General features: G+C 41.3%; 1 protein-coding gene across 1 annotated transcript; it reads left to right on the top strand.

Moving 5' to 3' along the window:
• Positions 1 to 37,213: 37,213 nt before the first annotated feature.
• Positions 37,214 to 71,662, top strand: HAPLN1 (hyaluronan and proteoglycan link protein 1; the record flags this gene model as incomplete). The annotated part of the gene is made up of 4 exons (XM_079548091.1): positions 37,214 to 37,313; positions 54,129 to 54,503; positions 64,573 to 64,875; positions 71,373 to 71,662. 4 exons carry the CDS (start codon positions 37,214 to 37,216, stop codon positions 71,660 to 71,662), a joined length of 1,068 nt encoding a protein of 355 aa, XP_079404217.1.
• Between the last annotated feature and the right edge of the window lie 427 nt (positions 71,663 to 72,089).

The following is a 72,089-nucleotide window of genomic DNA, read 5'->3' as shown; positions in this document are numbered from 1 at the left end:
GGAAAACAGAAATAATTAAGAACAAGACAAAAGGAGATGACAGAAGATCAAACAAATGCAACTTCTGTAGTGTGCTGAAGAGGCACAGCTACTTGTGAGACACAGTATAAACATTAAAATATTTCTCATAAAGGCCTAGAGCTGGCTCAAATTTGTAACAAGACCAATTGGATTCCAAGGCAAAGATAACATAGATCAGAAGAAAAGATCAATGAATATTCTAGAGGGAAATGTGTAAAGATTTTGTGATGAGTGCTCAGTCAAAAGTGTACTTATGTGAAAATGACTCTCTTGATATTATCAGGCAAAATGAAGACCATGCGAATTCCTTTCATGAAGCCTCTGCCTCAATCTCCAGAGAAATTAATTTTGAAAGTGATATAATCTGTTTTTTGTTTGGTTTGTTTTTTGGTTTTTTTTTTTTTTTTTTTTTTTTTGTGAACCTCTTTTGGTGCTCAATTTCTTAATCAGTGGAAATAAGAATATTGTAAAAGATTATGTAGCTACAATTGTTAAACAACTATGAATGTTCAAACCTTAGTTTCATTAAAATTTGACAATTACTTTGAAGGAAACAACCTCATACTGTAAAAAGCACAATTTTTGAAAAGAAAGACACTATAACTATAAATAATCTCAAACAGAAAGCAGGCTGTTCAGCTGGCATGAAAATATTTCCTTTCATTTCAGACAGTGTAGAAAACTAATGATTTACTATACTGGCTTTTGCTTAGATTTTTAAATTTTTTATGCATGTTACTTGATTTCTCCCCATGTCTGTATTTGTCTTTTATTATTACTTTTTTAATAATAATTTTTGATAACACGTAGGATTTATCTTAAAATGAGCCGTTCTGCTTTTTTCCTTTATGCAGCTTCATACTGGTGAGTCATCGTGTCCATCCTGCTGAATTTTCCGAACAGAAGAAATGCATAACCTACATTTTTCACTGTAATATTAGCTTTTACCTCATGTCTTCTTCCACAGTGGGATCAAGTGTGCTTCATTTCTGCTGTCAAGTTGACTTCTTAGCAGTTTTCTCTTTTTCTGTGTTAAAAGAACATACCACTTCATGTGAATATATCATCAAAAGATAATCAGTGTTAAGCTAAAAGTTGCAACAGCTAACGTTGAACCCAGTAAAAATTGAAGACAATAGATAAGGTAAAGAGAATGCTTTTTTTTTTTTTTTTTTTTTTTTTTTTTAAGCACATAAAGATCACGTAAACCTTGTCAGGTTACTCCACTGAATATTTTTGCATAGCATTCATTGGCAGAGCCCTGGAGTTTCAGCTCACTGTTTATTATTCTTCAGTACTATGATTCACAGTTATTAAGACTGACTAGTGAAAGATCACTATCACATGAACTGGAAGGTGACTGAATGACTGCAAACTAAAATAACAATGAATGGCAGTGAACAGAACTGAGGGAAAGTATGAGAGTGGCAGTGTCTGATGAGCCTTCAGGACTGGCATCATTTAGCAAACCCCTTACTGACCAGGAAGATCTATATAATAAGAATGATAAAGAAATTTTGAAGAAGTCTGTAAATAAAAGAGAACTAAGAACCATAAACAGCTGAAGAAGAGACAAAACATTTATTGTGGGACAACAATCTTCTTGAAGGAAATTAATTACTGATATGCACCTGGCACTAGGTGCTAATCTCTGATCCTTTGGGGGCAAATTCTAAATGGATTATATCCCATATATCCCAAAACCGAGGAGGTCTAATTTTTATATATGCTCCCCAAAAATGAACACATGAAACACAGTGACTGAAAATGCATAACATTAACTTCAGGATGGTATGAGTTTCATATACCTTGAGAGTGGGTAACTCAAGAATTCCTCAGCCCAAAATCAAGGAAGCTTATGAAATGATGAATTTGTTTGACAAGGCAAACCAAAATAAAAACCTGAAACCCTTCCTAACATATTCTTTTGCTTTATCAGGGAGTCTTTGTTTCAGATGCTATTCTCTCAGTGTACGTCTTCTCAGATCTTAGAATATAGTCAATTTTAAGTAGTGACAGTGAGATTTCCAAATTATTTTCTAAAACAGCCCTGTGAATTTGAGTATTTACTTTTGCAAAAAATACCACCCTTGCATATATACTTTAAAAAAAAAAAAATAAATCAAGATCTTTGGAACAATGGTATTGAACGTTTTTTAAAGTTATTGATGTGATCTGAGGTGCTATGAAAAATAATCAGTAGGACTATGAAGTTGCCTGTCGTTACACTGCTCCAAGGTAAGGGCAAACATAACATCCGTTCATCTTATCTGGGCTAGGTTAAAGTAAATAGCTTTCATTGTGCATGCTTTCATGATCAGATATTAGTGGGGGAAAAAATCTAAACTATGCTTAGAAGAAAGCAAATGTAACATCCTTCATGAGCATTATAGACACAATCCTGTAGTTACTTATGTTTCCCAAGGGCAATGAATGCATAGAGCTATGACCTGCGTGTGGAACTGCTCTTCAGCTGGAGCTTACTAAGCATCACTCTGAAAATCTCTGGTATTTGAAAAGAAACATCACTACGAACACGTCGTGGCTTTCCCCACATATTTATTTCTTCAGCCCTTTCAGTGCTGCAACTGGCATGGCCTTTTTAAATTTGTAAGTATTCTGTTTATTAACACGAGGAAGAAAAAGTGGAGAGAAATAAGGAGAAAAATAAATAAATAAAAGGCCTTTCATGTTGTTGTGTACTGCAGAAGAAAGAAAACAACAACGAACAACCAAATGAGAAGGGCTGGAAGTGGGCACATCCGAAGGAAGAGCGGTAAAACTCAGCAATGCGCACTGCGGGTCACTGCCTCCGCGCTTCTCTCGGCGGGGCCCTCAGTTCCACCACCAACCACGGAAAGCGGGCCACACCTGCAGGGAAAGCCGGGACGGAGCGAGCGCAGACGGCTCCACGGCGCCCAACTACCGAGCCGCTAACCCCGAATCCCTCCGCGAAGGGGAGGGAAGGCTACGCACCGCACCGCCTCTCGCCTTGCCTCTCCCTCCTTCGCCCTGCTGCCGGGGGTGTGTTTTCTTTCCGTGCCCCATCAAAGCCCCCTCTGTTATTGAAATATGAGGCCGCTTCCTCCCCGGCGGAGGCCGCTGGCAGGAGGCGGGGAGCAGCGGGGCGGTGCGGCCGCCCGCCGCCGCGAAGAAACGTCTCTTTGTTCGGGCGGCGCGACCCGGGTCCTCCTCAGGGCCGGTGTGTGAGGGAGCTCTCCGCCGTGCTTTCCCCCAGCCCGGCTGCGTCAGGGCCTCCTGTCCGGCACGAGGCGAAGGGCTCCGGGGCAGCCCGGTTCCGACAGCTCTTAGCCTTGTCGTGTGAACGTGTGTTACTGTTACCACGGAATCACAGAATGGCTTGGGGATGGGAGAGAGCTTAAAGCCCACCAGCTCCAAGCCCTGCCACGGGCAGGTTGCACCCCCAGCTCGGGCTGCCCAGGGCCCCACTCTGAGTGCCTCCAGGGATGGGGCACCACAGCTCTGCCGGCAGCTGTGCCAGGGCCTCACCACCCTCTGAGCAAAGCATTTCATCCTCATCTCCCCTAATCTAAATCTCCATCCTTTTAGTTTAAAGCCACTCCCCCTTGTACTAACACTATCTGCAGTTGCCTTCCATCTCATTTGTAAGCCCCATTTAAGTACTGAAATGACTCACCAATAGCTATGCATAACTGCCTTCATATATCCAGGCAGAATTCTTTTTTTTCCTGGTTTTTTTTTTTTTTTTTTTTTTTTTTTTTCCCTTTTTTGTTATTATTTTTAGATGAGATCCACTGTGAAGTCGCTGATTAGACACAGCAGTGGTTGACCCCTGTGTGGTGACTCTGGTAGAACCAGTGGCGTCAGGAGTGTTTTTGCACCAGGATGTGCAGGCTCTGGCATTTCCTGATCAGGGAGGATTGATGAGCTGCAGCCTCTTTTGATGGTGCAGGCTGAGAGTTTGACACCCACAATGATAAAAGCCTAGCAGGGTCCAGGCTGAAAAATGATGTTAGAGACTTGCAGTGGATGTAACACAGCTACACGCTTCCATTTAGCATTTGTGAAAGAAGGAGAATGGGATGAAATGAATCTGCAAGACCAAGTTGCCTGGGTTACCTGGGTTTTCTAATCTAGCAGAATTTAGAAGTTGAGAAATTGTACATAAATCTTTTACTTCTTGTTGGAGGATCAAGCATCAAGAAGTGTATTTTTTTCAAACAAAACAAAAAGCTGCAACATTTGCATTCAATATAGATAACATTATTTGTGTCCTAATTTGCCACGCATAGTACATCACCAAGGCACCAAGACTGATCTTTTTTTTTTTTTTTTTTTTTTTTTGGTTGGGGGGGGTGCAGGGCTGGTCTTTTTTATAATTATTATGATGACATTTAGCAACAAAGCAACTACAGCACCTTTGTCTGTAGTTTTAAGAGACTAATATGTTCACTTTGCATGCTATGTGATTTAGGGGGTTCGAGGCAAATGCTGTTTGTATTTTAGCTGAATGTTTTGGAGTGCTCTGTGTCTCCTGATGTGAAATGCACCCCAATCCATAGGTTTTTGGTGATGGAGGACCAGTTTAACTTGAGGTGGTGTTAAGAGATACTCAGGGACAGAAGCTGCTGAAGTTGAGGGCTGTGTAGTGCTAGTTCAGTGAGCATGGCACACTCTGTAATTGGGGTGTGATGAGAGAAGCTGGACAATGTTCTTGGATTAATAGCTCAATTGGAAGTTGAGGTAAAACAAAAGCACAAGGGGATCCTGTCAGGTCCAGCTGTTTCTACCCCTGCACACCCCCGCCTTTCATGCATCACTTTCTCCCCTGTCTGAAACCACCACATTCCCACCCTTGGAGCTAATGGCAGGGTGGGGGCAAATAAGAGGGGGGCGGTTGCAAGCGAGCAGAGGCAAGTGGTCAGAAGTATCACATTTCTCAGGGTGTCCCACACCCTAAATTCAATGATCCCTTCATGAGGAAAACTTTTTTTTTTTTTTTTTAGCTTGGATCTGGTATGCAATGCAGAGCTTTTTTAGGTGCAGCTCTGGGAGGGCAGAAGCTGGGGGACAAGGAGGCTGGGGCAGGGACCTAGCAGGACAGGGCAGCGTGCTGGGACGCTCTGTGTGTGTGAGTGAGACAGACCGCGTGTGTGGGTTTATTTTTTCCTCTCATTCCTGGGGTTTGAATGGAAAGCACGTTGAGCTGTAATTAAGACATCTTGGAGGCGTACTTAACTTATGACGTGTTGCTTTTCTTTTCCTCTCGGTGAGAAAGTGGCTCTCTTTTCCCTGAATCAGGTCCTCTGCCACCCAGAGCCACAAAGAGACACTCGGGACATAGGCACACACACGCACACGCCAACTTAAGGTGAGCACCATAAACTTCCTCTGCACTTCGCTGTCCTGTTTCAAACTGTTGGAGAGTTCTGAGAGCATCTTGACTCGGGAGCTCCACACAAGGTAAAGAAATAATCAAACTTTGGGGAAAGGTTTTTGCTCCTTTATTGCTTTGAGTCAGATGGGGATGCAGTAAGCAACTATAGCATCAGCTGCAGGGCTGTACTGAAAGGACTTTCAAGCAATCTTGTTTGGCAGCTAAGGGGGGGAGAGGGAGAAAGACAAATTGAAACTGACTAAGTTCGGTGTGTTTAAGTGCTCTGTGTTACCAAAGGAGAGATCATATTGCAACTGCAGATTCTGAAATACAAAAGTTGTATACTTCTGCTCTACAGCTTCCTCCTGTGGGATTATACATTTCAGAGATTTGTCTTTCTTGTAGAATTTCTCCTCCCTGTTAGATGCTTTTAGAAGTTTTTAGAATGCAAGAACAGGACGCTGAACTGAACAAGAATCTCAATGGCTGGAAGTGGATTTGTGTAAAGTGCAGACTTTCCATTTGGAAGGAGAAAGATTTTGATAAGATGTGATAAATTACATGCTGAAGTCGTATTTGTCTATTTATTGATTATTATTATTTTTTATGAGAGAAAAGCCTGAGCAACATTTGGCACAGGTTTTTGTATCTCGACTCATTCATATGGATTGGATGGCAGAGACATAGCTACACATTATGAATGTGTAGCTATCTACAAGTTAGCTGGTCAATCACTATGATAACTTTATCATCTCACTGCCTGTTTGTTTGCTTCTTGATCAAATACCTGTAAAGGAGTCAATCAAAATGTTTTTCATAGCATGACAGCTTGTGTGGCACGTTTAGATAGAATGCATTTACAGGTTTAAATTAAAGAGATCTGTTGTTATCATTAGAAAGGAAGATTAATTACTGTTTGGATCTTTCAGATCAGAATATATTTCCCTATATGTTTTGTGATGTCATGAATTGATATAACTCCTGCTGGAGGCTCTGGAAAACTGGCTGTGTACAGGAGAATCCTATGAATTTCTGACAATGATGAGTTTGTGTTAATGATTAGCAAGACTATTCTAGTGTTTAAATACAGAAAGAGACCTATTGGTTTTTTTCAGGAAAATGTTAAGAAACATGGCAGCTGAAAGCATAGGTGCAAGAAGTCTGTGTAACCAATACACCCCCGCTGAGTAAACGCTTTCTGAAGATTGAGCATTTATAGAATATAGAGAAATGCACCATAAACAGGAAAATTATTACCAGTTCCTCCTCCAGAGACAACCAGTAGTTAATATTCTTGCACCAACGAGTGTCGCACAGAATGCCAAATCCTTGTGCTACAAAGACAGCTCATGCTTCCTTGGTTTCTCATATCTACTGGTGGCAGACCTTCAACTCCTGTAGAGAACAGCTAAGTGGAGTTGCTCTGAATGTGTTGAGAACCTAACCTGTGTATACTTACCTGTATTAAAGTTAGTAACAAGCACAAAAGAGAAATTTGAAAGAAGAAATAAAAGCAGAAAGGAAAAGAAAGAAAAAGGTTAATTTGTGATGTTTTAAACACAGCAGTCAAAGCAAAAAGAAAAAATTTGTTAAAGAGCAGATTTTCCGAGTTGAATAATAAATCTGTGAAGGTAATAATCAAGACACTCCTGGCCTGCTCCGAAAATGTGCCAGAAGGCCAGTTTTTCTAATAACCTTCAAGAACATTCTAATGAGAAAGAGAAAAACGTCCATGTCATTATGAAGAAGTGTTATCTATAGCAGTGTCCTATTCAGAGACATGACTGCCAGTGTAATTCACGGTAAAGCACACTTTCCTTATGAGCCTAATGTTCAGTTTCCTCTCATTTTCAGTTAGTAAGGCTAAAACAACTAGCAACTTCTAAAAAACAGGAAGAGTAATTATGGTAGTACAAAGGTTTGGGGTTCTGGGAGAGAGACTTCAGAAAAGGGTGGTGATTCTATCATGCTGCAGTGCACCTTTGTTTTTATAATTTGTGAAAGAGCAAGAAAAGCATTGTCTGCTGCACTGAGAACTCGTCAGTCTCTGATTTTATGCTGAAATGTGAGCAAATGAAATATAGTTGTTCACTGTTGGTCACAGTATGAAGCCAAAAGAGCTGGTATCAATATTTAGTTAATCAAGTCACTTAACCTCCCAGCCCCTCAGTAAAAGACAGGAAATAATATTGACCAAGCTTAAAAAGTGATTGAGGTCTTCAAGGGAAGGGTGACTTTGTAATTACTCAGATTTAAATGTACTGAAAGTTTTCCATTTTTGTGCAAGGATTAAAGAGTGAGTATTGAAATTAATAATTTCTTTTTCAACAGCTTTTGATTTGCTGTTGCACTGAAGCAGTGGTTAAACTACCCTTGGAATTTAAAATACTTTGCATTTCTAGATTTCATAGTGAACCTGACAGTGTATTTCATTACTTAAAACTCCCTAAAAATGAAAAGTACAGTTGAGGGGGGAAAAAAATCATTTTCATATTACAAGCTGCTTCTGTTGCTTGTGAGGAAGTATTAGACATTCTGTCTCCACTGTTAGTAAATGTAGGATACAGTACTGGGCTTGAAAAGGTAGCTTGTAATTTGTAGGTTACAAAATGTTCTTTGGGGAAAAAAGTCTGAATATACTCAGGATTTCAATCAATAGCGTTTAAGGAGGATTAGAGGAAACAGCTGGCTAAACAAATATTAGGTGTAGAGTGGATGCAGTGGTATAAATTAATAATGCAGTTCTTTATCTGCTGTATGAATGGTAGGTTTTGTGGAGATAAGGTGACCTTAAGGCGGTCACTGTGTGCCACCTAGTGGATACTGAGAATAGTTTTTCCAAATACATATGTATTTTAATCCTGAACATCTGTAACTCATCCAAGTGCAATTTAATTCTAAGTGGTTAGTTTTATTCAGTTTTACCATGAAAAGCCATCGGCTAACTTAAAGGAAAGAAAAAAAAAAGAAAAACACATTTTCAATAGTTTCTTTCTAGGCGCCTGTTATATCTGCTAAAATTCAGTTTGGGGTTTATTTGATGTAATTTGTCACTGGTATCTGTTTATGAAGAGTTGTTAAATCATTCAGTATTAAATATCTGAAAATTAACAGTTTGACATACCAAGCTGTTATTGGAGGAAGCAAAAAGGTTTTTGCACAAATATTGTAAATATTGTGGCAGAATGATCTGTGTTTGGCAGTAAGGATTTCAAAACTCCTTCCAAAACTCTGTTATCATGTGGGATGTGCTGTTGTTAAGCTTCCTCTATTTTTGTTTTCAAGTGTGTTGTCAATGATAGGCATGGACAAAGCAAATGTCAGATTATTTCTGATACTCAATGAAAGGTCAAAACCCCTCTCCATCTTCTTTTCCTATGCATGTCATTTATCTCCACCTTCTTGGACCTCACACATACTTAACTCTTGGAGTAGTAAAAAGAAATGAAAATTGCCCTTTGGTCCACTGCACTGTTTATTGTGTAGTAGACGTTCTGTCTATTGTCAGGTGCTGTCAATAATATAATCATAACTCTAAAGGATCCAGTGAAATGACAAGATTTTAAGCAAACATACATCAATCTGGATGTACTTTGTAACTGTTTATGTTGTGTGACCAGCTTATGTGATTTCACCACCATCAAAGCTCCTGCTACAGTCATCTCCCAGGCACCTAAAAGCAGTGAAACATCTATTGTTCTCATCTTACATTACTCAAGTAAGTGCCACAATGGCTGCTGTGGCAAAGACGTATTAAAATAATTGGCAAAATGTAGCTCCCTGTGCTTCACTCCTTCCCGATTTTCATCACTGTCTGAACAATAAATCAAATGGCAAGTCCACTCTTAGCAGAACGAACAGTTTTCATGTCCTTCTCATTTACTTAGCTTTGAGAATGCTTTTTTTTTTCAGTTGTTTTTTTTTCAATTAGTACAACAGAGTGGAAATCCTGAACATGATCAATGGCTCTGAAAACAAACATTTAAAAGATGCATTAAGAAATCTCAGAGCAGTAATCTGTATGAAGACTCCACTGACTACTCTGAAAACATTTATTAAGAGTTACATAAAATAATGCTATAGGACGTTGCTAGTATGATGCATGAGTTAATGGCCAAAGCGAAACGGAGCTCCACCTTTCCATTAATTAGGCGGTCTACAAATGAAAGCCTTGGAAGGTAAAATACCACAGCAACAAATAGCCTGATTGATTTGATGCCATGCTTCATAAGGTAGCTACCATTTCATTTAACTCTGCCTGGCTTGGTACTGTGAGTCACAGGAGCTGCAACTGGGAACCAAATCCAGAGAGTTGCAAGGCAGAAATCCCTCCCAGAACTGCACTTTCTGCTAGAGTCATCATCACGCATAGCCCAAGACATTTCCTAGAGCAGGGCACATCAGATGCGATGCCGTGGTAGGATAAACATCATTAATTGTCTGGCATTATAGAAATGAAGTCACAAGACCAGAAGAATGTGACTGGATATATGCCTCCTGCTTCAAAAAATGTCATCGTGGCATTTGTCTAGCAGCAGAAGGCCATTGTCTTGAGATAGTTTTCCATTAATAATATTCCCTAATTACTTCAAATGCATACAGCTTACAAAGAACATACGGGCAATTGAGACAGGTTATAAATGTGTTTGGAAGAAATCTAGGCAGTAGAAAACAAATGCTGTCTGGGTGCCATGTCATCTGCATTGTATCAGTAAATGTTTGTGCATTATGCTGTAAAGTAAACTGCCATCTCATGCAAATACCATTTATTTATTTTTACTATTTTTTTTTAGCATTTTTTTCCCTACAATGGCAGGTCGTTGGTCATTTGTAGTTCTTCCCATACAGGTTACTACCCTCAATTATTTCAATACTGATGATTCATTGTTCCTTTAGTAAGTGGCAATCAGTGCTTGGTGCTTCTGTTTTAGAAGATCTTATATGCAAGGCATGGTTACATACCACTGTGCTGTTAGATTCTGATCCAGCAAAACAATATTTAAGAATCTTTACATACATCAGTAAATCACACAAATCAATGGCAACTCAGATAGGGCTCAGGGAATAAAGGCAGTGCACAAAACTCCTAGCCTGCAAATGTCTTTATTATAAACTTCGATATTTAGTTGATGTCGGTAAAGTGTCCTTTTAAGAAAAATAGCACATATTTACAGGGAGTGGAGGAATCAAGGCTTGTACCCGCGAAATCTCTGTGTCAAAGAACCACAAGTTCAATGTAGAACAAAACTTGTCATCGATAAAAAAGGAAAATCTTCTCAAAACTTGCAGTAGGAACTTAATGACTGTTCATCTATTTACTAATATTTAAAAAAATATGTGCCAACACCCCAAAATGTCTATGTGTTGGTTGTTATGTTCTATAAACATAAAACAAATGAAAAACCCAACTCTGAGTACTTAAAAATTATGCTACATATATGTATGTATAATATTAAGTATATGCAAAAATGCTGGCTAAAATGGGGAAAGCTCATTGCAACATTTCCTTCTTGTTTGAGCATATTTTCAGTGGTGTGCATGACTACTGAAATAAAAATTATATTCACGAGGTGACAGTGCGTTTGGCTGTGCATGTGGTGGTATGTTTGGTCACATGTATCATGTCACATTATTCTGATGTCTTTTGGAGACTAAATGTTCATCTCTTGCAAGTCAAGAACTGATAGGACACAGTGAAGATACTGATCAAATATTTTTCAGATTTTGCCCATGTAAAATGGTAACTAAAGAGGATGGTAATTCAGCTGTTAATATTGATAAATGTAACTACAGCCTACAGTGGCTTTAAATATTGAATAAAACATTTGATAAGTCATTGTAATCTGTCTGAAATCTATTCAGGGCAGGAAGCTTAAAATTCAGAGTCATTCATTTGGTAAATGGTGCCTACCATGGCATGTTTGTGTGACTGCTGGTTTGGGGTAATGTGGTCACATTACTGAGCACGTAGTAGGAGACAGAAGCACTACGTGCTGCAGAGGCTATGAGTCTTTCAACACAGGTGCTCTGAGCAGGTAGAAGCTGAATGTATGTATGGCAGCAAAAGGAACAGTGCATTTAAATAAGTAATGATACATCCTGGGAAATTAAGCAGGAAAAAATATGTAATTTTTCATCAAGAATTTCTCAAGTAAATCAAAATTGTAACGAAACATTTGTTGATGTGCCTCTTAAGGTTCTCTTTAATGTCACTGTCTGGTCTTTCAGGCAATGGGTTGTTACATCTAGTTTCCAAGCATTTCTTTCTCTTTACCTCATGAGCAGCTAAGACAAGCATGCAACTATTAAATTTTCAAAAGCAAGCTTTGTATCTGACTGCATCTGCGTTTTAATGTACATTCCACTCTAATCAAAACAGACAACAAGGAAATCTTTCAAATCCAATAGGGCATTCCGTAGTAGGATGGGAGAATGTTAGTTGGATGTGTGACATCTTCATAAATAAAGCCAGGAAGGTACTGTCTTGATGAAACTTGTGTGGCATGTTTTCAAAATGAGTTAGAAAATCAATAGCTCACTGTAAAAACAGAAGCACTTAATCAATAGGATTTTGCCAGGGTTACTCAGTTTTCGTACTCTTTGGTATTTTCATTAGTTACGTGGATAACAGAATTGAAAATACACTTAAGTTGTTAGAGAACATAAAACTGGAGAGCTTACTGTATTTTGGAAGTTATGCTTTGGATGGTTTTGCCTCATTGGAGGGAAGAGAAAGAAAAAAAAAAAAACAAACCCTTTTCAATAACAGCATGTGGTGAACTCAGGCAGGAAGAAAACAATGTGGTAGGCTGAATAAAGTGTAAGGTCCCATTTGAACTTGTTCCCAATGTCAGTTGCTGCACCTTCAGAGCTGTATAGACCAACCAAAGAAAGTAATAAATTAAGCAAAATGATAATTTAGGTAACACAACTTGAAATAAAGAACAGAAAAACCTCAGCTAGTGAAGTAAAAAAAGATGTTCTCGCTACTGTGTATCACAGTAATCCACTTATTTACTTTGAATATCAGATTGATAGAAACTTTAGATTTACTGTATTTCAAGAAGTATGGAACAAAATATGCAAAAAGTGTGAATTGAATAGAACCTTACCAAGAAATAATAGTTGCCTATCAGATACCTCATTCATAGAAAAAACTGTTAATGCACAAGCATTTTTTTCTGGCACTGGAGACTTAGATCCTCTCAAGTCATGTGGCAAGAGTGACTTACATAATTTCTGGTGCATCTGGTGATAGATGTAAATTCTATTATTTTATCTGAGAAATGCACCATTACTGAATTACTGCAATTCTTTGTTTGGACTCTGGTCTTTTCTTGACATTATATTGTGAAAATATGACTATTTCCAGTTGAGTATGAGTTTGAGCAGATCTATATTTCTAAGACTTGCAGTGTACAAAATAGTCATCTCAGGAAACACCCTTCCTTCTGTAGATAATGATAGTCATTTATATATATATATTTAATATTAATGCCAACAGCCAAGAGAGTATCGCATTAAAGTAAAATGAAATCTTACAGATGGGGTCCACATATAGGAGGACAAGAACTCACCCTAATAAATGTATCTGAAGAGAGGGAGCTGAGGATATCCAGTATGGAAGCACACCATCTCTGAATTCCTTTGACACCAAACAGACAATGTAGCATATTTCTTGTATCAAGACTGAATAAACTGATGACCCAAAGCCATTGGATAATAAAATCAGTTCAATAAATTTTGGTTTTCTGTCTTCAAAGCCCACACAAATGCCACCTGTGGCAATGGCTATTTTGGAAGTGGAGTCAATCCCATTGTGTCTGCTTCAGAGAAATTTATAAATATATAGTCTTTGTTCTCCAGAGGAAAAGCAGAAGCAAGAATTTTCCTATTTTATAGTTCAAGTTTGGCAAATTCAGTTATTGTTCAATGTACAGTAAATTTGAACATCAGGACAAATAGAATACTCTGTTAGTTAACAGCTGCATCTCTATTCTAATAGTTTTAGGATGCTCATATTCGTTTTATGAAGAGATGGTATCTTGAAGGTTCTTTACAGACTTACGAGCTCCTCCCAGACTTTACTAAGGACAATTTAGCACTAAGAAAATGTATGTGGTTTTCCCTCAAGGGGGATTTTGTTCATATTTCTCTGTCATGGAAGCTTAAACATTGCAGATGTCCTAGAAAGCCTTACAGCAAATTCTGGTACTTTCTATAAAATTTTGCAGGTTTGTTTTATTACATCATCAGCTTTGAAATCATTGTATTAAATAAGAGTCTTGATTTACACTAAGAGAAACCTCTTTACTTCTGTGTTTGCAATACAAAGCTTGAATATCGACTCCTAAAGTGAATTAGTAGAGCCCTAACCACACAGTTTGGTCGAAGAATTCTTTATATCACTAGGCTTAATGAGTCTGAAAGTGGTATTCTCATCTCAGAGGAAATGGACCCATACTGAAATACAAAGAAATTCTGATTCAATGTAAGAAAAACTGTGAGGGTGACTGAAGACTGGACCAAGTTGTCTGGTGAGGTTGTAATGTCTCCATCCTGGAATGGGGGATTGCACTGGACAGTCTCCAGAGGCCTCAGCTATTCTGTGGTTCTGTGATTTATGCTCTTACATTTGTTTACGTATTTTCTATACACATGGTACAAATCTTAGCTATTTTTAACTTGATAATTATTGACTTAACTTAAAAGTGAACTATGAGTTCTCTCTTGGCTGTTTGGATATACAAAAAGCACAAGAATAAAGAAAGAGAAGATGCTACAGAATGATGCATTTTCAGGTGTCATTCAAGGAAAGGGGAAGCAGGACAAAAGTAAAGGGAAAGAAAGAGGAAAAAAAAGTACAATATTGCTTTACCTCAAGTATGAGTAGAGGTGTGTAAGGAAGAAGTTCTCCCCTACTGTGCATGGTAACTACTGCTGTCAAATGTTGAACAATCTGTGTTTAGCTGAATCTAGAGAAGGAAGCAAAGAAAGGCAACATACAAAAAGTGTGAAGCTCATTTGCATTATGTTTCTCAGTTGGCACTTCTATTTCCTGTCATGCAGCCCATAATTGCTCTTTGACCTTTAATGCAGTTGTCCAAAACTGAACTGATCAGCATCTCTAGATTGACTCAGGAAGCAATGAGTACTTCGTGGTTGATTCAGTGCTAGAAGAGTCTTTTGAAATGTTATCTTTAATCTTGAAACGACTTCAAATGTATTCCAAGTAATGCATTGCATGGATAGTGTAGAATATGCCAGCAGATTTGTCTATGTATAATTTTTTTTTTCCTTTGTATTTTTCCTTTGTATTGAAATAAGAGCAGAGCCTAGCCAAAAGTTCACATGCACTAAGCATTTATTTGGGATAAATTTGTGCTTGCTATATTTTTTGATACAGTCATTTTTCTGCTGCAGGAATAATACTGTGATTACAAGTCAGGTAACTTGACTGAAAATCTGAAGACCGGCATCTTAATGTTTATATCTCCCTGCCACTGAGACTGAGAATTTCTCAGTGCATAATGGAGTGCCCACAGAGGAGTTGGAGGGAGTGCTTATTGCCATTTTCACTCCTTGCTGTGTAAGGGAGGGCTGTAGTTGATGTACTAGCAGGGGGAATGTACAGCATCAGTTTCAGATTCAGGTATCTGAAGACATATTAGTTGTTATGTCTTATTTATTATGTGCAATGAGGAAAAAAAGATTACTTACTAGTTAAGACTTTTTACCGTAGAGAAATTTTACTGCTGCTTGAAATACATATTTTCATCTCATTTAATTTTCTTTCTGACCTTGAATAAGCTGGGAGCTTCATAGTGCTTCACAGAGTGCATCTCTGTCTGTAAAAATGCATTGGTAAAACCTGCCTTTTTCACAGAGATGGTATGAATTCCTGTAGGTAACAAAATCAGTTCATCTGATAGTATGGAGTCACCTCTAAAATGTGGCCATACAGACAGTTGAGCAAGGCATAATGCTATGCCATATGTATTGCTTCTTGTAATAGTATCCCAGAAAGTACAGATATATATATATGCATGTCTTTGTGTAAGCCAATCAAATCCTGGCAACCTCGAATGACTTTGGGAGTGACTATAATGAAGGAACACCAGAGAAGGTGTAGGGAGAGTGCACGTAGGTCATGGACTGCTGTTCACATGATACCATGTAATTGTCTTTATGCTAAACTTCTGGTTTCCAAGGTGTTTATGAGCATTTCTGCAACACTGAGTAATAACAAGCTACTCACTGAGCTCAAAGCAACAATTTCTTTGGAAGCTGGAATAGTTCTGGTATTTATATAGTTTAGGGCTGCAATTTCCTACTACAACAGATAGCTACTATTACAAATAAAGAAGATATGGCTGCATGTTAAAGACTACAAGAAAGTAGGGAGATGTAAACGTATACATGTATATAAAGTGAAATGTAAATGTGAATATAGGTACAGAGAATAATTTATATTTGTAAAATACATGCAGCAATTAAAATTATATACCACTAGATGTGAACATTTTAGCATCTTTTTCAATACAAGGGAACCCCCATTATTCACCCTAGAATAAATTGCAAAGAAATGAATAGAGTTCATAAAGTGGAAGGCAACTTACAATCAGGTCAGAATGCTTTGAGCAATGAGATTATTGTTCCATATAAAGAAGGTAAGGCACATCTGGCTCATACTTTGTTGCAAATACCAGTTTAACTTTCCATTGTGTACTTTTCCAAAGGTTAATACAGTTGCCTGAAAAATGGTAAATAATTACAGTAAAGATTGCGTATGATAATGTCTTCTGGCTCATTAACTCAGAGACCAATAATACTGGATTTTACTTTCTGACTTCATTCTCCCTTTATAATATACTCATTCTGAAATGATTAATTTATAAACTCATAAACTTAATGGGAATGCTTTTAGATATATCTTACTGGATATTCAAAGCAGGTAAAATAATTTATTTTGAGGTCACAAACATATGTCATATCAATGTCTTGTACTCAATCTTAGCTCCTTAGGCGAGGTGACAGATTGCTATTGTCCTCACAGTTTTATTCTTTCAAGTGCTGAAGGAAGGACTGAGTTGTTAGAGTGAATGATCTTTTCTACGTTAAAGATTCAAGGAGTGACTAATTGTACTTGCAGCCCAGAAGGCCAGCTGCGTCCTGGATTGCATCAAAAGAGGGGTGGCCAGTCAGGCAGGGGAGGTGGATTGTCCCTCTGCCCTCATGAGGCTCCATCTGGGATACAGATCACATCTGGGGCCTCCAGAACAAGAAAGATGAGGAAAATGGGTGCAGAAGAAGCCACAAAGATTATCAGAGTGCTGGAGAGCATCTCTCCTGCAAAAGGAAGGCTGAAGGTGTGAGTTGAAGTTTTTTAGCTTGGAGAAAAGAAGGCTCTAGGGAGACATCATTGCAGTCTTCCAGTACGTAAAGGGTGTCTACAAGAAAGATGAGAAGGGACTCTGTCAGGGAGTGTAGTGATAAGAAAAAAAGGTAATGGCTTTAAACAGAAAGGGAGCAGATTTAGATTAGATAAAAAAAAGAAATTCTTTACTCAGAAAATGATGAGGTGCTGCCCAGAGAGGTTGTGGATACCTGGAGGCATTCAAGGCCAGGTTGAGACTCTGCACTGTCTCATTGGGTGAGTGGCAAAAAGTGCTCATGGCAGGGGGTTAGAGCTCAATGATCTTCAGTGTTCCTTCCAATTCAAGACATTGTGTGATTTTAAACACAGAACTTAATGGGCTGTAAAACGTCAGGAATTTTAGAGAATTTAGGTTGTATAACATATGATATAGAGGGATTTAGCAACAGGGAAAGGACATTTGTGAGGTTTCGGGAAAGTTAAGGACTATCCCCGTTGTGAGTGTATATGATGCACAATGTAGCAGATTCAGGCAGGAACTGCTGAGCTGCACAGCTCAGGTTCATATTATGTTGGTTTTCTTCACAGCTGTTCAGATCTTACACACTGCTTTCCATTACTGTGTCCTGTATGGTATTACAGAGATGGCAACTAGCGTTAAGACATCTGGTAAAACTAGAAAGGAAATTAAAAATGATCTTTGTATTTTTTAAAGTAAAAGCTTAAAAAGATTGATGATCCTTGAGGTCCCTTCCAATCTAAGCCGTTCTATGATTATAATCTGGAGGATAGTTTTGAAAGAAAGGAAATGAAACTGCTGTTTATTAGCTCTACTTCTCTAGAGTGCAGAGAATTCTAAATACTTCAATACATACAGATGGTGACGTTCTCCCTTTATAGCACCTGCACTATGACTGCATCTTGTGTACTGCTAAGAGGCACTGCTCAGAGTTACCTTGAGACCACAAGTAACATGCCATCAGGGTCTGCTGTGATAGAAAATAGTTTCTAGCCATGATATTGCCTCAGTTAACTTGCATTGCTGAAAACATTTATTCAGTTTCTACCATATCACTGCAGTAAGATGTGAATGACATGTGAAACTCATACTCTTAGCTTCAGTGACTGATAAGTACAGGCAATGTTGTTTAACTATTGCTCTTGCTTGCAAAAAACAAACTATACTTGTCTTTGACAGTGTCCATTACTCTCTTACTAACTCAGAAAAGTTAGATCACTTTTCCTTTTTTCTGTTGGACAGCAAAGTGAAAGATGTGCCTACACAGATACTATTGTCCTCTCCTTATATCTGCAAAATGTTGAAAACTAGCAATCTGAAATACCTTGATACAAGCTAGAAAGGCTTACTTTAGGTTGTTTTGTTGTTGTTTGTGGGTTTTTTTTCCCATTTAGTATTTTTGTATCTTTCAGAACATGCAGAGAATCTAATTCTAAATGTTCTAGATTATTCCATGTAGTTTGATTTTTTCCTCCATTTTCTTAACAAGTAAACACAAGAAAAACATTTCTTATGCTGGAGGTGAATATTCAAATGAAAGCACACTGGAAAATGGTTGCAGATTTTCACTGGGAGAAAGAAGGGCTTTGAAGAAAGCTAAAAAAAAGTACTTCAGATAAAATCACTATCAGCAGACAAAGTGCAGGTGCTTAATAGAAAAAAATGTTCAAAGTGAGCATGGAGGCTGAATATTGAGTTCATGATACTGGACTGCAGTTCTGGATGTTCTTTTGGGATTTACCATTGGTTATGCTGTGGTAAAAGAAGAAATTGTATTTCACAGTGAGAAGAAAATACAAGGCCTTTCACTGCAAGCACATCTTTTATTTCCTGCTTGGAAAATATTTAAAGACTAATGAAATTTTGTTAAGAAGTTAAAAAAATAGTAAATAAAGGATAGGAGTGATGAAAAATTGTGAAGAAAGAAATCAGCTTAAGTCTAAAAATTGTTTTGGAATTCAGGGCACACAATTAAAGTCTATGTTGTAGACAAGGTGCTATTTATAGCTTGTACATTCAGAGTTTACACTAGGAATGAGTTTATAGTGGAAAGTATGCTAGGTTATGAGTGTGCCAGTATCTTTTTTTTTTTTCCTAACGAAATCTAATTTGAGACATTTGAACAGAGGTGTTTGCAGTAAGGACTGATGTTGGAGACTTTTTTTTCTTCTCTTATAACCAGTTTTAAATCCTTAATGAAATATGTGTGCCAGTCCTTTTATAGTAAAAATGAAGGGAATTTCTCAGCTCTAAATAGCATCCACTAACAACAGACAGGGAGAAGACTGAGGTATTCAGTAACTTTTTTGCCTCAGTCTTCACTAGTGATGGCCCTCAAGTGGATAGTTCAGATGATGGAAGTGGGGGAGGGATGCCCCTCTCACTGTAAGCAAAGATCAGGTTCATGACAGCCTGAGGAATCAGAACATCCTTAATTCCTGATGAGATGTATCCCAGTGTCCTGATGGAATTGGCTGGTGTGGGTCTCTTTGCCACTCCCAGTTATACTTGAAAATTCCTGGCAAGTCAGGTGCACCCATTTTTAAGAAGAGTAGAAAGGATGATCCAGGGAGTTACTGACCTGTCAGCCTCCCCACTCTGCCGGGGATATGGAGCAGATCTTTCTGGAAGCTATGCTAAAGCCCATGAAAGACAGGGAGGTGATAGGGGATAACTAGCATGGCTTCACCAAGGGCAAATCTTACATGATCAACTTAGTGGCTTTTTATGATGGCATAAATATCAGTTACAAGGAAGAGCCACTGATGTCATCTAGCTGGACTTCAGCAAGGCCCCATAATATCCTTTTCTACAAATTGGAAAGATATGATTTGATGGGTAGACTTTTCAATGGATAAGGAGCTGGTTGCGAGATTATACTCAGAGAGTGGTGGTCAGCATCTCAATGTCCAGATGGAGAACAGTGATGAGTTGTGTCCCTCAGGGACTGGTAGGTACTCTTCAACATCTTCATCGGTGACACTGACAGTGGGACTGAGTGCACCGTCAGCAAGTTTGCAGATGACACCAAGCTGTGTGGTCCAGAGAGACCTAGACGGGCTGAGCAGTGAGCCCAGATGAACCTCATGAGGTTCAACAGAGCCAAATGTGAGGTACTGCACATGGATTGCAGAAATCCCCATTATCAGTATAAGCTGGGGAACAAAAGGATGGAGCACAGCACTGCCAAAAAGGACCTGGGGGTATTGGCAGATGGCAAACTGGACATGAGTTGACAGTGTGCCCTCACAGCCTGGAAAGCCAACCATATCCTGGGCTGCATCAAAAGAAGCATGGTCTGCATGTCAAAGGGGGTGGTTCTGGCCCCCCCAAAGTCTGCGCTGGTGAGGCCTCACCTGGAGTACTGCTTCCAGACATGGAGTCTGCAGTACAGAGCAACCTAATCTAGTTGTCCATTGCAGGGGAGTTGGACTGGATGACCTTTAAAGGTCTCTTCCAATTCAGATGATTATGTGATTTTATGATCTGGCTCTACAGCCTTTGATGTTGCAGTTATGAAATAGAGGTCATCCACAAACTCACGTAGTAGCTGTAAGGAATGTCGCTCAGACATAGCACATTTTCAATTCTTTCTTTAATTCTTCGTTTTCTCATTTTACTCTCACCTCACTTTCAGGAGCTGCAGCCTTTTGCAGACATTCTCCTGTTTACACCTCATGGTTTGTTGACTGGAAATTTGTGGATACAGACACTAGACTTCAGTAATCTCTCTCTGTTGCCCCAGTTGTTTGAACTGGGAACCTGCAGTTCTTCCTGCAGCCAAAGTCTAGACCAAAGCATGATTTGCTTTCTATAGCACTGGTACGTGCAGCATTACAACTGAGGAAGAGTTCATGTGTTCCCTTGGCTGACTCACGTAAAGGTCACCTAGAAGCAGATTCTCAGCCTTTCCTCTCCACCTCCCCAGCTCCTCACACATGCTGTTATAGAACAAGGGCGCTGGGGGGGAAAAAAAAGAAAAAAAAAGTGTTGTTGCTTTAATTGCTCTCTCCTCCCCACACAATAGAAAATATCATATTTCTTAAACAGTATTCCCCTGAAGCCCAACTGAGTTGCTGTGACTCCTTGAGAGCAAAGTGCCTGTGGCATCTCCTGGCAGGAACTGTTCCATCTTTGCACTTCAGAGATTAGAGCTAAATGCCACAACCTAGTCTGCAAGTATAAGGAAAACAGCCCTTGCTCTATGCTCTATGCAAAACAGACTCATGCCTATACCTCAATCATAAAGATTACAGATGTAAACAACAGTATTCAAAGACATTAGTTCCATGTAGTGCAATCTACTGGTTGTGTTAGAGGTGCAAAATTTTGTCTGTTAAATGCAGGCTTTTTATCTGTGCTCTTTGTCAGATTTAATTAGGGCAGAGACCTGATTTCTTAGAAGTAGAGTTCTACTGTCTTCAACATTTCTAGTGAGGCTAGACTATTAAGAAGTTCATTTGTTACATTTATGCTTTTCAGAAAATTTCATTTTGAGACTCCTGGAAGTACTTTTTAAATTGCAACCATTCCTCAAATTGGCCAAAAAGTCATGGTGATTTTATAAGGTTATTACGTTGTCAGCCAGATAAACCACATTTTTTAATATTCTACTTGTTTCAATGACATTTTCTTTAGTATTCTTTGCTGTAATACTAGCAGTAGCCCCTCAAATGACAAACTCTTCTCACTTTGGCTCTGCAGTCCCCATGCAAGTGTTAAAATAGATGTCATACATGAATAACCCACTTTAGAATCAAATTTACCACTATGCAGGCATGAGGAGGAGTGGGAGTGGAAGCCTGGGACCTGCTCAAATCCATCCTGACTGTTTCTGATTCCAGAAAGCATCAAGTTAACTGTACTTCGGTATGAGCCCACTTTCTCCTTGGGATCCATTATAACTGCATAAGTAGTCATTCTTTTTCCAGAGCAGGTAATGTGCCATGATATTTCAAGTGTAAAAATAAGAGACAACTTATTTTCCTGCAGATTTTTTTGTAATTTCATTCCTTTCTCATGCAGTATCTCCAGAAAGAGGATAACAGTATTCCTCCATCCTGGTTTTCTGGTTTAATATACCAGCTTTTTTTTTTGTGTAATCATATCAGCCATCATGTATCTTGTTTTATGAAAGACGTTTAATGACCAAATTTTGAATGCTCATCTACACATATATACATGCACACATAGATGTGCACATTCGTATATGCATATATGTAAATGGAGAAATGCATATAAGCACATAAACACATATATAATATATACAGGTTACTCCAAAAGTAATGCCTTCTATTTATTTCCATTGAAACCACAACAAAGAGCATAATAACACAGTTTGGTTCAGCAAGCATCGGTGAATGTCACTGGGTGCCAGTTTCTCTGCATGGAGTAGTTCAGACTGCCCCTCTGCTGCCATCTGTCACAGGGCAAGAAAATGAAACAGGATATTTGTGACAAGGTTCAGTCTCTAATTCCATATGACCAACATCTGATATGAAGATTGTAACACGATTATATTGGCCTCTGCCAAGAAAATAAAATAGGAAGCCTTGCTTTCAGAGCACCTCGCATAGATTGTAGATGCAGTTGCACCAAAGAAAGAAGATTCTGCTTTCTGTATCAGTGTATTTTTGTCACCAAACTGTCATTAATTACACGTTTGGAGGCTTTTCTTTGCTTCTATGCACATCTAGTTGGGACCGACATGTGAGCATTGCTCTGTCTGTCCAGCTAAATCAGCAAACCTTTTCTAGAGTAGATTAAATGCAATTAGAGATTAGTGCGGCTCCCAGATTCTTGCTACACAGCCCTCAGTCTGGAAGGTGGAGCTCTGCTGGGGTTAGTGTTTGGGGATCTTCACAGGCATGGGCTTGGGTGTTTGAGGTTTTTTTTACCCCATGCTACGCGGCTCTTTAAGAACCCTTCCCTAGCAAAACAGCCTCACAAATGGCATTTGTACTGTCAGCTCTGACATCTGGATGTGAATCTCTGCATTTGGCCTGAGAAAGAAATGAAACAGAGCTGACCCCACAAGTCAGGCATAATGGCATGTGACTGGAGCAGGCTCCAATGTCCTGTGAGCTCCGCGGTTTTTGAAGCTTGGAAAATTTGTACAAGTCACTGAGATGAAATCTGGGTCAAAAAGAGACCAGAATTATAGCTTATTTCATAGTTTTTAGTTCACAGTACCTAAGGGATGGTAAGGCCCTTGGAAGCCATAGAAGGGGACCAAAGCTATTTAACGGCCTGGTAGCACATGTGACAGAGAAATTGCAGTTATACCGTGGTACAGACTGAGTATCTGAGAAATGGCAAGCACTGACTTTGCAGAGCAGTCCTTTGTAGATCCTCCTGTTTGCTTTTCTTCCCTGTGGGGCAAGGGAAGCTAATGTCAACAACCCACGGGAAAAGCACACCAAAGTACATTAGCACACCAAAGGGAAAAGCCATCTTTTTTAGGCAACCCTTTCAACTGGGAATGCGTTGTTTCCCCTGATGTTCGGTTCTTCACTGTAGGCCACGGTTCTCACATCCGCGTTTGCAATGAATAGAGCTTGCAGTGGAAATTTTCCTGTTGTCTTGACAAGCAGTCTGTCACTGTACTCTCTAGGACAAATACCTGGTGTGAAAACATCAGTGAGGCTTTAACTGAAAAACTGCTTAAGAACGGCTATAGTATGTCAGGGCAAAAGTTAATCTTGCCTGGCATCCAAGGATCGTCTGCAGTAATTACTTAGGGAAATAACAGATATTAAAATAAAGAAATAAATAAAACAGCAGGAGTAATGCATTCCTTCTCTGGCTCACCTTTCCAACATCTCAGGTTGCACAAGTATGAGATCTTACTAGGAGATTCCTATCTGTAGCCCATAATGTTCTTTCCATCCCTCAGGGTATGACAACCCCCCACGATAAGTGATGCTTCTCTTGGAAGTGTGGGTGTGAGTTGGATGTCGCTGACGGGAGGGCGTTCAGAGCCTCTGCAAATGCGATCTGAGAACCAGAGTTTACCGCTGTGGAGCTCAAACAGCCTGCATAATGCTGAGGACATCACAGGGCAAATGAAAGCCCTGCTTTTACTATGGAGATGACTGTAGCAATGCTGATTCTTACAATTAACTCGCTTGAGTGGTGCTTGCGAAACATATCAGTTCTATCTGCTTGCCATTTATTTAAACTAACCTACTTCGGTATCTTTGAAATCCCCATTCAGCCTAGTGGTAATGCAGATATTCTTGCTACTGGCTAAGAAGAGGTATTGCTTTGTCTGGCATAATCCAAATCAAAACACTTCCTTTGTTAACAGAATTTCCTAATTCAGAGATTGTGAAGAAAATCTGTGGTTCTTTTTTTTTTATTATTTTATTTTTTTTTCCCCATGAAATCTACACAGCTTTAATTTACATGAAGAGCTGACCAAAAAGCCAGCATGTCAGGATGTCTGGACAGTGCAATTAAAAACTGCATTGATTTTTTGAGATCTGTTTTATGTTATACTCCAATGAACTGAAATGCATCCTCAGGCTTTTTATTCTCTGTATCTCTGTGTGAACTAAACCCATGTCTGTGCTAAATGTGGATTTCCACACATCCTTTTGCTTAATATGTGCTTATGTGGCAACTTAATTTTGTAATGCAGGCTGCAGGTATTTCCTGGATATAGATTATTCAGTCACATCTTCTTTCATCTGAATATATCTGAAACTAAAATATGATGTACTTTGTTCCTGTAATAGATATGTGAACTGCATACTCTGCAAGCTGTTTTGCTTGCACAACTTAAGTGAATTGTATCTACCAGGATATGTTCTGCCTTATGATTCCGTTAGATGGTTGCATATTGTCCAGTTAATTCTATGTTATGTCACTCTGAAACTAATGCCTCTTATTTTTTTCCCCGTGGAAAATACAGCAAAGAGCACAATGACACTACTTGTGAGAGCAAATTATCAGATACAAAACACTGTTTTTCAATGGTCACACCATGAGCTGTGTATTTTCATCAGCAATGAACAAGAACCTGCATGCCATGCTCTTAACAACCTGCACCATCAGAGGTGACCCACTGTCACTGTCACTTTGCTGAAATACACCATGCATAGCCTCACTGTGCTCACATCCATGGTTCAGTGTCAGTGGGCGCCATTTTTTCTGCATGGAGAAATTCAGTGACATACCTCTGCTCCATATGCACTTCCATGTCAGACGCTGCTTTGTTGGACTGCCCCTCTGCTGTCTGTGTGTCACACAGCAACAAGATCTGTATTTTACATTTTCTGATATTTACTCAGATGGTTACAACTAGTTCCTCAGAATATTAAACCAAGACTGTTTGGAGGAGCTCAGGAGTTCCTGTGTGGTTGTTTGTTTGTTTGTTTGTTTTCTTTCCTTCTGTGTTTTGATTGTATTTGTTTCCTCAACTTAATATCCTGTGCCATTCTCTGAGTGGCCCAGAGTGGAAATGGAGCTATTATTTTCCTTTATATTTACATCAATGAAAATCTCAAAAGCATTGCTAAGAATTATTGTGGAAAGTCTGCATTGCCCTTCACACCTTCAGAACAGAAGAAATGTCATCTTCACGTTTTACACATAAAACCTCACAGTGGACACAGACAAGCCTTCCATGTAACTGAGCATTGTGAAAGTCAGGCCATTAAGCCAGCCACATGTGTAGAAGCTGTTTTGAGAAGTCTTTCATAAGAAAGAAAATGATGGGAAAGGCCTTTTGCACTGAGAGCATGCTTATAGTTGAGTGCGGACTGTTAGGAAGCTCTGCTTGAATACAGTGGATCATGTCTTTAATGATGCAGTCAGAAGAGTTTGGGCCTGCCATAGACAGAAAAAAAACACTTTTCTGTCTGTCACAGAATTATTATTAACATGCTATAGTTGAGGCCTTTGCAAAAACTTAGGGCTAGAAGTATAAAGGGATCACCCTGTACCATAACACATTCCTCTGTGGTCAGAGTTCCTCTTCATCCCAGGGAGTCATAGAATCACAGAATGGCTGGGGTTGGAAGGGACCTTAGAGTTTACTCAGTTCCCACCCCCTGCCATGGGCTGGTTGCCCTCACCCAGCTGAGGCTACCCATCCAACCCAGCCCTGAGCACCTCCAGGGATGGGGCACCCACAGCTCTCTGGGCAGCTGTGCCAGGGCCTCATGACACTCTGAGCAGAGTCCTCGCAGAGCACAGCAATTCCACCTTAAAGCTAGCCGTGTTTCTTGCCTCGCCCTCTGAGATAGGAAGGTCTTTGGGAAGACCATGAAAATTTTATATAGCATAAAATTATTTATTTTCCAGTTTGAACTTATTTATGGCCCCACGCATTCTGTTCCTAAATTACAGCTGAAATAATGTTCTTTTTCTTCTCTGGCATTTTACCTGATATATTTATAGGCAGCAATTATATCTTTACTCAGCTGTGTTTTGCCAGGCCGACAAGGACAAGCTCCTTTAGCCTCCTCCATAAAGTAGGTTTCCCTTTCCTTTGCTCACCCCAATAAACGCTTGTCTCACTGTGCCCTGTATTAAGGCATTGCCAGTGGCTTGGAATTAAGGAGGAAACTGCCAGGGATATGTTGATACAAAGTGCTTGCTCCAGCTCACTCTGCACTCCGTTGCCAAAACCAACAATGTCAATCACAGCCCTTGAAAAGACCACCTAGAACAGTGTCACTCATGGATTATATTGGTGGGCATCCACTTGTGCCACTAAGTGAAATGCCCCATGTAACCAGCTTCAGTCCTGGTTATGCTTGTAGCAGAATTTCTAGATTTATCAAATGATTATGCTTTTTCCACTCCAGTAAACTTATCTAATTTTTTTTCTAGGGCTGCCATACGCTTACTTAGTTTGAAGTGCAGATTTGCAGTCACTGTTGGGCAGTATCTGCAAGGGTTAGACAGACAGTCTGGAGCTTCGAATATTCACTAATTTTTGGCATTTGACACCTGACTGACAAAAGATGTCTGTGCAAGTCTCTGTTGTCACTGCTGTAAAATAGCAAAGGGTAATTTTTTTAAAAAAGTAACTGCAATTTTTGACTCAAAGAGCAACTTTCAGATCATAATGTGAACTTGTGATATTCCCAAAAAGTAGACACTTTTTATACATAGTAATAATAATAATATATAATAATGAAGCAACACTGGTTAGCAGTGAGGATTGAAAGCGTTGCCATTATTTAGATATTGTACCACAAACATCCACAAGCTTGAAAATGTTCATTGCTTGTTTTCCACTGAATTTAACCATTAGGAAGTTAACTAAATATTTGATTCGAGCTTTTCCAGCATTTCTCAATATTCTTAAGACCCTGCAATGTAAAAATACTTAAGAAAGCAGCGGGAAGCTTGGTACAGACAGACATCTGCACATTTGTGTGTTTATATGTCTGTGGTAAGCTATCATTTGATGTTAAAGAATGTGACAGTGTACAGTGTCTGGAAATGGTTACGAAGAAGTCCTTTTCTGCTCTAGATATGTCACTGCAGTGAAGTGTGAGGGTCCCTCTGAATGTCACTAGACTGTCTTCCACAGTGCCCCCTGAGCAGCAGAATGCTGTGACAGAGTGGGAGCAAAGGATCGCTAGCTCCCCCACCACCTCCATGCCACTTGGTGCCTTTCCAGAGGGCTGGAGGGAGCAAAGATGAACTCCTGCTCCCCAGAGCTTGAACTTCTGCCCTAGCCTCTAGACCTTCATCCTCCATAGAATTACTGATCTCTGCAGAGAGAATGTTTTGCCATTGGTTGCTGATTAATTCAATTAAATAAATGTTGAAAGAATCGTGCTTTTACAACTGATCCCCATATGCGTTTGATCTGGCTGCACCCACTTCTATGCCTTTGTGACTGAATATCCAAAGGAAACATGAGAGTCCTTGCAGTTAGAAGCAGATGTTTGATGGAAACAGTACTGTTGTAAAATTAAATCATCTTCTTAGAAGCAGTGATTTGGTGGATACTTTTTCAAGCAACATATAACAGCAATGAAAAAAGCATGCAGTGTGCTGTATCACTCTTACCGTTTCTCTAGAAAAGTGGATGGCTTGTTAAAGACATTCTGAAGGACTCCAAGTGCAGACAGCATGATTTTTGGACCACAGGAAAGAGGGGGGACAGGACCAAGTACTCACAGTCACATGGAGAAGGGGCCACTTTATGCTTTGCACCAGGATGCTTGCCAGAAATGGTGTGCTGCTGGTAATTCCATACAGCAGGCTGGCACTGGGCCTGTGCTCATTAGTCTGGCATTGCATCTGTCCTCTAATATAGCAGGATTCTTCAAGGATATGAAGGCACCACTAATATTTTTAATTTCAATGTGGCTGGGACAGTCAGATTAGCTGGGGAAACAGAATGTGAACTTCATCAAATTAACTGTGGGATAATCAGAATACAGATGTACATCCCACAGATAAAACAGATGGAATCTCACCTACCTGCCTATCTCAAGGTATTATAATTATCATGGTCTGATTCCTAGCTTTACCATTCCAGTAACTTTCATAATACTTCCTAAGCAAAAAGTTGAATCCTAAATTATAAGGTGTGATCAGATAATTCATCTTGAGTGATTTATAAAGAAGTGTGAGTGAGTCCAGGAAGCTTCTGTCTCCAAGACACGAATTCTACGAGTAGGATGATCGTGTGCTTTTTCTAAGCTTCTCTTAAATTCATTCCTTTTTGCTATATTTGCAAGAAAGGAAATTTCTTATATGAAGCTTGAGGTTTGTTTTCTTTTAATATCAAAAAGCAGTTTTTCTACATTGTTTACACCTATACTTGGTGGAGACTAAAAAAAAACTTGGGAATTTCCAATAAGTCTCCTAGGTCTGCTTTAAAATACCAGCAGTTTTGAGGAGGCTGAGAGCACAAGAGCAGTCTCAGGGGAAATGTGGCATGAGTTGTAGGACAGATGAGCAAGCATTCACCACAGAAAACAATGAAGTTAACCTAGTACTTTAGGTAATGTGCTTTTTGTTATCCCGAGTCCTGCATCTGGCAGATCTTAGTGATTAGGCAACAGTTAGTACTGCTGCTGTGATGTATGATACCGTGAACATGACCAGTGGGAACTAGTCCCAAAGCCTCCCTGTTCAAATGTCCTAATCTAATGATAAATAGCTTAACTCCACAACATCCATTTACTTGAACGCCTGTTCACACACACACACAGAAAAACAAACAAACAAAAAAACCTAGCTTTTTGTATCCAGAAAATTAAAATAACCCCATATTCTGACAGACTCTGTAGGTCCAAAACATTCAGCTTAAATCTACCACTGCAAACCTAGATATGGAAAGGTAGCTAAAATTTTCAAAAACAAGAATTAAAGTAAATATTATGATCATATTAGCAATAATTATTATAAACAGATAAAAAGAATGGTTTTTAGGGACCTGTTTAATGATATTTCACGTATGAGATTTTCTTCAGTGATCCAAAGCAGACAGACATCTAGTATTCACTAATCCTCTAGAGGAAAAGAGCACTAGAAACCTCAGTCATAAATCCAGGCACCTAAAAAAGTACTGGCAGAACTGCATCAATATGATGAAGCAGAAGAAACTCCAGCAGAACTTCCTAATGTATATACGCAGTTGCAGAAGAGTCAAGAAAAGTCAGGAGAGAGATCAAATTTCCCTATTCACCTCCAGTGACCTCCATGCTTGCTGAAGGTTCCTCACCACAAGAAAGACATGGAGGCCATAGAGCGTATCCAGAGAAGGGCAGTGAAGGGTCTGGACTGCAAGTCTTATGAGGAGCGGATGAGGAAACTGGGATTGTTTGGTGTGGAGAAGAGGCTCAGGGGAGACCTCACCACTCCCGACAACTGCCTGAAAAGGGGCTGTGACAGGGTGGGGGTTGGCCTCTTCTCCCAGGCAAGAATGACAGGATTAGAGAAAACGGTCTTAAGGTGTACTGGGGAAGTTCAAATTATTCAGGAATAATTCAGGTTTACAATATTCAGGATATTAGGGAGAGTTTCTTCTCAGAAAAAGTGGTGAGGCATTGGAATAGGTTGCTCAGGGAAGTGGTGGTCTCCTTGTCCCTGGAAGTGTTTAAGAAAAGGGCAGATGTAGTAGTTAGGCACATGGTTTAATGCACAATATTGGAGGTAGGTAGATGGATGGACCAGCTGATCTTAGAGGTCTTTTCCAACGTTAATGATTCTATGATTCTGTGATTAATCTAGGTGGAGAGCCAGCTGCATTTAGCTAGATTGCATACGTTCTTTGAAAACTACTGTCACGTGGAGATTGCAAACAAGTGATCACTTAACAAAGAAAAAGGCAGAATTCCTTTTCTATAGTGTTATACTATGTTATCAAAAAACATATTTGAAGTGAAAACATCCAGGATGCTGAACTCAAGACATTTTAATATACTCCATTGTAAAGAACACTAAAGAAGTCTACTCATAGTGAATGATCTGAATTCCATAAATGACAGCTGTTTGTTGTGGCGCATTTGCCTTGTTCATTCCTGCATCAAGGCTAGAATACCAAATTTTCTAACTTCTTAAGGCCAGACTGCGCGACCTTGAGTATGCTATGAATAATGTCCGAAGTATTGTTACCGTTGTTATCCTGTGTCTCTGGAACACATTTCATTTCTAATACATGAGAGTCACTTCAAAGACTGCGAAGATATTCTCTTTCTCCTTGCAAGCATTTATCAGCATTCTTCCCAGGGAATTAACAGACTCCAGGGGATTTCAGATGTCTTTGAATGGTCATGCTGCTTTTTCCACTGAAATACTCTGCCTATGGTTAAGATAGTACTATGACAACTTGTTGTCTAGACATTGACCGTCTGGCACTTTAGATGGCCCCTACTTATACAGTTTCACATATTTCCAGATTGCTTTAACTAATGAAGTAGTATGGGAGGAGGTCAAGGAAATCTTGCTCTAAGTCGTGATAATAGACCGTATGGTTGTTATCGTTCTCATGCCATTGACTGTTGCTTCTTTTTGCCATTGCATCGGTGAAGTTTCATTTGTGTGAGCAGCTTAACTTGGAGAGCAGTCTACTGAATCCATCTTGTCTTCATTCTATCAGCCTGAGGGGCTTTTTGTCCATGGAGAAACTTTATAGTCAGTAAAATAATGAAAACTGGAATTGAGACAAAATAGAGTAGGGCCATATCAGGGCAAGAAGTGGATTTTAATTTGACTTTTCTAGTTGAGGTCTCAAATCTGTAGCAGAGACCAAGTACTTTGCAGCCTTTTAGAATGGAAGATCTTTCAAGATTTTGAATACTTATAAGAAGCTAGGTGCACTTCAAGAGAAAGGCTGATGCTGCCTTTGCCTTCTTTAGATGCCCACTTCTGGTACTAGGACATCTAAAAAGAAGTATGTCAGTGCTACCAGGATGAGTCAGAATACCAACACTCCTTGTGCAGTCAACAGGGAGATGAGTACTGAATATTAAGTGTTTTTTACTGTGCCAAGTGGGAAGCTGTCTAAAGCAAAAGAAATTGGACTCCTGTCTCTCTTGTAAGGAGCCTCTGAGACAGAGCCACACTTTGGGCACCTTATTCCTGAGAGCTGCATCTTAGGTTGAAGGAATATGCACCTGTATCTTGTTACTGTGTCACCAGTACCTAAACAGACCAGAATAGTTGCTTGGACTCCTAATTAAATTGTAAACATTTTATATATAGACATACTGATTTATGTGTCCACAGGATGGAACTGAATCTCATGGCTCAACTCAGTTGCCTAAATGTAGGTGTTGATATGTGCATGGAAGACATGAGCTTCAGGATACTTGAGCTGGTCATCTTAAATCAGTAGTCTTAAACCTCATCAGCTACACTGAGATACCAATCTTCCTGTTTTTAGGAAAAGCTATGGAGGAGAGTGTGTGAGTATGTCTGGATTTCTCTTCATCCTTCATCATTCTTAGAAATAAGTTTTCCGTTCATGAAGCTTGACACACTTTCCCTGAAAATACATACATTTTATTTCATTAAAAGGTACTTTTATAGTGGTTAGCAACAACTGCCAGATGGAACAGATCTCCACAAAGAGGGGACCTATTATGGCTTATATTTTGCAGTAGGTTTGTGCACAGATGTGAGTACTCCACTGATTTGGGCCTATTTATTTCAACTCTAGATTGTTTAAATGGATTTTACTAATTCTGTTAGCTGTTTTAGGTGTCACTGATTACATGTATGTTTCCTTGTTGGGTGTTGCTGTATTAAATACAGGAAAATCTATAGAAAGACAGAGCCTTTAATGAAGAAGGCCCATTTTTCACTATTCAGCCCTAAGAGTTTGGTTTTCTGTCTGTCCTTGTGCACTAGTGCCTCATTTCCTCCTTGTACAAGGTAACTCCTGTTAAGTTCCTCTCCTCCTAAGCCTTCCTTGCACTGTGAAGCTACATATGTGAGCAGCTGGCAGAACATGTTGCTGCAGCACGCTTCTTGTGGCATAGTGAGTGAAGTGAACCTTTAGCCTCACACAGTGGATGCTCCAATGTTTTCTATCTTGAAAGCAGCTGCAGTAGTAAAGAAGGAAGAAGTTTTTTTATTAAAAAATGAAATTGGTATGTGACATAGTCTGCATTTGTTGCTGTTCTTCAGTGAGATGCTTTCTGAAGGCATATTTTTGATTTGCAGAATATTATATTAAAATATAAATATTAGTGCTTTATCAGCTTTTAATTTTCCAGTGATTGATGAATTATGGTTAAGTATAACAAAATGGTGGTTAATATCAGAGTTTTAAATTGTGTCTAAGAATGAACAGGTTTAGAGAAATTTAAAGCTGACTACTTACCCGAGCCTTCAGATCCTCTCTTATAAACTACTTGCAATCTCTTTGTATCCCTGTTTAGGGAGACAGCTAATTCTATAACATGCAGTAATTGAAACCATTGAAAACTTCTTGAATATGACTAATCATTACCAGTTTTTACTGATAACTCACTGACTGCCAGCCAAGATTTTATTAATTTCAATGCTGTTGCACTTTTGTGATTTTTTGTTGTCAGCATTCCACATCAGAACATCACGTTGACCAGTGGGAGTTAACGATGTTCTGGTTCCATTTACTGTCTTTTGCGGACTCTTTGAGTATGCTGATGGGAGGTGAGAAGGCGGCATTCCCTGAGGACGTGGCGGGAAGAGGCGCTGGGTGGGAGCTCCGGACAGGACCGGAGCGTCTCTCCCTCTGGCCCCGGCTCGGCCGTCTCAGTTCGCCGCGGAGAAGAGCAGTGCTCTCGCTCGCAGTGCCGTGGCTTGACTGGCATTTTGACCATTCTCGTCTCTGTCGTTTTGTTTGATTTAGTTAGACTCAGTAAATTACCGCTCCTCCTCAGACCGTTGCCGCTGCGTTTTCTCTTCGCTAAAACTATCGGCTAGGTCTCTGCCCTTCCCCCTCTCCCGGAGCGCACGTGGCCCGGGGCCGGCCGGATCGCGGCAAACCGTTGGTAAGCGGTTTTTCCTCTCTCTTCTTCCCGGGGCCGGTGCCCCCTGTCACGGACTGATATCTGAGGATAACGCCGTGACAAATGCAAAAGCATTTGTCCACACCTATCATTTTCCCCCGGGGTCTTCTTAGGCTGAAATCGAGTCTGACTGCTATTATTTTGCCTGTGGCTGAGGATGAAGATTTCTTCTGTGAATTTTTGGGTAACGTACCCAATCCAGGGGCCGTACGCCTTACCTGGTGTGTCGTTGTGTACTGTGCTGGCTCCGTGCCACAGCTGCCATCACATGAGGACAGTGTCAAGAAGTAGCATGTTCCTGACTGCAGGCACCCACTGCAGGTGGCAAAGAAGGGGCTGCCATGCTTAATGGAATTCAACGCTACGGAGAATCCTGCCCAGCTAGAAGTGTGTTCGCCCGTGATCAGCAAGTACAGATCGTTGGGTGTCTGAAGTGGAGATACGCAATGGATACATCTTCCAAAAGATGAGCTGAGCATTTGCTCACTCATTGCGCATTCTTGAAGGTCTGGCTGTTTTGGGGTTTTTTTGCACTCTGAGACAATTCAGACAAAAGACGAAGACCAACTTTTAACATGATTTGGTGGTGACAGGATGAGGATGGTTTTAAACTAACTAAAAAAAATTGTAATGGGGATTTAGATTAGATATAAAGAAGAAATTCTTTAGAGAGAGGGCAGTGAAGCCCTGGCACGAGCTGCCCAGTGAAGCTGTGGACATCCCATCCCTGAGGTGCTCAGGGCCAGATTGGATGGGTCCCTGGGCAGCCTGATCTGACGGGCAGCAACTAGCCAGCGTCAGGGGGGAATGGAACTGGGCAGGCCTTAAGGTTCCTTCTAACTCAACTATTCTGTGATTGTATGACTGTTCCATCATTTCAAGAGAGACATACGTGAGCAGTGCAGATCAGCTTGACCAAAGTCAAAGAAATTGTGTGCATATTGGCTTTGTATGTGCTTCTGCACATTCAGTGAACACTTCAGGTTGCCATTTTTGTCTTAAGTGTTAGTGAGAAGCAGAAGCGCAGCCGCTGTAAACTTTTATCTATTCAAATAGCTAAGGTACTAACATTTTAGGTATATCCCTCCAAAAAATGTGCCTGCCTCTAACCAGAAGTTGGTCTTGCACCATATCCATGGCTGGAGCAGGTCTAAAGAAGGGCAACAAGGCTTGTGAAGGGCCTGCAGAATATGCCCTACAAGGAGAGACTGAAGGAACTGGGCTGTGTAGCCTGGGGAAGAGGAGGCTGAAAGGAGACCTTATTGCTCTCTTCTAATATCCGAAAGGTGCTTACAGCGAGAGCAGGTTGGTCTCTTCTCACTGGTGACAGGTGGCAGGATGAGGGGAAATGGTCTCAACTTGTGCCAGGGGAGGTTTAGGTTGGATATCAGGAAAAACTTCCTTACAGAAAGGGTTGTTAAGCACTGGAATAGGCTTCTGAGGGAGGTGGCTGAGTCACCATCCCTGAATGTGTTTTAAAACCGTTTGGATGTGGTGCTCAGGGACATGATTTAGTGGAGGGTTGTTAGGGTAGTATGGTTAGGTTGTGGTTGGACTTGATGAACTTTAACGTCTTTTGTAACCGAAGCTATTCTATGATTCTATGATCTATATCCATAAATTGAAGAAAATAAAGAATGCATCAATCCATTATCAGTTTACCTTTCATCCTGCTTGTATGACGTGGTTACAGAATTGGTGAGCACAGAGTAAAGTTTGCCTCTATTGAAGGAAATCAAATATCTCTGAAACATGTTTGTGCACGGCAGCTTAGTGCATAACACTCTTCTTCTGATGGCCATCGCCCCACAGCAATAGTTGCTAAGGGGAGGATTTTTCTCCATGACATTAATGTGACCTTGACAAAAGAGGGAGGCCGTGTGTGGGTTGCTCCGCTTGTGTACTCAGAAGGTAAAGCTTCTTTGTTCCAACATTGAACTCTAGTCCCTGTGCTTGCACAGACTGCGGGAGATGGGAATGCTGTCTCCCAGTGGAGTAGTGCTCCTAGTCGTCTGGCTAATGCAGCTGTTTTGTTTCACCGGTGACAGAGAAAAGAGCATGTTTGTGTCAGGAGGTTTGTGCAAAGCTCTAATGACGAGTGGTTGAGACACTCACGAGCAGGTCTGCGGAGCCCCTGAGGAGTCTCATAGCTTTTGCATCTCCAAGGCACAGATTGTGGTGGGTACACCCCCACGGGCTTTGCGTGAGATCTTTAAAATCAAAGCCTCATTGTTATCCAGACTTTCTAAATCAACGAAACTCTCAACCAATGAGAATTGTCTGTTGTTTGCTAGCAGCCAAAAATAAGTAGATAAAAATACTCCAGACAGGCAGCATTTTTCCCTCTCAGAGTAAATATGCCTCGGATATTTATTTCTGGGAATAAGGAAAGAACAGTGCATTTTCACTCCACTTTCCGCATGTGACCCCCCTAGTCTTCTCAGGCTCAGGCTGATGTGCTCTAGGGGGAGCCACATCTGCCCTTGCTCTCCGAAATGGAGGTCATCAGGCTGCCAGGCTTTCCAGGAAAGAGGGAGTGGCCACAGAGCGTGGAGTCACAGAGCGTGGACCACCTGGAAAGCAGCATGCAGCTGTCACTTGTCCTACCTTTGGGCAGTCTGCAGTGAGGGATGCTGAACAGGTTTTGAGCTCTCACCTGAACTCGCTTGGAGGAATGGAAGGGCAGGCAAGTAACATGCATGTGCTGCTATGAAAGAAGGCAATAGCATTTCTGTATTTTTGTTGATAGTTCTGATATCTAGATTTGAGGTATATAGGTGCCTGAGTCTGCTTAGAGACAGGGGCTGCTTGGAAAGCTCAGCTGGTGACCCAGGTTCTCACCAAGAGCACCCTGCAGCTCTGATGTGTTTCTAGCTCTGAGAAAGACACAGGAAAAAAAGCTTACACTTCTTCCTGCACTAGAGAGAAAGCCTATGAATAATGCTGTCTCTAGTTGAAGACTGAAAAAAAAATCCTAGTCTTGAAAAGTGAAGTTGGGAAATAACTATCTTTTATTTCAAGAAACAGGGTAATTAAAATTATAGCTATAAAACACAGATAAGCCTGAGCCCTCTATATAAAACTTCTCGTATTTTATGCCTCCTTTTCTATTTTAGGTCTTCATTTGCCTAATTACTACTCAGAGCCTGGCAGAGAATTTCCCTGCAGCGCTCAGCTCTGCTGACTGCAGAGACCCTACCTGGCACACTGAGTTAGTGCGTCAGCATTCTAGGTAGAAATGAATGAAAAATCAATCAGGGCAGCTGCAGTGGTAGCATATACAACTGTAACCTACTTTGTGCATGGTTTTGTTGTGTTTTTAGACATCTCTTAACGTGGTAAGTGGATTCAGAATAAAATAGACCTTTCTAATCAGCTGCAGAAATAATCTGCCATTTTTATTGCTTGGCTTAAGTAAACTTGCCACCCTTTCTAAGTTAACTTGCAGCCTTATCTGAAATGCCAGAACCAACAAGGAGATGGTTTTTGCCTTAAAAACCTTTCACCAGCAGCTTGCATCATACCACAAATACAGACTTAATGACGGCTCTAGTTGTTTTTACTGTAATTGTTGACCAGATCTGGAGTGGGTCTGGAAATGCAAAAGTGCACTAGGATGTTTTTTGAAACACTGCTGTAGCTTACATAGGGTCTTGCAACGAATTTGTATTATGGCTGTGTGTGAATGCTTTTATTCTTTCATGCTGCATTTTTGTGTAGCTTTTTCTATTGCAAGTTTCAATTAATGGAAGTCCACGATAAAAAGGTTCAACCTTCATGACTAAAGAATTTCTTCCTACTGTCACACCCTCATCTCAGTGGGCAAAATATGTTCCAGATCCCTTTAAAGACCATTGCTGTAACAAGTTGTGCAGAGCAATTCCATAAAGGGCTCAAAAAATTGACGAGTCTTTCTGTTATGTGATGCCCATACAGTGAACAAGATACTTGTGACTATGAAGATGACAAGTCTACTCTTTCTGGTGCTGATTTCTGTCTGCTGGGCAGAACCTCATCCTGACAACTCAAGCCTAGAGCATGAGAGGATTATTCACATCCAAGGTAAGGAAATACATTAGAAAATACCTGTGTCTTGGGGAGACAGAATGATATGCTTAGTGATCTTTTATTTTTATTTTGCTTTTTTTTATTCCATCTAAAATTTCAATATTCCAAATAATTATTATATTAATAATTATTAATTATTTTATTATTTATTATTTTTTTTATTTGATCTTTTATTTTTATTTATGTTTTTAAAATACTGCTACTGTTTTAACCAGACCAGACCCTTTATTTTCTGGTTTAGTATTACTCGTAAGAAAAGTTTAAAAAAAAAAAAAAAAGTAAGTTACACTGTTTTATAGCACTTAATCTCAACCTTGGAAAGACTAGTGAGTTAAGAACAGCCTGCTTTAAGATAAGGAAACAAAGCATGCACCCTAAAGTAATACCTGCAAATGGGCTGAAATATCTTTACATTACTGTGGAATATGCTTGATTTTAAGAAGACTGTCATATACAATACTTCATAGAAAATTTTTGCTGTTTATTTTTTTAAAAGGTTTAGCACATCTGAGATCATAACCGGGAAATTTAAACATCAGGAAAAATAAAAGTAGCTTACCCAGAAAGAAATGTGTCTTTCTTCATACCTTTAATTCACACCAAGTATTATATAGTGCCCTTCTGTGTAATCCTGCTTAGTTCATGCTTGAATCCTACAGCTTATAGCTGTAGCAGGATTTGAGTCTGCAGTACAATGCAGCTGTTTTCTCAGTCTCAGCGTCAGTCACTGAAGGCCATCCTGTGTAAGAAAAGCACAGAGATTTATGCAGGAGGGACATGCAGATCTAGCAGGAATTTTCCTGCCTTCATCTGTATGTTCACTGAGGGTGAAATTAATACTGCAAAATTAAGAAACATGGCACAACTTCCCCACCCCCAAATTTGATTCCTTTCTCACAACAGCTGGCAGACGGTTTTATTTGAGCTTCTATGTAAATATAAATTATCAAGTTAGAGCAGATACTAAGAAAACCTGAACAAGTTCCCTGGAAAGTCACAGAAGTCAAAGGCACTCAGCACTTACTAAAACAGGCTGTCAAGGTCAGATCAAGAATAAAAGATTGCTGTTTTTACCCTAAGGAAGCTCGCAACACGAAGGTCAAATAATGTGTACATCAAAAGGAAGAGATATCACCACTATGAGATCATGAATGTTCCCCAGGGTAAACTTCAAATTTGCCACCTATGTCTAATAAATATGCTGTTTGTCTTTCCATGTAGAATGCAGGTTTTGTTTCGCTTTTATTTTTAATCTCTAAAATTTTGGAAATTTTATCTGAAATTTTTGGAAGAATAAATTGTTGGAAATAATTAAGCCAAATAATTTTCCTTAATCTATGTCTCTCAAACTTGCTTAGCCAGCAGTTTATTTTAGTTTAATTTTCAAGTCATACATGTTTCTTAGTGCTAGTCCTTCAGTGTGTGTACCATGCAGGCTGTAAGTATTAAATAGTTTACAGATGCAGAAAATTTCAAGATGGGCTATTATCCCTATCCATGAAAGCTCAACTTTTCTGGGCCTCAAGAGTGTTTGCCTTCAAAGAAAGCTACATTAAAATCAAACTCTTATGAGCACTACTCATCAGCTGATTTTACGCTCTGAAACACAGACCAAAAGGAAATTAAGCTGTTCAGAACTTGATATTTCACTACTAAACTGTATTTCAATCCTCTCTGTATTGTGGAATCACAATCTGACTTGAGACTCCACACTGCCCAGTGCTCATTAATACGCACACTGATCTACACCTGGAAATGAGCTGCAAATCAGGAAAATCTGTGGAACACATGTTGCAGATTCAAAACAAAGGGTATTTGATATTACATTAAGGTCTGTAATGTTCAGTAGGTGAAATCCAAGAGATCCTGATCTAAACTCTTTCTGGACTGCATGCATTGCAATGCTTTGGAATGACGAAAGGTGCAGAAAAATGTTCTGTAATCTTAAGTACGCTGAACAGAAAGGGATCTCTTGAGGCAGTGAACTGAAACGTCTCCTATTATCTTTTTTTTTAACATCCTATGACATCCCATTGGCTATTATTTTTAAATAAGCTAGGTTTCAAGTCTTATTACTTGGCAGTTTTAGATCCCATTCTGTCATGAGAAACATTCTTCCAATTTCTACATGCTTGCTTACAACCACTGAATAGTCTTAGGCTTCTCCCAATATAGTTCTTTGCCTGCAAATAATTATTTTTAGTCTTTGATATTCACTTTAAGACATTATGAGATACTATTGTGCCTCCTCACAGCTATCAGAGTGAAAAAACTGTTTCAGATCCTTCCCTAGTGTATAACCTCCAATTGCCCACTAATTTTATCTGTTCATCTAAATACTTGTTGCCTGTATTCAAACATAGAGAGTGTGCCCAGCCAGGATTTCATTCCAGATAAGATGTTAGGCTAGTAGTACTATTTCTACTTACTTGCTAAACATCCTTTATCCTTTAGACTTTGACTGAAATCTGACTTCTTCCTGACCATGCTATAGTGTTTATTGGTAGTCATTGATATATTATTTTTTTTAGTTGTTCTTCCTCATTTCTTCATTGCAGTTAACAAGTCAAGGTTTGTATCAGTAATTCTGTTTCCTGGACTGCATGGCCAGCGGGCAAGAGAGGTTATTATCCCCCTCTGCTCTGCACTTGTCTGGACTACTGCATCCAGGTCTTGACTGCAGCAAAAGTAAAATGTGGAGCTGCTGAAGTGAATCCACAGGAGGCCACAAGGATGATCAGAGGGGTGGACCTCTCCTACATACAAAGAAAGGCTGAGTGAACTGGGTCTATTTAGCCTTGAGAAAAGAAGACTGAGAGGAGACCTGATCCAGGTCTATAAATATCTAAGGTGTGGGAGGCAGAATGGCGAGGCCGGACTCTTTTCAGTGGTGAGTGGAGACAGGACAAGGGGAAACGGCTGGAAACTGCAGCATAGGAAGTTCCGCACAAATGTGCGCAAGAACTTCTTTACAGTGAGGTGACGCAGCACTGGAACAGGCTGCCCAGGGAGGTGGAGTCTTCTTCTCTGGAGACGTTCAAGACCTGCCTGGATGCCTACCTGTGCGACCTGCTGTAGGGAACCTGCTTTGGCAGGGGGTTGGACTCGATGAGCTCTGGAGGTCCCTTCCAACCCCTACAATTCTGTGATTCTGTGAGATCCCACTATGGCCTTGCAGTACTTGAAGGGAGCTTACAAATAGGAGGGAGACTGACTTTTTATTTGGGCAGAAAGTGAAAGGACAAGTGGGAATGGCTTTAAACTAAAAGAGGAGACAGATTAAATGACAGGGGAATATTTTATGCTGAAGGTTTTGAGGAATCTTGGTGCAGGCTGCCCAGAGAAGCTCCATCCCTGGCGGTGTCCAAAGACAGGTGGGATGGAGATCAGGACAACCTCATCTGGTGAATGGAAACCGTAAAAAAAATATAGATTTTACATTTGGTATTGAATGCTATCATTCTTTGTCCATCTTTTTTCTGTCCTCACATTCCACATATTGTTCTTCCTTCAGTGATGCTAAATATGCTATTTGAAAATGTTACTTATTTAGTAGCCCTCTTTACTCTAGAGATGAAATTAATACAAATATTAAAGAATCTAAAAAATTGTACAGGAGAGGGTTGACAGATATTTTTATAGGCCTGTCATTTCTGCTTCAGCCCAAGCAGTGACATTCTCCCCTCTATTAAATTCCTGCATAAGTAAGAGTAAACATTTGTGTTCTTCATCCTGCTTTGTTTTTTTTTTCATATTTCCCATATCACTTGCTTCCATAAAATCCAAGAGATAAGTACATCTTGTTTTCCTGTCCATAAATGTTTATTTTTATTATATAATTGATACCAAATTATGCTGACACCCACTGGTAAATATACGCCGCATTTTATTCTGTCTTCCAGGTGATGTACTCTAATCATAAATCTTCAATAACTGTTTTTCTTTAGAAGTTTTCCTAGGGTTCTGTTTACTGATGAGATCAGACTAACCAGCTTGTCGACAGTTAAATTACTTTCCTTATACGTTATGTTGCTGTCATCTGCAAACTGGTACCATTCTAATAGTGATAGACTAGCTAATACCTCTGCCTTCAAATCTGCAATACCAACTGCTAGTAGCAATGCCCATCCTTCAGGCTGAGTTTTCCCACACTTTCCATTGAAGACATTATATTTTCTGAATTCAGCTTTCATTTTAATGTTCTTATTATACACAGGTGCACTCATGTACTTTTAACAACATCCAGCTTTTTGAGCATCAAAGCCAACCTTATAAAACCAGAAGATATCTTACTATAACACATTCTGTTGCATTCCACTTCCAGCTGTGTAGTCACTCCACACTCCAAAACGGACCCATACCTGTTTAGAAGACATCTTCCACCTCTGCAATATCTTTTATAGTCGTTCCCAACATGTTTTAGATCAGCGTAAACTAATGACACCCATCTCCACTTTCATTATCCTTAAGAGGCAGTAAAAAATTGATACCATATACTATTCCAGCTGCTATTTCAGAATACTTCTAACTGTTATAGAAATTCTCCATCAGGAGCCAGAATATCTGGCTAGTTAAACAATTAGTATAAAAACTCCCTTTGTTTCCTAGGCCTAGAATATGCAGACAAATGCAAGTAGTATCCCAAAAATCATTTTCAGAGAGTAGCAGTCAGTGGCTCAGTGCCCAAGAGGAGACAGGTGACAAGGGGTGTTCTTCAGAGACCGCTGCTGGGTCTGGTGCACTTTAACATCCTTGTAGGCGACACGGACAGTGGGATTGAGCACGCCCTCAGCAAGTTTGCAGACGACACCAAGCTGAGTGGTGCAGTTGACACGCCAGAGGGAAGGGATGCCATCCAGAGGGGACTGGGCAGGCCCGAGGGATGAGTCCAGGCCAACCTCATGAAGTTCAGCAAAGCCACGAGCAAGGTCCTGCGCTTGGCTGGATCAGATCCTGGGCAGCCTGACAATGCTGTGCATGTCCCTGTTTGTTGCAGGGGACTTGGAATATGTGACCTTTAAAAGTCCCTTGCAACCCTGAGGAATCTCTGATGATTCCATGATAAGAAATTCTTTGCCGCGAGGGTGGTGAGACACTGGAACAGGTTGCCCAGAGAGGCTGTGGATGCCCCTTCTCTGGAGGTGTTCTAGGCCAGGCTGGATGGGGCTCTGAGCAACCTGGTCTAGAGGGAGGTGTCTCTACCTATAGCAGGAGGGTTGGAACCAGGTGGTCATGAAGGTCCCTTCCAACCCAAACCGTCCTGTGACTCCGTGATCTGCCTGTCCGCTGGGGCTCAGGAGGCTGTGATCCAAAATGCTCAGTAAGGAGTATCTGTGCCAGCACAGGGATGTTGCTGACCTATGCTTGCCCTCAGTGCTGTGTCCATGGGCAATAGGGCTGGGTGGTATTACCAGCAGTCAGCGGCACTCTTTGGTGTCCAGCTTTCTTTGTGTTAAAAATATGCTTGATGCGTTCAGACCAGACAGTTTTGGAGCACTACTGAAAATGTCTTTCCTTTGGGCTGCAGTTCACTATTTCAGGCACCACGGTGTTCAGAAAAGAACTCCTTACCAGAAAATGAGGTGGAAAGAAGTCATTACTTTAGAATCACCCTCTCTCATGCTGCAAGAGAACGAGAGAAAGCCAGCGCACGCTTTTGTTCTAATAAAAGCAAACATATTCATTCTAGAAATAATAACATTGAGCAGTCATAATAATATTGTGTTGGGGGATATTGTTTAATGAGACCTGTTGGTGATAGTGGGATGGTGGAACTGAATGATCTTGTAGGTCTTTTCCGGCTTTCTGGATTCTGTTTCCTTCCGGCCTTGTTTTTTGCGGAGTTCGGGATGGCTTCCTGCTCGTTTCCCGTGCTGCAGCCATGCCATCCCTGTGCGCAGTCATGGCACAGGTGTCTTGGTGCCTTGGCCGGATCCCCCTCAGTTTACAGCTGCTCTGGAGCTACTTGGGATGTGCTGGTATGCAGAGAAAAGTCTCTGTTTTCTTCCCCATCTTCTCAGGATTTTGCCGTCTCTCGGCTCCTGGGAAGATACTCCTGCAGGTAGCGGTGTTTGGTGTGTTTCAGGTATATCTTCATCAAGGCAGGGTTTGCCTTCAGTTGGCAGAGCAGCTTGCAGCGTTTGCAGGAGCGGTTCTGGCAGTATGTCTCTGGGGCAGCTGAGAGTATCTTCTCCTGGCTCTTCTCCTGGAAATGACAGAGCAGGGGGCGTGATGAAAAGGGCAGGGGCCTTGGGGGCCTGAGATCTCTGCATCTGGGCCGTGCCTCTTCCTGAGAAACTCGGGCACGGTCTGGCTTGCCTGACCTCCATGACTCACCTCTCTGCGGCCCCTCCTGACTGTTCTCCACAGGCAAATCACCATGAGGAAAAGGCCCAGCTCTGTGCCCTTCTTGTAGAGCGCTTCCACGAATCCCAGTGGATGCAGGTGCTCAAAGAAAGAGCAAAGCTGGTTCAGGCGGTAGTAGTAGGGTAGGTAGTAGTTCCAGCTTGCCTTGCCAATGCCCGGCTTCTCCATGTCCTGGGGATCCACATCCCATATAACTGTGGCCCAGGAAGGGCGTCCGGAATGGGCAAGGCTGCCGGAGAACAGGAAGGGCAAGCAGAAGACGAGGAGTATGGAAAACCTCGGGCTGAGCATTGCACCTTCCTTCAACTTGCTCTCTGGCCGTCACTCTGACCTGAGCTCAATCAAGCCACCAGCAGCACCAGCGTCTGCACAGCAACTGAGTGGCGGCAGCAGCACCAGTGGCTGGGTGACCTCGAAGGCTTTGTGACATCACTGACATCACAACTGGGAGGGTTCTTAGCAGGGAAGCAGGGCGTGGCGAGCCAGATTTCATGGCTTGCTTCTCCCATGGCTGTAGCCCCACTGGGATGGAGTTACAGCGTCACTGGATAAAGCAAGAGAATCGTAGAATCGTAGAATCATGGAATGGCCCGGGTTGAAAAGGACCACAGCAATCATCTACTTTCAACCCCCCTGCTGTGTGCAGGGTCACCAACCACCAGACCAGGCTGCCCAGAGCCACATCCCCGGCCTTGAATGCCTCCAGGGATGGGGCACCCACAGCCTCCTTGGGCAACCTGTTCCAGTGCTTTGCCACCCTCCGAGCGAAAAGCTTCCTCCTAATATCTAACCTACACCTCCCCTGTCTCCGTTTAAAGCCATTTCCCCTTGTCCCGTCACTATCCACCCTTGGAAACAGCCATTACCCCTCCTGTTTATACGCTCCCTTCAAGTACTGGAAGGCCCCAGTGAGGTCTCCTCGGAGCCTTCTCTAAGCTAAACAAGACCGGTTCCCTCAACCTTTCTTCATAGGAGAGGTGCTGCAGCCCTCTCATCATCTCAGTGGCCCTCCTCTGGACTCCTCTGAGAGCTCGGAGTCTTTCTTGCGCTGGGGGCCCCAGGCCTGGAAGCAGTACTCCTCCAGATGGGGCCTCACAAGAGCCGAGTAGATGGGGACAACCACCTCCCTCTCCCTGCTGGCCACCCCTCTTCCAGTGCAGCCCAGCATAGAGTTGGCCTTCCGGGATACAAGCGCACACTGCTGGCTCGTGTCCAGCTTCTTGTCTACCAGGACCCCCAAGTCCTTCCCCACACGGCTGCTCTCAAGAGGTTCTTCGCCCAGTCTCTGTAAACACCTGGGATTGCCCCGGCCCAAGTGCAACACCTTTCACGTGGGCCCACTTCTCCAGCCTGTCCACGTCCCTCTGGATGGCTTCCCTTTCCTCCAGCGTACAGACTGCTCCGCTCAGCTTGGTGTCATCAGCGCTGAGGGTGCGCTCAGTGCCATCGTCTGTGTCGCTGATAAACACGTTGAAAAGCAACAACGCCTGAGGGACGCCGCTTGTGACCCGCCACCCTGACACAGAGCCACTGATCACAACCCTTTGGCTGCGACCAGTCAACAATTTCTTATCCACCAAACTGTCCATCCTTCACACCCATGCCTCTCCAATTTGGACAGAAGGATGTGGTGAGGGGCCATGTCAAAGGCTTTGCAGAAGTCCAGGTAGGTGACATCCGTTGCCCTTCCCACGACAACCGATGCCATCACTCCATCACAGAAGGCCACCAGATTGGTCAGGCAAGATCTGCCCTTGGTGAGGCCATGCTGGCTGTCTCGGATCACCTCTTTATCTCGTATGAGCCTTAACATAGCTTCTCGGAGGATCTGCTCCATGATCTTCCCAGGCACACAGGTGAGGCTTGCCGGTCTGCTGTTCCCCGGGTCATCCTTTCTCCCTTTCTGAAAAATGGGAGCAATGGTTCCCTTTTTCCAGTCACCGGGCACTTCACCCGTCAGCCACAAGTTCTCAGATCTGATGGGGAGCAGCTTGGCAACCACAGATGGATGGATATTATCTGACCCCAGGGAGTTATATACATTCAGTTTCATGAGGATGTCTCGTTCTGTTGTTACAGTGGTACTGAATCTGCTCTTGTTACCCACAGTCAGAGAGAGGTTCAAGGACATGGCTGATATGTAGCCTGACCAGCAGTGAAGACTGATTCAAAACACTTATTAAGTACCTGAGCTTAAATGTCTGAGGAAGCCACTTCTCCGTCCTCATTTATCTGAGGGGAATACTCTCTTTGATCTGTCTCCTCCTGCTTATGTACCTGAAAAAACCTTTCTTGTTATTTTTCACATACCTCGCCAATTTCTGCTCTATCCCTTGTCTTTCCCAATCTTATTTCTACACATGCATTCAACATCCCTATATTCTTCCTTACAGGCTACAAAACCCTGCTTCCACTTCCTATATGTTTCCCTTTTTCCTCAGTTTCAGTTTCATGTCCTTTCTCAGCCACACCCAACACCTGCCTCTTCTGCTCAGTTTCTTCCACTGGGGATTGAGAGCTCTTGCTCCCTCAGAAGGGTGCCCCTAAGGAGCTGCCAGCTCTTTCTGTTCATATGCCCTCAAGGACACTTTCTCAGGAGGTCCCACCCACATACCTAAGAAGAGGGTAGATACATTAGTGATTTGCATCATACATCATACACTAACTGAGATATCCCTAAGTTTCATCTTCATCTTCTTTGACTTTATTCCTTCAACCAATCTTCATGAATTTTGCTCCCTATCAGTGATAATGTTATTTCTGTATCTTTTTTTTTCTTTTTTCCTTTGAAGTTCTCACTAATTTTGTTGTTATTTAAGAGACTTTAGATTATCTTTTAATCATAGAATCACAGAATTGTAAAATTGCTCAGGTTGGAAAAGACCTTGAAGATCATTGAGTCCAACCACAACCTAACCATACTACCCTAACTCTAACAACCCTCCACTAAATCATGTCCCTGAGCACCACATCCAAACGGTTTTAAAACACATTCAGGGATGGTGACTCAGCCACCTCCCTCAGAAGCCTATTCCAGTGCTTAACAACCCTTTCTGTAAGGAAGTTTTTCCTGATATCCAACCTAAACCTCCCCTGGCACAAGTTGAGACCATTTCCCCTCATCCTGCCACCTGTCACCAGTGAGAAGAGACCAACCTGCTCTCGCTGTAAGCACCTTTCGGATATTAGAAGAGAGCAATAAGGTCTCCTTTCAGCCTCCTCTTCCCCAGGCTACACAGCCCAGTTCCTTCAGTCTCTCCTTGTAGGGCATATTCTGCAGGCCCTTCACAAGCCTTGTTGCCCTTCTTTAGACCTGCTCCAGCCATGGATATGGTGCAAGACCAACTTCTGGTTAGAGGCAGGCACATTTTTTGGAGGGATATACCTAAAATGTTAGTACCTTAGCTATTTGAATAGATAAAAGTTTACAGCGGCTGCGCTTCTGCTTCTCACTAACACTTAAGACAAAAATGGCAACCTGAAGTGTTCACTGAATGTGCAGAAGCACATACAAAGCCAATATGCACACAATTTCTTTGACTTTGGTCAAGCTGATCTGCACTGCTCACGTATGTCTCTCTTGAAATGATGGAACAGTCATACAATCACAGAATAGTTGAGTTAGAAGGAACCTTAAGGCCTGCCCAGTTCCATTCCCCCCTGACGCTGGCTAGTTGCTGCCCGTCAGATCAGGCTGCCCAGGGACCCATCCAATCTGGCCCTGAGCACCTCAGGGATGGGATGTCCACAGCTTCACTGGGCAGCTCGTGCCAGGGCTTCACTGCCCTCTCTCTAAAGAATTTCTTCTTTATATCTAATCTAAATCCCCATTACAATTTTTTTTAGTTAGTTTAAAACCATCCTCATCCTGTCACCACCAAATCATGTTAAAAGTTGGTCTTCGTCTTTTGTCTGAATTGTCTCAGAGTGCAAAAAAACCCCAAAACAGCCAGACCTTCAAGAATGCGCAATGAGTGAGCAAATGCTCAGCTCATCTTTTGGAAGATGTATCCATTGCGTATCTCCACTTCAGACACCCAACGATCTGTACTTGCTGATCACGGGCGAACACACTTCTAGCTGGGCAGGATTCTCCGTAGCGTTGAATTCCATTAAGCATGGCAGCCCCTTCTTTGCCACCTGCAGTGGGTGCCTGCAGTCAGGAACATGCTACTTCTTGACACTGTCCTCATGTGATGGCAGCTGTGGCACGGAGCCAGCACAGTACACAACGACACACCAGGTAAGGCGTACGGCCCCTGGATTGGGTACGTTACCCAAAAATTCACAGAAGAAATCTTCATCCTCAGCCACAGGCAAAATAATAGCAGTCAGACTCGATTTCAGCCTAAGAAGACCCCGGGGGAAAATGATAGGTGTGGACAAATGCTTTTGCATTTGTCACGGCGTTATCCTCAGATATCAGTCCGTGACAGGGGGCACCGGCCCCGGGAAGAAGAGAGAGGAAAAACCGCTTACCAACGGTTTGCCGCGATCCGGCCGGCCCCGGGCCACGTGCGCTCCGGGAGAGGGGGAAGGGCAGAGACCTAGCCGATAGTTTTAGCGAAGAGAAAACGCAGCGGCAACGGTCTGAGGAGGAGCGGTAATTTACTGAGTCTAACTAAATCAAACAAAACGACAGAGACGAGAATGGTCAAAATGCCAGTCAAGCCACGGCACTGCGAGCGAGAGCACTGCTCTTCTCCGCGGCGAACTGAGACGGCCGAGCCGGGGCCAGAGGGAGAGACGCTCCGGTCCTGTCCGGAGCTCCGCCCCACTGCCTCTAGACTGCCCCCACACTAAACAGCCCCAGTTCATTCAGTCTCTCCTCATCTGGCCCATTCTTCAAGCCCTTCACAAGCCTTGTTCCCCTACTTTAGTCCTGCTCCAGCACCTAAGTGTGCTTTCTGTACTGAGGTGCCCAAAACTGAACACATTCTCAAAGTGAGGCCTCACCAATGCTGAGTATAGGGGCAGGATTACTTCCCTAGTCCTGCTCCATCATGCAGTCTCTTCTTATAGTTGAGCTGCTTCTTCCTCCTCTGTACAATTTACTTTCCACTTCATAATGCATCATATTGCAACACCATGTAACAGAAATGTCAGCAAAAAAACAAGTTTATCTTCTGTCAGTATGTTGGCTTTATTAAAGGCATTCAGGTGTGCTTGCTAGGCCTTACATCAGAGTTACCAGTATTTCTGGGTCATGAGAAGCTATTATAGAATCAGGAAGTTTTACACAAAACATCAGTTTAAAACTTCAGTTTGCCTTCATCTTGCTATATTAATGTAATTTCACAGACATAACATTTAAAGGTAATTCAGAAACTCAATTCTTTTTCTGTTTGGTATATTGTTTTTGTTACTCTTCATGCCACTTCACCAACCTATGAACATTCCTTTGTATACAGAAGAGCTTCTAATATAATGCTAATGCTGTGATTTCTTCTCTGCTTTTCTGCTTCTCCTTTTGGGGCTAATGAGGATTGTTGCATGAACAATACATGTTCAGGATCACTTTTCAAAATAAGGTTATACTTCCAGCCTGTAAATCTCAGTGCTCTCCTCTGCTGTGATGGCAGTAAGGCCTAAGGAGCCCTTTCAGTGTGAGGACTGAAGAGCCTCCAAGGTTCCTATTTCTTTGGGCCATTTCTGTCCTCCCACACATGTCTGAGAGGTGGTGATACTAATACTTGTATGTTAGTGACAAAATTTGCTCCTTTGCCCAGCTGCTTGTCCAAAAGTAGAACTAACCCAAAATTAGGACAGTAGCCACAGAGTCATGCAGAAATTTTAATAACAGAAAATTCATGGAGGAGTGTGCCACATGAGACAGTGCCTGACTGCAGTCTGATCTTCATTCAATTTCTTTATCTGTACTGAAACAAACATAAACCTAATTTTTAAGTATTTTAAGGTAAAAGGTGGCAATAGTGTAGAAAATGAAGTCTGTTATTTCCCTTATTATTTTACACACTGTTAGGATTCCTAGTTCAGCTAGCATTAATGCAGACCCTTAGAAACATTTCCTCCACCATGTTAGTCAGCATGAAAGGGTGGGATCAGTGGAAAGGTATACTGCCTCATCTTGTCATGTCGATGCAGGAGAGACAGATTGTTCTGCCATTTGCATAGTGGATATTTTAGGTGCGTTGTTATTCGGAAGACTTTATCTGAACTTCTAAATTGAGATTTATCAAGCATTTCTGTTACCAGTTGTATATTAAAAACATAAAAATAACACATAGGAAGTATTTTTTTTCATGACAATTTAGAGGTGGAGTCATATGAGTTTAATGTCTGGTTTTTCTTTATCTTCATATAAACAACATGAAATTGATGCTTGAGCCAAATCAGAACACCTTTTCTTAGTCATGCAGTCAAAGTACAGAGATTTTTAGGGTTTGTCTGTTGTTTTTTTGTTGTTTTTGTTGTTGTTTGTTTATTTTCCAAATTATGTGGAAAAAACTGCGTGTAATACTTTGTAATGTTTTACACTTAAGGTTCTTTGAGTAATGCATGTGAACATATGCGTTTATATCAATACTGCACTTAATGGTTTGTTAACAAGGTGGAACACCTAAGCAATTCATGATTTTGAACTTATAAAACATCCTAAAAATCCTTGGTGTTGTTTTTGTTGGGTTTTTTTTTCCCTGTTGCTTCCCTGTCAGTTACTCCATTAAAATAGGGGAATAATCAAGTTTTGTGCCAAGGTCAGCACAAGATTCTGGTTGGTTCTGATGGATAAAGTGGACAGAGCTCTTTGCCAAGAATCACAGACTGACTCATTCTCCCTACCCTATGCTGTGTTCCTTCCAAACCTGGTTTGCTAGTACTCTTGAACACAAAAGCCAGTCAAAAGTAAGCAAAACAAAACAAAACATCTGTGTATGTGTCCAGCAATAAAATATGGAACAAAACCAATAGGCCAGCCAGTGAGAGCAAGTCCATTTAGTGTCACTGAAATGGGAACCATGCTGAAGTCAAGTTAAGGCGTATACAGATCAATAGCAAGAAGAAATACAGTCACAGAATCACAGAACTATAGACTCATAAAATCATAGAATGACTTGTGTTGAAAGGGACCTTAAATCCGACTGTTTCAACTCCCTGCCATGGGCAGGTTTCCCCCCCAGCTCAGACTGCTCAGGGCCCCATCCAGCCTGGCCACGAACACCTCCAGGGATGGAGTACCCAAAGCTCTCTGGCAGCTGTGCCAGGACCTCACCACCCTCTGAGTGAAAAATTCTAATCTAATCCTAACATCTACTTGACATTCTCACTTTTTAAAATTTTTTTTTAGTGTTTGAAAACTTGCTGTGGAGCAGAGAGAACAGCAGTGCAAAATGCATAGCAGTCAAACACAGGAGAGGGGGAGATGGAAAATAAAACAGACTTCTTGTGACAAAACATGGGGAAGAGTAATATTCCTTTATTTCTTTGTGGTGACACCTCAAGAGGACTTCTTGCTGGATCCTTTCTTTAACAGTCTTTGCTGATATTTACTTACAAGCAAATCAAAACCCAAAACTGATAGTAAGGAAGCAGCGTGGAAAAATAACACAAATTAATTTCCAGTGGTGGCTGGTTCTTTGACAGTGAAGCTATTGGCTGTTTTATGAGGGATGTGGACAGGTAATAACCCCACTCAGCAACTTTTCTCATCCTGGTTCCAGAGCTGAGACCAGAACCAACAGTCAGGCTGCTGCCATTTCTGCTCCAAAGCAGAAAGAGCTGTGCAGCATGTTATTCACCATTTGTCTACCACCTGAGACACTTGTGTGTCTGTGCACAAGGTCTGTCTTATCTGCAGAAAGGAACCACGCTGTTCTGATGAAGGCAATTGCTAAACAAGGTGTTATCTGCAATTTACTTTACAGTCTTTATATTCATATATATATATAATATAGGCTTTATAGTCAACCATCCATGCAGCTCATAATTGCTCTGATGGGACTTCTGAAGAAAGCAGTTCTGGGGAAAAAGAAGTATCCTTTTTTGCTAGCAGTGTGCTGGACTCTCACATATCCCTGACATGCTGAGCACAGTGCTTACCCACCTCCCAGCATCAGGTCTCTGTCTCATCACGGATAGCTGCTCACTGCATTATGGTGCCTCAGGACATAGGCTGAGAGAAGCTGTGCTCCCCTTCCTGTTCCCAGCACTTCCTGGCACCTAGACTCTGGCACCAGCTGAGCCAAGAGCCATGGGCAGCAGCTAGGAGGGACATGGGTCAGCTGGGATGCTGACAGAGGTGACAGTGCTCTGGGCAATCCTCCAGCCTTGCTGGCATGACTGAGCTGTTGCTAGAAAGCTTGAGCGCTAACAGCCTGAGTGAGACTCTCCCTCCAATCCTGTCCTTTCTGCTAATATTTATTAGCTTGCCTATTTCAGTATTAAAGTCACAACATTGCTGAGCTCTGATTCAGATTTCTCAGCAGTAACCACCCAAAAACATAACATTTCCCCTCCCAAGGTAGACAGACATATGTGGGACTTCTTTGTCCCTAATGGAAACAGGGAAGGCAACAGAGGAGCTATTCTGGCTGCATTTCCATCCTTCCTTCTCCTCTTCCTATGAAAACAGGGCTGGCAACACTTCCTGTCATGCCCTGCCTAAGGTCACCTCTCTCCTCAGATGCACTGCTCTGCTTGCCAGAGCACCCCATGCCCTGTTCACACCAGCAAGATTGCCATGTGGATAGAATGGTGTGAGACCCTACAACAGTGGTTTTCATCAGGAGGGTCTCCTGTCTTATTAACCCAGTTGGCAGCAGTCAAGTTTGCTCTGTCTGTAGGCACTCTGGCTAGTTTGTCCCATGCAGCTAATAGTGATGCTCTTGACAGAGCATATCTAGTCTAGTGGTGTTTCTTAGAGGTCAATACTGGGACCAGTGTTGTTTTATATCTTCATTAATGATCCAGACGAGGGGACAGAGTGCACTCTCAGTGTATTTGCAGATGACGCCAAGCTGGGATGAAGTATTGATCTGCCTGATGAAAGAAAGTCCCCACTGAGAGATCTAAATAAGCTGGATAGCTGGGCTGATGTTAGTTGTGTGAGTTTCAACAAGAGCAAGTACCAGGGCCTGCCCTTTGGTCACAACAACCCAATGCAATGCTACAAGCTTGGAGCAGAGTGACTGGAAGGTTCTGTGGTAGGAAAGGATCTGGGGTATTAGTTGACAGCTGGCTAAACACGAACCAGCAGTGTGTCCAGGTGGCCATGAGGGCCAGTGACATCCTGGCTTGTATCAGAAGTAGCATTGTCAACAGGAGCAGGAAGGTGATTGTCCCATAGAGCTGGAAATCCCACTCCTACGCTATCTCACTGACCTGTTTAAGAGACACAGCAAATTGCAATATTTTTCTTTGTAATCAGCTGCAAGCAGTGAGGCTGGTAATTCTTTTCCAGCAAGTGTGTACTACTGATTCACTGCCAGTTTCAGCTGATGGCTTTGGTGATAGAGGACAGCAGTATCTACAGAAGCACTGAGCTTGCTTAATCAGAGGAGAAGAATTACTGAAAGAAGGAAATAATATTTGAGCACGTGGGTAGTTGAGCAGTCTGTCATCATCAAACTTAGGCATTTCAAGGCTTTCCCAAGGCAGCACAGCCTATCAAAGGAGGTCCGAACAAATATGGTTGGAAGTGAGCCTGTTCTGAATGACTGTCCTAAGTATAATGACTGCACAGAGTAGCATCAGCAGCAGTGACCTACAGAGAGAAAAGAGAGCAGGGAATCTGGGAAAAGAGTGACGAGTAAGATAGCCTGCCAGCTAGATGTGGGTCAGTGTGGGAAGTCAGACCAAAACATAAAAGATGAAATGGTGATAATTAGAAGGACATTGGAAAAAGAGGTGGGGAATAAGATTGAAATTATTGGGAAAGATGGCAGAAAAGGAAAAGATTTTACTGATTTGAAGATAAAATGTACATCCTGACATTTGTGGAAGTATGTCAGAAGAGGTACTCAAAGTATAGAATAAAATGCACCTGGAAAATGGGCCATTTTAGAATTACGTGGGCAGTTTTCAGGTCAATATAAAAAATGCTGTTTGACACCAGAACAGTTTTCCTATTCCATGAGAATGCTTTGCTGGATGCTATATCATGAGGGTCTTAGCATGCTGCATCCTGCACTGAAAAACTGAATTGTGGAAGAAGGGACAGCTCTGGAACAACCCACAAGCAAATACAGGATGCCTGCAAGGAGCCATTTATGGATGATGGCATTCATACAGAAGCCATACAAACCCAACAGTATATAATATATGTATATAACTAGTTCATATGCCTTGCTGCATAGGTACAAATGGTTGCAAGGAACTGATCCCACATGCTTATAGGTAATGTTTGTTAAAGCACTGTTCATATCCATTCTGTAAAAGGTGGAGCGCAGACTAATTCTCCTTTTTGTTTTTCTCCTTGAATTTTAGAAGAAAATGGACCTCGCCTACTTGTAGTAGCAGAACAAGCTAAGATCTTCTCTCAGAGGGGCGGCAACGTCACACTGCCTTGTAAATTCTACCATGAACACACATCAACGGCTGGCTCAGGAGCCCACAAAATCCGGGTCAAGTGGACCAAACTCACCTCAGATTACCTCAAAGAAGTGGACGTCTTTGTCGCAATGGGACACCACAGAAAGAGCTACGGGAAGTATCAGGGCAGAGTGTTTCTGAGGGAAAGCAGTGAGAACGATGCCTCTCTTATAATCACAAATATAATGCTGGAGGATTATGGGAGATACAAGTGCGAAGTGATTGAAGGATTAGAGGATGACACAGCAGTGGTAGCTCTGAATTTGGAAGGTAGGTAACACCTGAATTATACTTAAAATTAGGTTTGCACAATGTTAAGGGATACCTGGTTTTCCTCCTCATACTGCTGGTATTGTGAGATAACAGTGATAGCAGCCAACTGAGAAGTGGGATTCATAGCACCCTGGGGATCTTGGCCTGAGAGCCTCTAGCAGCTATCATAAATTAGAAGAACATTAGGACTTTTATAACTTACACTAGCCCACGGCATAGTCTGCTCCCAGTGAGCCCCATTGCAAAGGGAGCCAAAAAAGAATGACCAAACACAGTATGAAAGACTCCATATGTTTTTAATTTGGTCCCTTCATTTTACAAAAATTGCTGTGTGTTTTTGCAGTAGACTTAATCAAAATTATATTAAGCATTCTCCTAAAAGCCATTTTGCAGAACTTTGGGACGTTTTAGATTATAAAGAAGATAAAAATCTTCCTACAAACAGGGAAAATCTCCAAGTAATTTTACAGAGACAATAGCTTTGTTTATTTCAAGCCTTATAATTACATAAAGTAAATCTCTGTATTGCCTGCCAAGACAACTCCTACTCGTGCGCTCTGGTAGTCATTTCCTTCAGCAATTTTTTGTAAACAGTATGGTAGAAAGCATTAGTAAAATTATTGAAATGGACTTAAAAAGAACAAAATATTCATCTTTTATGAAATTTAGATTAATTTTATGAGATTTGATGCATATAAATCAGCATCTGGCCTTTTCCCCAAAGCCCTCTATTATTCTCATCTATAAACAAAGAATTCCATGAAGATACCTCTCTGCCCCTTTACATTTATACCTGCCAGCAAGTGTGTTTCAGGAGGAACTTTCCAGAAGCCACATAATCTTGTTAGTGGGGGGGCGAGGGGGGGAAAGAAGGGAAAGAAGAAGAAAAATTGAAAAGAAAAAAAAAGAAAAAAGTCACCTCATAATAAAACTGCAAATGCAGCTGGTGACTTTGCCACGTAATGGAGATCAGACACAGGCAGCACCTGTCTGACCTTCGCATGCCTCAGCTCCCCTTATGATATTCTGCAGGCTGTCCTGGAGTTCGTTCCTGGGTTGCAAGGTAGGATGTAGCATTGCTCAACAATCCTGCAAAATGGCATGTGATAAAATTCTTCTGACAGGCTCCATATGTCCTAAATACATGCCTCTGCAAGACTTAGAGCTTGTCCAGATAAGTAACTGTACCACTGGATCCCAAATACTGATATTTCCCAGAATTTCATGATGTTAAGACAATATTTCTAGTGTAAAATGTTCAGAGCCAGCATAAAATCTTCATCATGCTGCTTATCTGGACCACGTACCCTTCTGGTACCACTAGCATTGTGCCTTTGAAGTAAATGTTCATTAGTTTCCTTCTTTTAGAAGCAACAAGATCCCAGGACAAACACTTGCAGCTGCGACAGGAGAGTTCAGGAAAGGGGAGATGACTAACAGCTGCAGCAACAGGGAGAAACTTTGCCTGGAACTTGGTACAAATCGTTGCGCACGTGCAGAGACTAGTATTTGGAAGGCAATATTGAACTGATATTAGAATAAGAAGACAATGAGAAATGTTTTTTGTTAACCATGTGCAGTAGTTACATAGTTTTTGACAGTGCCTAGAACTGAGGACTAAAAGCACAGATGGACTAGCGAGCAATATGAGGTTGCTCAGGTAGACATCTACACTTCCTTAACAGAGCTTGAGCATTGCACAACACTCCTGAATGTTGCTGCTCCAAGGACAACACCCAGAAGTTAGTTAGCAGTATGCACTGGAGAAACATATCTGTTAAATATCACTGCAGAAAAGAGATCTTTCTTTTCTACCTTGCCTAATTAGTGATAGAGCACCAGCTTACTGTACAGAAGATCTAGGTTCTACCTACTACACACACCTTCAGCCTGCTGCTGTTTCTCTAAGCAGTGTCTGCCTTCGAATTATGCCAACTCCAATCCATCTTCTCCAACACCACCACTCCTTCCTGTTTCCCTTTCTTCGAATTCAAAATAAAGAAATTCATTGGATAGGAGAGGAATTAAGTATAATGTCTTTAACAAGACTGCTCCATTCTCTGATCAAAGGAAAGTTTATGTATTTTAACATATGTTAAACATATGTTTAACAGTGTTTTGTTTTAATGACTTTGTCAGTCAAGGGTGTCAAACTGCTCATATCTGACATTAGAGAGTGAAGTCTCCCAGGGAGTTGGAAAATCATTTGTGAAATTCCATGGTAAAAGCTAACCTTTCAAGAAGTGAGATAAGACTATTGAGTGTGTTGGTTTAGAATAAAACAACTTTGTTTCAACTAGGGTAACTAAATTCAGTGATTCTGGGTCCAGGTTTCACTGAAGATTCACTCTACAATCATAACTACTGAAGTGCACTTACATTTACAGTGGACACGCAGACATAAGTAGTGGATGGAGTGTATTCATCTCTTTCTATGCCCCTGCACTCATCCTGTCATCTCATCCGTATGAGAATGATCACTTCATTCAGTGCTCACTTTTATTGCTGTTTCATGCATTTGTGCAGTGCAGATCAGAATGAGTTTAAAAAATCAGTCTCTTTGGACAAAAGTAAAAATGCTACTCCACACTAACATTCTGCATCTGCTACGTGTAATGAGGTTTATCTCACAGTAGGAAGGATTTGCATCAGTAGCATGATATCCTGAGATGGTGGCCCTAAGGATGTTGACTGGCAGCAAGACAAAACCATTTATACCCAGGAATGCCTGCTAGCAGTACGAACCAACTGATCACTTCAGTGTGAGATCACTGTACAAATGGCATAGATTTGCCTGAGCAAAATCATATTAATTTATAAATATGAAAATAGTTGACCTCTACCTCAGTGGACCTTTTATCCTCCCTGAAAGTGGTAGTGTTATATTCTTGTTAGATTTAAAAGCCTTCTAGTACTGTGATTAAATATGCTATACATAGTAACTGGCTACTTTTTTTTTATTTTTTGAAGGCAGAATTAGGCTCAGTTAAGTATCTTTACACATTTCTTGCATATTCTTTTTGCTACTATAAAGTGAAGAACTATGCCAATTCCTTCCTTCCTCCCTTCCTTCCATCCATCCTTCCATCCATCCTTCCATCCATCCATCCTTCCTCCCTCCCTCCCTCCCTCCCTCCCTCCCTTCCTTCCTTCCTTCCTTCCTTCCTTCCTTCCTTCCTTCCTTCCTTCCTTCCTTCCTTCCTTCCTTCCTTCCTTCCTTCCTTCGCTCGCTCCCTCCCTCCCTCCCTCCCTCCCTCCCTCCCTCCCTTCCTTCCTTCCTTCCTTCCTTCCTTCCTTCCTTCCTTCCTTCCTTCCTTCCTTCCTTCCTTTCCTTCCTTCCTTCCTTCGCTCCCTCCCTCCCTCCCTCCCTCCCTCCCTCCCTCCCTCCCTCCCTCCCTCCTTCCTTCCTTCCTTCCTTCCTTCCTTCCTTCCTTCCTTCCTTCCTTCCTTCCTTCCTTCCTTCCTTCCTTCCTTCCTTCCTTCCTTCCTTCCTTCCTTCCTTCCTTCCTTCCTTCCTTCCTTCCTTCCTTCCTTCCTTCCTTCCTTCCTTCCTTCCTTCCTTCCTTCCTTCCTTCCTTCCTTCCTTCCTTCCTTCCTTCCTTCCTTCCTTCCTTCCTTCCTTCCTTCCCTCCTTCCCCCTCCTTCCCCCTCCTTCCCTCCCTCCTTCCCTCCCTCCTTCCCTCCCTCCTTCCCTCCTCCCTTCCTTCCTCCCTTCCTTCCTCCCTTCCTCCCTCCCTCCCTTCCTCCCTCCCTCCCTCCCTTCCTTCCTTCCTTCCTTCCTTCCTTCCTTCCTTCCTTCCTTCCTTCCTTCCTTCCTTCCTTCCTTCCTTCCTTCCTTCCTTCCTTCCTTCCTTCCTTCCTTCCTTCCTTCCTTCCTTCCTTCCTTCCTTCCTTCCTTCCTTCCTTCCTTCCTTCCTTCCTTCCTTCCTTCCTTCCTTCCTTCCTTCCTTCCTTCCTTCCTTCCTTCCTTCCTTCCTTCCTTCCTTCCTTCCTTCCTTCGCTCCCTCCCTCCCTCCCTCCCTCCCTCCCTCCCTCCCTCCCTTCCTTCCTTCCTTCCTTCCTTCCTTCCTTCCTTCCTTCCTTCCTTCCTTCCTTCCTTCCTTCCTTCCTTCCTTCCTTCCTTCCTTCCTTCCTTCCTTCCCTCCTTCCTTCCCTCCTTCCCCCTCCTTATCTCCCTCCTTCCCTCCCTCCTTCCCTCCCTCCTTCCCTCCCTCCTTCCCTCCCTCCTTCCCTCCCTCCTTCCCTCCTCCCTTCCTTCCTCCCTTCCTTCCTTCCTTCCTTCCTTCCTTCCTTCCTTCCTTCCTTCCTTCCTTCCTTCCTTCCTTCCTTCCTTCCTTCCTTCCTTCCTTCCTTCCTTCCTTCCTTCCTTCCTTCCTTCCTTCCTTCCTTCCTTCCTTCCTTCCTTCCTTCCTTCCCTCCTTCCCTCCCTCCTTCCCTCCCTCCTTCCCTCCCTCCTTCCCTCCCTCCTTCCCTCCTCCCTTCCTTCCTCCCTTCCTTCCTCCCTTCCTTCCTCCCTTCCTTCCTCCCTTCCTTCCTCCCTTCCTTCCTCCCTTCCTTCCTCCCTTCCTTCCTTCCTTCCTTCCTTCCTTCCTTCCTTCCTTCCTTCCTTCCTTCCTTCCTTCCTTCCTTCCTTCCTTCCTTCCTTCCTTCCTTCCTTCCTTCCTTCCTTCCTTCCTTCCTTCCTTCCTTCCTTCCTTCCTTCCTTCCTTCCTTCCTTCCCTCCTTCCCTCCCTCCCTCCCTCCCTCCCTTCCTTCCTCCTTTCCTTTCTTCCTCCCTCCCTTCCTTTCATTTCTTCTTTCCATCTTCCCGTCTTTCCAAAACATTTATCCTTATGGAACTGTTGGGCTGGGCACAGTGGCTGGAAGAAGTGGCAGAAACTGTAGATGGTGGGGGATAAATTTTATAATGAGCTTGTCACCAAAGCCATTTTCTCACTGAACTGGGCATGCCATGTTACTGCATTTAAAATAAGGATTATTAACTTCACATTCTTTTACAGATGTCACAAGAGTCAAAAGCTTAACATATTAAAAAGTCCCCTGTGGTAGATAGGTACAGTTGCCTGAATCACAAGCAAAGAAAGAATTCTCAACTTACGTTAAATTTTCCTTATGTTGTCATTTTACTCTTCTGCACGACATTTTATGTTTGTGCTTTACTGTTTTCCTATCTGACAAGCACGATGCACTGCAGTGAGTCTCCCTGTGCCAGGTTTATCTGCTTCGGTTTTCCAGGCAGGGGAAGCCTCCAGCAGTGCCTGTGGCTCACACTGCTCCTGCATGGTTTATGTGCACTGTTTCTTCATGGCAGTGAGATTCATGGGCCATGTGGCAGAGAAAGTGGAACAATGCTAGGCTGCCAAAGGCATTCTTACAGTACAATCTATAAAATAAGTATTTTCTACATTCTGCAGAACCAGAAATATTTAGATAATCTAAATTTAGATAAAGCTGTGCTTCTCAGTTGGAGGCAATCCTTACATGGCTCCACACAAACCCCAAAACAAGGTTTTGTGACCTTGCTTGGAGGTTCATCAGCTTCCAAGATAGAGTGAGAAAAAGATTGAGTTTCTTTTTCAAAAACTGACCTTATAGTTCAAAAACACAACAAATAAATCTGAAAGGTCCAAATAAATAAGTTCTTCCAAATTGTCACAGTAATCATTTCTAATCCGGCCTTATTTTCTAATTAGATTTAGTTTAATGATATCTTTCCTGTTTCTTCTACATGCTGCTGTTACACTCATACACCGAAAGGTATTTAAAATATCCTTTGCATGACAATTTGTTGATCTGTCTATTGTAAAACTGATCATATAAGGCATGCTATTTATGAGCACTTAGAAGACAACAAGATTTTTTGTAATAGCAGCAGTTTTGCAAGAGTAAATCATGTTGATCCAATGTAATTCCTTCTGTGTCAGGGTAACAGCTCCTTACAAACAGACTTGTACTACCATCGTGAAAAATGGCATTTCAAGGATACAGTAAAGTAAAAGTAAAAAATAGAGAAACAAAAATTTATCTGGAAACAATGACTTCAAAGGAAGATGCTAAAAGACTTGGGACTGATTAGCCCTAGGAGAACAGAGAAAAACAAGTCTTCAAATTTTGATAAAAACTGTGGGAGTATAAGGGAATTGTCTGCCCTTGGGCCCAGGCAAGTCTAGTCTGGATGCCTGTATTAGTTAGAAACAAGCAGTCACAGTGACAGATTCAGGTGCAAGATGCTACCTGGAAGCTCACCCATGCAACTTGTGCTGAGTCATCAGACAAGCGGAAAAATGGAGGTGGAATCTGAAGGAAAATCAGAGACTTACCTCTTACTAATCACGGAATCTTAGAAATCCAACATGGAAAATTTTTCCTTCAAGTGTATGAACCTGCCAATTTAAAACTGTATCCTGCAGTACAGCATATAGCAAACCTACTTTAACTAGTGTTTACACTGGCTACAAGAAAAATTGCTTTTCTGTCTAGGCTAGAACTCAAGGAAGCCAATTTCTTTACTCTGGCTAAAAAAGTCCTATTTTTTTCCATATGTGTTAACAGAGATTATCTGTAAATGCTCTTAAAATTGCTCATTGCTTACAGTGCTAATTTAAATTGTTACAGGAATTGAGCTTTCTGGATTTATTTACTCATCTTGTTGTCTTAGATCACTATTACAGCTCCTTGGATTGTGACTGTACCCACAGTGACTAATTAACTGCAAAGTACTTGTATTCAGCATTAGGGATTTCTTGCATGTAAGGACATACATGCATTATGTCTTGTCCAATCCTTAAGAAATCAGAACTGAGCTCTGCTTCTCTGATTATTCTCCACTTATTTTCATTAGCAGAACATTCGATTGTCATAAGCCAGATGTAAATTCTCTCTCTCTCTCAAAAATAAATAAATAAATAAATAAATAAATAAATAAATAAATAAATTCAAAAACAGTTCCACAAAAACCATTTATGATGATGCCTTCCAAGACAGTTTCACTTGTCTCCCACTCTCCCTTTTCTTGGATTCTTTTTTATATGTTATACTTCCACATCTTCTGTTTTGATACAAATCCTGGTTTCCATTATTTTTAGGACAATGGCTGCATAGCTGCAGGTGCATACAGCAAGACTTTTACTGATAGATTCACTCTCCAGTGAACCAGTGTTTCTCAGTTTCTTCCTGAGCATCAGGTTGTCCTTCCCTGGGACAAGCCCAGTTTCAGAGAACTGCATGTTTGGGAGTCTATGCTGTAGGTTAATATTCCTCGCTCAGACTCCACTGGTGTCTCAGCAGCTTCCTTGGGGCAAGGAGCCAGACCACCAAGATCAAGCTAAGGCTCTTCAGTTCAGTCTTCCAGCAACAGAGAGAGGGTACTGCTATTCTCTGGGTTTTAAAAAGGCTCCCATCAATCCTCTGCCTGATTTTTTGGTAGATTGCTACGAGCGCCTGATTGCACATGGGTGCTGTTGCTGTAAAGCCTGCCAGCAAGACATGCTACAGAAAACATGGAGGGATTAACAACTTTTGTTCACACTCAGCTGGAGTGAAATTCAGACATAAAAGGCTACAGCCAGTCTTTGGAAGAGGAAGACCATTCTTTCCCAGTGGAAGACATTCTGGAGCCTTCATGTGACCAAAAAAAAAAACCAAACCACATTATTAATTTCTGGCCATTTGAGCCTGTGTTCTCTTCCTCCATTTCCTAAACTCACTTTGTTAACATTTGGAAATATGTGTTTTGTCTGGTGGCAAAACACAGCTTTGGAGTCAGGAGTTTTGAGTCAGTCTTTAGTTTGGGAACAGAGTCAAGCCTGCAGACAGCTTTTGTCCATTCGGGAACAGATGGGATGGATTATCTTTTGATGGGCTGTAAGATCCAAGACCAAAGAAGATGCTGTGCAACTAACTGAAGTTCAGAACTGCTAACTTGTACCAAAAGAAAGGCAAATAGTAAGACTAACTATGAATTCAGTGTTATGTTTGATAGAAAACTGAAGGGGAAAGAATAATACGAGCAAAAATGCAAGATAACGCAAAGCTACACAAAACACATATCCAGTTTTGCTATACAAAATCACCAATGGCCACCCCCATCTGCAGGGTGAAATTAGTGTTAATCAGTTGCAGACGTGTACTTCAGATGAACTCAAACAGAAATCAGCTTCTATGCAGTCTACCCGAATGTAGCTCAAAGCTAATATTACAATTTTCTGCGTATTTTTGTTATTAAAACATTATGTCTCAAACTTTCAAACTCAAGTATGTTGATAACAAATTAACATGTTTATTTAATGATCTAAAAAAAGTGATTTTGGAAACCTTAAGGGATCAAATCTGTTTGAGCGGTTTCTGTTGAATTGTTTCTCAGTCTTTAAAATAATTTAAGTATAGCTCTTCAGTTTCTTATGTTCTCCAGACCAGAAAATAATGAAATAGCTACAGCTTTATGTTTGTTAAGTTATAGCTAGCAGCACACGATGTGTTACATTTCATTCATGCTTTATAGTTCAGGACAACTAATAACTGAAAAACCCTTTAAGAAAGAATTTACAAAAGGGAAGAAGGTCAGCAGAATCTCTGGTTAATTGCTGAGGGAGAACAAAATCTTGTTTATTATTCCCTTGCTATGTTTACGTTTGTGTGCTCTATTTTCTTGGATTAAGTCACTGAGGTTTAGTAATAACAAAGATTTTATTTAACAAAAATAACAGTACTTGGATGATAAATGAGTGAGGGAGAGGAGGAAAAGAAAGGAAATGTTAAGATACCAGTGGAATAGACACCAAAGTGGACTGACTCCTCAAGAAGAAGAATAACTTCATTGCATGCTGTCTTGCATGACTGTAATACAATTTCAGTATCCTATGCTCTGTACATTGCCCTGGAGACAAGGAATTTCTTACAGGGAGAATTCATCAGCAGGGAGAAAATAAAGATTGATGTCTGTACTGGCTTAAAGTTTTTTGCCCATTCCATAGTGTGTTATCTTGTCTTCAGCCTCTCAGCATCCCACAGCAACAAGTTCTGCAGAGATGTTTGATAATAAACTCTCTGAGCTAGATCTTCTTGGATGCTGTTTTATTTCAGCTTATTATGAAGATTGGGCTGAAGCCAACCATAAAATTTAGGTCTGAGTTAAGTTTCTAAACTCCTGCCAAAGTTACAGTGGACTGATCCAAACTTTTATGTCTCTCTCTTTGTACAGTCTTTTATCAGAGCCACATGAGGAGGTGGTTCTTCAGCATTTTATTCAACATCTTCTATGTTTTGAAATGCAATTTTTAACAACAGATCTTTTTCTGAGTCTCAGACTTGTAAGGGTTGGAAGGGACCTCTGGAGATCACCGAGTCCAGTCCCCTACTAAAGCAAGCTCTCTGTAGCCAGTCACACAGGAAAGGGTCCAGATGGGTCTTGAGTGTCACCAGAGAAGGAGACTCCAAAACCTCTCTAGGCAGCCTGTTCAGAGTGAGAGTTTGTGAAACAAACAGATGTACAGTGGAAAGACCTGTGAAATAAAGGTGATGACTATGAATGTTGCTGCTGAAACAGCTCGGGAGTTGTTTCCCATTTACTGTCTCCATTTGGATATTCCCTGTTCCAAGGTCTCTCCACCCTACCTTTCTGCAGCTGTTGACCACTGATGAGCGGCAAGGCTCATCAGCTTTCATTGAGGACATCTGTCTGGTACTAAAGAAATCCTGTTCCCTGTTGCTCTCCATGAGGAGCTTTTTCCTGAGTGGTGAGAAACTGCCAGAAGCAGCTGGGGTGTATTATAAAACGTCTTCCTAAAACCATACAAGATTTCATGGAAATTTTAAGGGAAGGGCAGATGTAGTACTTAGGGGCATGGTTTTAGTGGGCAGTGTTGTTGGTAGGTAGACAGTTGGCCTAGATGATCTTAGAGGTCTTTTCCAACCTTAATGATTCTGTGATTTTATAATTCTAAGACATCACGGAGTCTCCTTCTGACAACTGTAAATGCTACTTCTCCTTCTGTTCTTTCAGAATTGGAGACTCAAAACCTCTTCTAGTGTTGGTAACACCCCAGCTTACCTCTTTCTGCCATTTCAGGTGTTGTATTCCCCTATTCTCCACGTCTGGGTCGTTACAACCTAAACTTCCATGAGGCTCAACAAGCCTGCCTGGACCAGGACTCCATCATTGCCTCCTTCGACCAGCTCTACGAGGCCTGGAGGTCAGGGCTGGACTGGTGCAATGCTGGCTGGCTCAGCGATGGCTCGGTGCAGTACCCCATCACCAAGCCCAGGGAGCCCTGCGGGGGGAAGAATACGGTGCCTGGTGTCCGAAACTATGGCTTCTGGGATAAAGAGAAGAGCCGATATGATGTTTTCTGTTTTACTTCTAACTTCAATGGTAAGAACCCGGTTTGCTTCTACCTTGCAAGGGGCTTTTTCATGCTTTGAAAAGAAAGAGATGCCAACGGCACCAGAGGGTAGCAGATGGCACTTGGCTGGCCAAAGTTTATGTTAGCTTTGGGAAATGTTACTGATGGATTTAAAAAGACATGTAACCATAGTAATGGTGGCTGTGCCATGTGTTCATGCAGATTATTTTCAGAACTTGGAGCTAATGTTAGTAGCGCTTCCTTATATCTCCAATTTCACCCCACTAAACATGCCTTTCTAATTTTTATGTTAGTTAAAATGGTGAATAAATTAGCAATTTAGTTGACATTTCCCATTGATTTCAATTATAATTACAATGTTTTACAACATCAGTGTCACCAAAATAAAATTGTGATTGTCACTTCATCTCTGCTGTTGCCTCAAGCAGCTCCAGCTCATACAACAATTCTAATATGACAAATATTTCCTTATCAGCAAAGTTTTTTCTAGCTTATATAACAAATAATTCAGATTTCTAATCTTAGCATGCTGTCAAAACTGAGACATTCCCTCTTACTCTGAGCTTGGTCTGCCCTAAAGCTTATTCCAGTGGCTGCAAAATTTCAGCAGTTAGTAGATTTTACCTTAGGTACGAAGTGGGCTGATCTGTTGATCTCAGACTATCATTTATGGTTTAATCTAATGACTGGAAAGGATTTACAAAGCATGGCTGTGAATGAGAGGAGCACTGCAAGTAAGAAGTGCAAAAGGAGCCTACAGCCCTCCATAGCATCGTGCTCACGGGTAGTTCACTTGTGTTTGGCATTCACATGTGTTTGGCATTCAGCCCAACCAGACCAAGGAGCACAGCCCTTTCTGTTTATGCTCAGATTGCTTATCCTCAGTGAAGCATTTTTGCCCTGTAGCATACATAAAAATAAACATAAGCCTTGTTCTCAGATGATATGCTTTAATGCTAGGCCTGTCCCACCCTCTCAAAAAGAAAAAATCCAACATATTCTCAAACTAATAATATAAAAAATTAGGTGGGACACAGTCAGAAACAAATGTTTGTGTGATTTTATCATGCTACATAATGCCATGAAATGCTGGCTCATTTTTCCTCTTGTTCCATTTAAGCAAGGCAAAATCCTATACAAGCTCATCATATGCTCATTTAAATCTGGAGAAAAAAAACACCGAGGAATAAAATAAACAAAGGAAAAAATTAAAATTGATAGCTGCACTATTTAAAGTGCTGATAGCATAAACTCTTGAGTTCACTGGTCACTAAGGCCCACCATTGTCTACACAAGCAGCTGAACAGTATCTCTCAAGGAAAGAAGAAAAAAAAAAGGCTGAAAAAAAAAAAAGAAGTGCTGACAAATACTGTCTGTACACTGATACTGCAAGAGAAAGAAAGAGAAAGAGGAATAAGGCAAGATGAGAATATGGTATAGAGATGGTAGAGAAGTGAAAGACAAGGCATTGGTATTGATCTCATGCTTGGCGAGTCTGCTAAAATGACATGCGGGACAGAAAACCATACAGCAACACTGTGATGTGAAGGGTGGAGTACCATTTTACCCAGGTCCCTTCAGCTCACCTCCATATACATCTCTCAAGGCGTCAGCAGAAAATCTGGACACATTCTCCTGTGTCCTTTCTCTGTTCTCCACTATTTGTATTCCAAGCACACCACAATAATCCCAGAAATGCTCCCCATATGCCAGCATCTTATTTGCAGCTTAACACCTCAGACAGCTTATGTGCACTTAACAATGTCATTAGTGTTCTCACTGTAAAAGGAAAAATCTTATAATAACCTGGTTTCCCACTAGGTTGCAACTGCCAGAGATAGTGGCTTTGGGCAAAGACCTATTTCTGCAACACCCAATATTGATTCTCTCAGTTCAGGAACAGCCAAGGAAAATGAAGTCAGGACACCAGTAGTGGCAGTGACAGCTGGAATCTCCTGATGCACTAAAACAGAGAAGCCTTCAGCACTGTGTGAGGGAGCTGGAAACACACCAGTAGCCTCAGGATCGGAGGCATGCAATGCTAGCTTGAAAAAAAAGCATATCTCAAAGAGTGTCAGTTGTGTGAGCTGCTGTGAGTAACCGGGGGGCGTGAAGTTTAGTTTGGGTTCTTTTTAGAGAAAAACATCCCTGAGTACCTCATGATGTCAGGTGTGGTGGAAAAAAAAGGCTCAATGTTAAGTAATTGAGGCTTAGTTTTAACCTGGAGAATGAAGATCCTTAATTATTTAGATATTAAGTTGAAAAATGGAAACATAATCATTAATGCAGTTAGTTTCAATCCAGCTTCAATGTTTTCACTCAGGAACTATGGGACCTCTCTTTGGTGAACACCAAGAAGTACTTTCATTCTGTTAGCAAAGAATTATGTACTCATTCCTCTTGACTATACAGGAAAGTAGTTTCAGCAAAGTTCTTATACAATACAATATACAGTACTCATTACTTTACAAAATTATCCTCTCCAGTGTCTTTTCTTGGAGTACTTTAAGTGCATTACTTGAGCATTTTGTTCTTTCCATGTAACTCCTTCCTTCAATTGGTTCATAGAGGAACTTTTTGTCTTCTGTCGCTGTGCAAGCAAAGCCAGAAATCCCAAGAGGTAATGCACGCTTTTTGAAAAGAGTAGTACGAGTAATTTCTTGGTTTATAACAATATATAGCAGTGAATTACAGAAAAGTACACAAAAACTAATATTAACATAATCCCACCAATATGCTTACTATTCAGAGCTCAAAAATCAGACAGCAAGGCTATGCAAGAAAGATGTAACTTGGTCCTCTTTCGTATAAACACTGCAGAAGAAATTCATGTCCCACAGACCCCACATGGCATGGGGTAAAGAACATGTAGTAATATAGCTGAAGGGTTATTCTTTGCCTAATTTCAAGGGCTTTCTGAAGGAGGCAGTGAGCCTCTCCATAAATAAATAAATGAATAAATGGGAAACTCTGACTCTGAGAAGTGTTAGGCAAGATAAATCACAGAATCACAGAGTTGTAGGGATTGGAAGAGAACATTGAGTCCAACTCCAGTTGCATAGGAAGGTGTCCAGGGGGGTTGTTCTAAAACTGAACAAAAAAGAGGTCTAAATACTGCCCGTATCACACTTCCAGCTCATTAATGTGCATTTTGTTATGTACTTTACACACTGAACTGCACTGCATAATCAATTTGTTATCACATCTAGCAAAATTGAATAAAATTATCTTAACAAAATTAAAAATACAGAGAATAAATTTTAGGGATCTTGTGTGAGTGCAGCTGCTTATTTCAGTAATGCACATTTAAACAGTGACCACCACCATTTAAAGCAGTAGAAGATCTTTTCCAAATAATCCACACTGATTGTTCATTAGATAAAGAGAATATTTGAACATGCATCCATTTCTCTAAAAATGAAAATAAAGCTACCCAAAGAAAAATGATTTGCCCTTTCTGAAAAGTGGGTGCTTCTTGGCCAATGGCTTCTGGGCGGGGGGGAGTGGAAGAGGATTTTCAAAAATCATACCCAAATATTTAATGTAGCAGTTTAAATACAGCTCCTGAGTTGAACATTGATTTCAACATACATTTCATGATCCTATTTTTGAGGGAATGAAAAGTCTCTTTTCTCACCAATTTTCATACATTTTGAAGAGCAACAGCCTCACTCAGCTGGCTACTGTGGCTATGAGATACACTGTACTGAGTCTGTGGAGCTGATGATAAGTAGCATCTTGTACTGCATGCTGAGAATGCCTGTCATTGCCATCTGAGGTGTGCTCTCTACTTGATGAAACAACTTAATTCCCTGAGCACATGGGCTACAGCCCTCCCTGTCAGGCACTGTGTTGGCTCTCACACAGAATAGATCTGGTGGAGTGGTATCACCTACCAGTACCACTAAGGATGATGTCCCACTTCCTTTGCACCCAGCTTAGATACAAAACTTTGCCTTGAAATACGCAACTTAGAGCTGAGGTTGGAACAAATCTCCACTGGCAGTGCATCTATCGCACTCCGGCAGTCACAAGGTGTGGGTATTTAAGTCAAGTGCTCAAATTTTGCTCTTTAAGCTGTTCCATTACAAGCAAAACCCTAAAATAGCTGTTGTAAGTGGGGTTCTATTAGGTTTGCATAAACTCCTGCCCCTTGATTTGTAGTGAAAAGTCAGGCCAAGCACACTCATTCTCTATAGGAATGACCTAACTGACACACATTAATTACAGACAGAGGATTAACGCTTCTCCCTCCTTCCACGTGAATTAATGAGAACTAAGAACGAGCATTTTAGGAGTACTTCTAGCCTGTTGGTAGGGGAAAACCAGTAAATCTGCACCAAGTCTATTTTCACAGCCTTTAATCGGACATTCTGCGTGCACATTCCACTCGCGTGGGGTTTGATGTTAAAGTTCTCCCATTTAGGGAAAGGGCAGAGTGTAGGAGTTTTTATTATTGATGTCATATGTCAAAAGCCTGACCTTACTGCAAATCCCAAGGAAATTACATTCCCCTGACATATGGTTTGAAGAGCAACTAATAAGCTAGGTGAAGTTTACATACTATCAGTCCAAATCCCTGTTCTCTTAGTCTGAAATCCTATTTGCTTTGGGGAGACCTCTTAAAAGCCTAGTAAGAACAGGGTTCCACTTAATAAACATTCTCTTCAGTAACAGCCCGTAAATGCTGCCAACTTGCTGCAATGGAATCAATGCATTTTACAAGGGGTCAATTATCCACTCTACTCTGGTGAAAATACTGTAGATACTATCTCTGACAACAGTGAAATTGTTTAAAAGGTTCTTCTCCACAATATAAGTGCCTTTTTTTTTAATGATTTCCGTCATAGTATAAAATTTCAAATCTTCACACATAGCTAATTCAATTATCTTTATAGTTTCACCCAACCTGACATTTCTTCACTTCAAAAAGCCTCTCTGCTTTTTGCTGAGATTTAGACATAACTCGTTCTCCTTCCTGCTGCTTTTCCTTCACCAAGAAAGTAATCTGTGCAGAATCTGTTCTGTTTTACTGCTGTTATTTATGAGGAAGAAAATGGATGTTTTGCTGGAGTACATTTTTAATTAAGAAGCAATGTGTTTGCCTCACATGAATAAATGGATTTTTCTTTTCAGACAGCTTGCCCCTTTCATAATGCAGTAAGATTGAAAATGTTGTGAACTTACTTGAAAATCTGATAAATAAGTTTAATGAGTGAAAGGCTTGTGATAAAGTTATACTGTCTTGATAAGTGAAATTAATATTAGTGTTATTGCAACTTATGGATTGGTACAGAGGAGTTTTCAAGCTCTACTTGCTGGTATGTGTTTTCATTACCTTATGATGGGCGTATTTTGCTTAGCTGCTCTATCAGTTCAGTGCTGTGGTACGTTACGGATATGCCCTTTGATGCCTAAAGAGAAACAGAGCTGGAGAACTGCTGTGAATGCTTGTGGAACAGCTAATGAAGACTTATAGCCGGCATGGTTTTGATCTACCAGGGGTTCAAACTCTGCTTCTGAGAAGCCATGCAATATCTCATCTTTCTTACATGGAAGAAAAAAAAAAATCAAAGAACTTTAAATTGTGCTTATACTTAATCAGAAACAAGGTCACTGCCTTGTTGGAAAGAAGAACTGCACGTGCTAGCTCCAGCAGCTCCCACCCAAATACTTTCAAAGGCCAGGTCTTGCAACGCCATGCTTCTGAGAAGGAAACTCACAAAGGGTTTTCATCTAATGTGGAGAGCATGCTGTAGTATTACACTGCTTTGGATGTTTAACTAATTTCCCTTCTCTAGCAACAAGATGCTACTGTTTGAGATCTGCTCTACCTTAGATCTTGGGTTCCTTAGGCATTTTACTGGGTTGAAGATAGAACCTGATGCTGGTCTCAGAACAGCCCACTCTGAACTGCAGGCTACACCCCCTTACGTTCTTCCTGCTATTTTAAATTTGCAGAGGAGGAAAGCAAGGCTGAATGTTAGATGGAAACCCTTTACTCAGAGGCCCTGGCACATCTGCTCAGACAGCTGTGGGTGCCCCATCCCTGGAGGCTCTCAAGGCCAGGTTGGATGGGGCCCTACTCTAACCTGATCTGGTGGGGTGCAGCCCTGCCCATGGGAGAGAGTTGGAACTGGTTGGGCTGTAAGGCCCTTTCCAATCCAAATCATTCTGTGATTCTATGAAATGCATTGCAACAGGTCTGTTAGCATTGAATGCCCTTGCAGTTACTATGCTGTACTAAGTTAGCAGAAATAAGTACAGAGCTATATTTTTGTAGAAACTGACCTTCTTCGTTACTTTCTTATTGTTTTTTTTTTCACTCCCACTATTTATCAGTTATTGCACAAGGGATTATAACCTGTTCAACAGCACAGCGCACAATTTGCTGCACATTCTGAAATGATCAGATGTTGAATTGTCCAGTTCTGCAGCGGAACATCCTCATTTCTCCTCAGAAGCTCCCTTGATAATATGCTCTTCTCCTTCCTTCTCTCCCCAGGTCGTTTTTACTACCTAATACACCCAACCAAGCTGACCTATGACGAAGCCGTGCAGGCCTGCCTGAAGGATGGTGCTCAGATTGCCAAGGTTGGGCAGATATTCGCTGCCTGGAAGCTCCTTGGTTATGACCGCTGCGACGCCGGCTGGCTGGCAGACGGCAGTGTCCGCTACCCCATCTCCAGACCCAGAAAACGCTGCAGCCCCAACGAGGCTGCAGTCCGCTTTGTAGGCTTTCCTGATAAAAAACACAAGCTGTACGGTGTCTACTGTTTCAGAGCGTACAACTGAAAATACCTAGAGCGCAACAGTTTTAAATTCATTAAGAACATGTGAGAGATTTCGATATGAACTCGTGCAAGTTACCAAAACTGTGATAAACCTTTCTTTCTTACTGTAGAGTCATTTTCATAAACCCAACCCATTAATTTGTTTTTGTTAAAATATTTTTGTAAAAGTATCATTCCATAGATATTTAAAATTAATATAATTTAATGGAAGCTCTAGGTAAGAAGAGCCAAATTCGTTAAGCTACGTCATCCCAACAAAATATAAGTTTCGTGAATGGGGCATGCAATAGAGCTTGACAATTGCTAGGACACAATTATGGAATGTAAGGCTACTCAAAGCAGAAGCTTTTAAAAGCACAAATTTTACATATTTGTACCCGTTTGAGATATACTGCAAATTGATTGTATCTGGAGTTTTGAAATGTTTT

This window comes from Tetrao urogallus, assembly GCF_951394365.1.
Source record: "Tetrao urogallus genome assembly, chromosome: Z".
NCBI lineage: Eukaryota > Metazoa > Chordata > Aves > Galliformes > Phasianidae > Tetrao > Tetrao urogallus.
This window is presented reverse-complemented; position numbering and strand designations above follow the sequence as displayed.